The sequence below is a fragment of the Amborella trichopoda genome, chromosome 13, assembly GCF_054954075.1.
Source record: "Amborella trichopoda isolate Santa Cruz 75 chromosome 13, AtrichopodaSantaCruz75HAP2 v2.0, whole genome shotgun sequence".
In the NCBI taxonomy this organism is placed as follows: domain Eukaryota; kingdom Viridiplantae; phylum Streptophyta; class Magnoliopsida; order Amborellales; family Amborellaceae; genus Amborella; species Amborella trichopoda.
In genome coordinates this window covers 11728821-11793338 of record NC_142348.1, presented here as the reverse complement: position 1 = coordinate 11793338, position 64518 = coordinate 11728821, and the positions used below count along the sequence as shown (strand labels likewise).

General features: G+C 36.4%; 1 protein-coding gene and 2 long non-coding RNA genes across 6 annotated transcripts; 1 reads left to right on the top strand and 2 right to left on the bottom strand.

The window, feature by feature from the left end:
* Positions 1–12827: 12827 nt before the first annotated feature.
* On the bottom strand, positions 12828–15542 carry LOC148779036 (uncharacterized). Its single transcript, XR_016047729.1, has 2 exons — positions 15238–15542; positions 12828–13328 (listed from the first exon to the last, which is right to left on the bottom strand). It is a non-coding gene; the product is annotated as an uncharacterized LOC148779036 (long non-coding RNA).
* Positions 15543–15935: 393 nt separating this feature from the next.
* Positions 15936–48049, top strand: LOC18432115 (NADH dehydrogenase ubiquinone 1 beta subcomplex subunit 10-B-like protein (Complex I subunit NDUFS6)). Of its 3 annotated transcripts, none has more exons than XR_966599.3 (3): positions 15936–16371; positions 25993–26069; positions 47853–48049. XR_966599.3 is itself a non-coding variant. In XM_011624275.3 (3 exons), exons 1-2 carry the CDS (start codon positions 16086–16088, stop codon positions 26016–26018), a joined length of 312 nt encoding a protein of 103 aa, XP_011622577.1. In that variant the 5' UTR covers positions 15936–16085; the 3' UTR covers positions 26019–26035; positions 47853–48049. The 3 variants fall into 3 exon arrangements, 2 of the variants coding, with proteins under 2 accessions (XP_011622577.1, XP_088712134.1); XM_011624275.3 differs by having other exon boundaries at positions 25993–26035; XM_088856008.1 differs by lacking the exon at positions 25993–26069.
* An 8581-nt stretch (positions 48050–56630) lies between these two features.
* Positions 56631–58854, bottom strand: LOC148779035 (uncharacterized). 2 transcript variants are annotated; one of them, XR_016047727.1, is made up of 2 exons: positions 58447–58854; positions 56631–58253 (listed from the first exon to the last, which is right to left on the bottom strand). It is a non-coding gene; the product is annotated as an uncharacterized LOC148779035 (long non-coding RNA). The 2 variants fall into 2 exon arrangements; XR_016047728.1 differs by having other exon boundaries at positions 58373–58843.
* Positions 58855–64518: the final 5664 nt, after the last annotated feature.

Below are 64518 nucleotides of genomic sequence, written 5' to 3'. Positions count from 1 at the left end.
TTTTTATATCTATGATAATAGTAGTAAATCTTGTTGCAACAATGATAATTTTATTTCATGTTCTCTTTCTCTCTTTAAAATGGTGAAGATTAAGATCAATACTTTGCACTCTCTCTATCTTTGGAATGGTGATTATTAATACCTTTATTTTCCTCTTCCTCTAGAATGGTGATGATGTTATTATTAGAAAATATTTTTGAAATGGTGTGAAGATACTTTTATTCCAAATTGAAATTTTGTGACAAAAAAAAAGAAATGATAGTACTGCTGATAAATTGTTGGTAACACATTTCCCATATTTCTTCCCGACATAGCCAAATATTAGCAATGTATTTCCCAGGTTGCATCTAAATACTACCCAAACAGTGACAATCCATTTGCAAATAATGTATTACGCCAGTAATATATTTCACAGACAATATATTTCCAGGTACACAAACAGCCCCTGAAGGATGATGGCTGGACAACTCCTTTGAGTAAAGATACTTATCCTAGGAACAATCAACGTATGGAATAAAAGATGCATATATAAAAAAAAAAAGATGAAGAAAGGGGACTGTTAAACCAGAAGCTTTATTCATGCTTGGGATTTAAAACCCTTACAATTTTACTTAAAATAGAAAAAATAAATTAAAAAAAAGAAGAAAAAGATAGCTCCTTCATGGTCGGTGCCCCGTGCATCAGTCTCGGATGCGGATCATCTTGGAGATCCTCGCAATTTTCTATTGGATTGAGGAAAAAATATGCTTAGCATGAGCTGCCTCACCCTCGTAATACTCAGCCATGTATTAATGATGGTTGATTTCACAATGGAGTTTCTTCACCAACTCTCGGAGATTGGTGACTTCGTCAAGATCAAGGTTTGCCTTACCCTCAGTTTCTGGGGCAATTTCATGAGCCTTTTCTTTGAAGCGGTCAAACGATGAAGAAGTCAGTCTAGAAAGTGGTCATTGAATAGGAAAATTCGAAGTTTGATTGCCGCTAATCTCTATGGCCAAAGCAGCAGAGGGATTGGAGGTTGATCCTCTGACTCCATGATGGCGGAAGTGAGTTCAAGATTTAAAGTGCCAAAGAGCCGATAAGGAAAATTTGGGTTACAAGACCTCATGGGATGGAATGGATTTGGTTTTCAAAATTAAAGGATATTTATAGGCATCATGAAAGAAGCCGAAGAGATAATCCTTTGAAGGACGTGGATAATGATGTTGTTCGAAAAGGTGTGACTTGATGAGTATCATTTCACTCATTAATCAAGACTCCTAAAATGAAGGGAAGTCTTGAGGATATTGAGGCATGCATGCATGAAGTGTTGATCACAAAGAAAAAGATAAGTGATGTCGGTAAGACACCCAAATCACCGAACATCACATGCCTTGAGGATTCTCTTACACGTGTAACTCCCGGGGTGGATGTGTTGGGTGTATTTTTAGTCATCGTATGAGCCTCAATACACTTTGACACGCCAATGAATTTGAAGGCGTGACCATGAGATAGAAATCAAACAATTGCCATATTGATATCCTAACAGATGATGAATAAACTAAGCAAACCCAATGAGTATCGATTCTTGAAAATATGTGCAAAGATATGATCCTAATGTGATATGCAGATATGATATGTCTAGGACTCATCATATGCAGGCCCCGATATGCTTTGAAAAGTCCTGATTGTCAGTCAATCCATATGTGCCCTGACTAACTACTGATGATAGAGGACATGTCGAACCATCTCAATTTGAGACAAATTCTAGGATACATATACACCTAAAGTCAATATACGCCTCTTCACATGATATTGGAAGAATTTGATGCGGTATAACATACTTTCCTTACCCGTCGTTAGTCAAGTATATACATCTTGGCTAACGATTGATCAAAAAAGATATCAAATCATCTCCCCTCGGGACACACTCTAGGATACATATACTCCTAAGGCCAATATATGCTTCTCCACATGATATTGGAGGAGTTTGCTATGGCAAAAAATAATGTTAATCGTTCATCGGTTACATGCACGCATTCTTACTAACGATCGATGATAAGAGACTATCAAGCCATCTCAATTCAAGACAAGCTCGAGGATATATATACTCTCAAAAGGCCATATACACCTCTCCACATAATATTTGAGAAGTTTGACGCGGTACAACATGTCTATTGAATCTCCTGTAAGCTGAGGATAAAGTGTTTGATAGACAGAGCATAAGGAAACGTCGCTACATGATATCATAATGAGGTGTATCCTTGCAAATATATTCCACGAGCCTTGATGTGTCTCTAGCCTAATAATCATACAAGTTAGACAGTGGCTTAACCCGTCGTCCATATTGGTTGCCAGTCAAGATATTCCTTCATCAAGAACCCCAAATTTGATAATTTGGGGCTAACTCTCAAGGGTCATATTTGAAGCATTATATCTCTCACCCTAAAGTTTCACATTATTTGGAGGTGCCTTAACCCGTCGTCCACAATCGTCCCAGTCAAGATATGCCTTGACTGACAACCAGGAAATTGGTATTTTAGGAATTGACCCAAAACTCTTGGGAGGTCATAGTTGAGGCGTTATATCCCTCACCCCGAAGTTTCATACCATTCGGAGTTGGCTTAACCCATCATCTGTATTCATTGGTATTCAAATTCTTATGCATTGTCTGCCAAATAATAGCCACGATGACCTCTAATCACCAAAGTTGAGATTTCTCTCTATCTATGAAGAATTTTCTAATGGAACTTGGACTATTGGATTTCTGACTCGATGCCCTATCATCATTAAAAGTACGGCATCATATTGTTCACTTAGGAAAAAGCGACAAGCTCTGCAATAGTGGTCATATAAACTATGCAAAAGTTTGACCAATGACAGATGATATCTCCCATTATGTGGAGAGTCTCAGACCCAAATTTTGTGGATATGTATGCTGTAGCCCCCCACAAGATTATCATATCCCCAGGGTCCATAATCCCCCTGTGGTTTGAAGTGGTTGCACCCACAACCCTTGGATTTCCAGTTGTAATTTCCAATAGAAATGTGTTATTTTTTACGGACAATATTTCTCTCGTCCATGACTCATTGGAAGTCAAGTTTGGACCATTGTATTTGCCTCTGAGTCCTCTATCATCTCTTCAAATTTCAAAGTAAATGGACACGTTGCAGAAGAAATATGAAGACATTTTAATGCAATGAGTTGCAGATTGACTGATGATAGATAAAGAGAAACCAAATTCCTTAGTTTTCTCATATCTGTGCACACGATATGATCAAGCTATATGTAACAATCCTAAAATTTCAAAAAAAAAAAAAAAAAAAAAAAAAAGGAGAAAAGATGCTTTTAAATAGGTGATGGTCTGATTGAGTATGATGGTCTTTGGGGACCATCACTATTTCAAAACTTTTTACTTGGTTTAAACTTTTGCTGCTGCTTTTGTTTGCAGCCTTTGCAGTTGCTGCTTGCTGCTGACCACGTCCTTTAGCGGACGTGGTTTTCGTATGTTAACAGCAGATGCTTAACGCGACACCTCAGGTATGAGGTAGAGCGTAATAAAATATTATAATAATATGTTATAAGAATTTAAATAGGGGAGGTGGGCACTCCCACCCTAGAAAATTTTGAGATCTCTCTCTCTCTGGTCGAAACACAGTGAACTCCTCTCTCGAACCGAATTTTTTATCGGAAGCTCCCTCTCAAACATTTGTGGGTAAGTGACATCGTCTTTCTGAAAAATAGTCCATTTTTAATAAATAGTGATATTTTAGTCTAGGATCTTTATTTTATCAGTTTTGTGTGTAAGTGACCTCATTGTCTCGAAAAATAATCCATTCTTTTTAAAAATAAAATGAAATAATTATTTCTGCTTATTATCATGAATTTTAGGCGCGATACATTTTATGCGCACGTGACCTCATTATCTTGAAAAATAATCTTTTTGATAAAAATTGTGATATTTTATCTATGTTAGAAATTTTGAATGCTGTAAATTAGAAAAATAAATTTATTTATTTTTCTTGTTTATTGTTAGAAATAAATGTGATATTTCTGCTTTTAGTAAAAAAAAATAAAATAAATTGTGATATTTCCTTCTACTGTTTTGAATATTTAGACATTGAAAAATTCATGTGCAAATGACGGCCTTATTATTTAAAAATTGATATTTTTGCAGTTGATTATAATATTGTTGTGAAATGTTTATTTGTGGATTGATATCCCATAAATTGTGATAATTCCGTAATCTTGAATTTCTGTAAGAGTTTTTCTATACATATTAAATTGGCAATTATGCTAGAATGCCTTCACAAACTGCTACCTTTCTAAATTTGAGCCCAAAATATTTGATTGATTATTTTTGAAATATTATAGAGAGTGACTGTTATTAATGGTTTAAGTGAAATTCATATTAATGGTTTCAGTGATATGTTGAGTACATGATATTGCTGCTTCCAAATGTTTAAAGAGATTTAGAAATAATTTAAGTATGCAAGTGGACTCATCCGGTACGCCGGTGAGGTATAAGTGGACCTATCTGGGATGCCGGTAGGGATTAAGTGGACTCATCCGGTACGCCGGTGAGGTATAAGTGGACCTGCAGGGATTAAGTGGACCTATTTGGGACGCTGATAGGGATTAAGTGGACCCATCAGGGCACTGATGGGGTATATAGGTGACCTACTTGGGACGCCAGTAGGGTATTTTGTGAAATCCTTTGAATTATGTACTGCCTTAAAAGTGTTATAAGCATTTCAATTACTCGAATTATACTTAATTATGCATTTATTGAAAGTGAAACTGTTGATACATTTCTGTTAATAGATCTCATTTTGGAAAATATTGATATCTTTCAATCATGATTATTTTTAGGATTATGATGATCACTTACTGAGTAGCCAAACTCATCAAACTATGGTAAACATTTTTCAGGATAATTACGGATTCATTTTGAGCGCTAGTCAAGATCAACCTTGGAAGATACTGTTGTTGTGCTAGCTTTCTTTATTTACTTTGTAAGACCTCGCCACTGTAAATTTGTCCTATCAATAGATGTATATATGTTTTGTCTGTCACATCTCAGGAATAACAGTATTGTAAATTCTTGGGGTGTGATAACTATGGTATCAGAGCAATAGGTTTAAGATCCTTATGAAATTTAAAAAGAATGTACTTAAAATCACATTTATTGTGTGTACAGACCGGGATAAAGTCAAGATCCAGAATAGCTGAAGCCAATATGGAAACAACTCACAAAGCCTTGGAAAATATGGTTGCTCTAATGCAACATCAGATGGAAAACAACAATCCACCCAGGCAGTCAGTTACAGAAAATGGTGGGAGTAATATCGAACAATTTATAAAATAAACTCACCTTCTTTTAAGGGTGCTGTAAACCCACTGGAAGCCGAGGGATGGATTATGCAATTGGAAAAAATATTCGAGGTTATGGAATGTCCTGATGATAGGAAGGTGGCCTTGGCAGTTTTTATGTTAGAAGGTGAGGCACAACACTGGTGGCGAATGACAAAATGAGTATTGGTCAAAGAAAATAAACCTTGACTTGGGAAGTATTTTTAGAGGCATTTAATGAAAAGTATTTCCCAGATTTTATTCGAGACAAAAAAGAAATGGAATTTCTAGAATTAATCCAAGGAAATAGGACAGTAGCACAGTACGAGGCCAAGTTTACTGAATTAGCCAGGTTTGCACCACATATGATTAACAATGAGGCAAGAAAGGTGAAGAAATTTGAAAGGGGTCTCAGGCCAGCTATTAGAAGCAGAATATCAGTCTTGAAATTAAGAACTTATGCTGAAATAGTGGATCGTGTCCAAATTGTCGAAAAAGATTTTGAAGATTACCAAAAGACGAAAAATCAGAACAGTCATGTTAGACCTACATCATCTAATCGACAACAGTTTGAAAGGCCAAACAAGAAGCCAAGGCCCTCGCCATTTCAAAACCCAATAGAACCATGTAGAAAATGTGGGAAAAATCATGGATCAAGCCCTTGTTATTGGAATACCGGAGCCTGTTTTAAATGTGGAAAATTGGGACACCAGATTAAACAATGTCCATGCTTACAGACACAACAGCTTTCAAAGCAGGGAGAGATAGCTCCAAAGCCTCAGATGAAGGGAAGAGTATTTGCGATTACCGAGCAAGACGCTCAGGCCTCAAAATCAGTGATCCAAGGTACTCTTACTATCTTCCAAAAAGTAGCTCATGTTTTGATTGATCTTGGATCTACTCATTCATTTGTGTCACAATACTTTGCATGCCACTTAAAGGTAGAATCAGAATAATTAGAATACATTCTAGAGGTAGCCACACCAATGAGAGATTCAATTAACACCAATATAATGTACAAATCATGTGTAATAAAGATAGAAGAAAAGGAACTGTTGGTTGATTTAATACTCCTGAAAATTCAAGATTTTAATGTAATCTTAGGCATGGATTGGCTTTCTGCATACCATGCAAGTATTGATTGTTATAAGAAAATTGTTACCTTTAGTATTCCGAATCAACCAGTATTTTACTTCAATGGTGTCAAAGAAGACTCCCCATCATATTTAATCTCTTGTATTCGAGATAATCGCCTCCTTCGAAAAGGATGTCAAGGCTTTCTTGCCTATATCAAAGAAGATCGGAAGGAAGAAATAAATTTGGATACCACTCCGGTTATCCGAGAATTTCCCGACGTTTTTCCTGAAGAATTGCCAGGATTACCGCCGGACAGGGAAATTGAATTCTCCATTGAATTAGTGTCAGGGGTAGCACCAATTTCTAAGGCACCTTACAGAATGGCTCCTGCAGAACTTAAATAACTGAAACAACAATTGGAAGAATTATTAGATAAAGGTTTTATCAGGCCCAGTGCGTCACCTTGGGGTGCTCCAGTACTGCTTGTCAAAAAGAGAGATGGGACTATGAGATTATGTATTGATTATAGACAGTTGAACCAAGTGACAGTGAAAAATAAGTATCCATTACCTAGAATTGATGATTTATTTGATCAATTACAAGGATCACAAGTGTTTTAAAAAATTGATCTTAGATCTGGATACCATCAGCTTAAGATTAAAAGTGAAGATGTACTCAAGACAGCTTTCAGAACAAGGTATGGCCATTATGAATTTTTAGTCATGCCTTTTGGATTAACCAATGCACTAGCTGCATTTATGGATTTGATGAATCGGATCTTTAAGCCCTTTTTGGATAAATTTATTGTGGTATTCATCGATGATATTTTAATTTATTCCAAGAATCAGAAGGAACATGAGTAGCATGTAAGAATAGTATTGCAAATATTAAGAGAGAAGAAATTGTATGCCAAACTTAGTAAATGTGAATTTTGGCTTGAACAAGTGACATTTTTAGGACATGTCATATCAAAAGAAGGTCTATCAGTTGATCCTTCAAAGGTTGAAGCCGTTGTTAATTGGAAACAACCAGGCAATGTGACTGAAGTTCGAAGCTTTTTGGGATTGGCAGGATATTACAGAAAATTTGTAGAAGGATTTTCTCGAATCGCAACCCCAATGACACAGAAAAATGTCAAATTTGAATGGACAAGTGAATGTGAGGAGAGTTTTCAAGAACTAAAAGTTCGATTAACTTCAGCACCTATTTTAACTATTCCTGAGGGGAGTGGGGGATTTGTGATTTATAGTGATGCTTCACATAAAGGTTTGGGCTGTGTATTAATGCAATATGGGAAAGTAGTGGCATATGCATCCAGACAGTTGAAAGAATATGAGAAAAAATATCCAATTCATGATTTGGAGCTAGCCGCAATAGTATTCGCTTTGAAAATATGGAGGCATTATCTATATGGTGAGCAATTTGTAATATACACGGATCATAAGAGTTTGAAATACCTTTTCTCTCAGAAGGATTTAAATATGCGGCAGATAAGATGGATGGATTTCTTAAAAGATTATGATTGTACAATCCATTATCATTCAAGAAAAGCTAACGTTGTGGGCAACGCTTTAAGTAGAAAATCTACGGGAGTCTTAGCTCATCTAATGATCCAAGAAATGCGATTGTTAGAGGAAATAGTGGATTGGCATCCAACTCCGTCCATTAATGGTGTGGTAAGTATGATTGCCAACATTAAGGCCGAACCCCAATTAATCCAACAGATTCGATTGGCACAAAAGAAAGACCCTCAGCTTATAACAATTATAGAAGAGGTGAAGCAAGGAAAGATAGATGAATTCTCTATATGTAGTGAGAATTTGCTAAGATTCGAAGGTCGGGTTTGTGTCCCGAATGATGAGAGTGTAAAGAAAGCTATCTTAGAAGAAGCACATCATTCTCGTTATACAATACATCCTGGAAGTATTAAAATGTATCAAGACCTGAAGAAACCTTTTGGTGGAATAATATGAAAAAAGAGGTAGCACTATTTGTGTCTAAATGCCTAACATGCCAGCAAGTAACAGCTGAACATCAAAGGCCCGCTGGGTTGTTGCAGCCTTTACCGGTGCCAGAATGGAAATGGGAGCACATCTCTATGGATTTTGTCTCTGGCTTGCCTAGAACAAATTCAGGACATGATAGCATTTGGGTCATTGTGGACCGGTTAACCAAAGCTGCTCACTTTCTACCGATTCGCACGACGTACACTTTGGATCGACTGGCTCAGCTGTACATTAAGGAAATAGTACGGTTGCATGAAGTTCCTGTCAGTATTGTATCGGACAGGGATACTCGGTTTACTTCTAAATTTTGGGCTAGACTACAGTCAGCCATGGGGACGAGACTCACCTTTAATATTGCCTTTCACCCCCAAACTGATGGACAATCTGAGAGGATCATCCAAACCTTGGAAGATATGCTGAGGGCCTGTGTTATTGACCTTACAGGAAGCTGGGATGACCATTTACCCCTGATTGAGTTTGCTTATAATAATATCTTCCAAGCCAGTATTCAGATGACACCATATGAAGCCCTGTATGGAAGGAAATGCAAGTCACCCATATGTTGGGACGAGGTTGGTGAAAGAAAGCTTTTGGGGCCCGAAATTGTCCAGATAACCACAGATAAAATAACATTAATTCGTGAAAGGCTCAGGACAGCTCAGTGTCGGCAAAAGAGTTACGCCGATAACCGAAGGAGAGATCTTGAATTTGAGGAAGGTGATCGAGTTTTCCTAAAAATCTCACCAATAAAGGGTATTATGAGATTCGACAAGAAAGAAAAGTTGAGCCCACGTTACATCGGACCATTTGAAATCCTATAAAGCATCGAGGTGTCGCTTATAGACTTGCCTTACCACACTGAATTAGCAAATGTCCATAATGTCTTTCATGTATCTTCACTACGAAAATATCAGCCCGACCCGTCCCATATCTTAAAATATGAACTTTTATCGATCAGGAAGGACCTATCCTTCATTGAGCAGCCAATTTTGATACTGGATAGAAGGGTGCAAGTGTTGCGTAATAAGGAGATTCCTTTGGTCCGTGTATTATGGCAGTACCATTCAAGAGAAGAGTCAACTTAGGAACGAGAAGACGAAATCAGAGAAAAATACCCCTATCTTTTTCAGTAATCAGGTACACAAATTTAGAGGACTAAATTTCTTTAAGGGGGGAAGAATGTAACAATCCTAAAATTTCAAAAAAAAAAAAAAAAAAAAAAAAACAGGAGAAAAGATGCTTTTAAATAGGTGATGGTCTGATTGAGTATGATGGTCCTTGGGGACCATCACTATTTCAAAACTTTTTACTTGGTTTAAACTTTTGCTGCTGCTTTTGTTTGCAGCCTTTGCAGTTGCTGCTTGCTGTTGGCCACGTCCTTTAACGGACGTGGTTTTCGTATGTTAAAAGCAGACGCTTAGCGCGACACCTCAGGTATGAGGTAGAGCGTAATAAAACATTATTATAATACGTTATAAGAATTTAAATAGGGGAGGTGAGCACTCCCACCCTAGAAAATTTTGAGATCTCTCTCTCTCTGGTCGAAACACAGTGAACTCCTCTCTCGAACCGAATTTTTTATCGGAAGCTCCCTCTCAAACATTTGTGGGTAAGTGACATCGTCTTTCTGAAAAATAGTCCATTTTTAATAAATAGTGATATTTTAGTCTAGGATCTTTATTTTATCAGTTTTGTGTGTAAGTGACCTCATTGTCTCAAAAAATAATCCATTCTTTTTAAAAATAAAATGAAATAATTATTTCTGCTTATTATCATGAATTTTAAGCGAGATACATTTTATGCGCACGTGACCTCATTATCTTGAAAAATAATCTTTTTGATAAAAATTGTGATATTTTATCTATGTTAGAAATTTTGAATGCTGTAAATTAGAAAAATAAATTTATTTATTTTTCTTGTTTATTGTTAGAAATAAATGTGATATTTCTGCTTTTAGTAAAAAAAAATAAAATAAATTGTGATATTTCCTTCTACTGTTTTGAATATTTAGACATTGAAAAATTCATGTGCAAATGACTGCCTTATTATTTAAAAATTGACATTTTTGCAGTTGATTATAATATTATTGTGAAATGTTTATTTGTGGATTGATATCCCATAAATTGTGATAATTCCATATTCTTGAATTTCTGTAAGAGTTTTTCTATACATATTAAATTGGCAATTATGCTAGAATGCCTTCACAAACTGCTACCTTTCTAAATTTGAGCCCAAAATATTTGATTGATTATTTTTGAAATATTATAGAGAGTGACTGTTATTAATGGTTTAAGTGAAATTCATATTAATGGTTTCAGTGATATGTTGAGTACATGATATTGCTGCTTCCAAATGTTTAAAGAGATTTAGAAATAATTTAAGTATGCAAGTGGACTCATCCGGTACGCCGGTGAGGTATAAGTGGACATATCTGGGACGCCGGTAGGGATTAAGTGGACTCATCTGGTACACGGTGAGGTATAAGTGGACCTGCAGGGATTAAGTGGACCTATCTGGGACGCCGATAGGGATTAAGTGGACCCATCAAGACGCTGATGGGGTATATAGGTGACCTACTTGGGACGCCAGTAGGATATTTTGTGAAATCCTTTGAATTATGTACTGCCGTTAAAAGTGTTATAAGCATTTCAATTACTCGAATTATACTTAATTATGCATTTATTGAAAGTGAAACTGTTGATACATTTCTGTTAATAGATCTCATTTTGGAAAATATTGATATCTTTCAATCATGATTATTTTTAGGATTATGATGATCACTTACTGAGTAGCCAAACTCATCAAAGTATGGTAAACATTTTTCAGGATAACTGCGGATTCATTTTGAGTGCTAGTCAAGATCAACCTTGGAAGATATTGTTGTTGTGCTAGCTTTCTTTATTTACTTTGTAAGACCTCGCCACTGTAAATTTGTCCTATCAATAGATGTATGTATATTTTGTCTGTCACATATCAGGAATAACAGTATTGTAAATTCTTGGGGTTTGACACTATATATATCAAAGATTTGGGCTAATGTCCTTTTATAGCCCAACTATGCTCACAAAGGGCTTATACACGGTATATCTCTAACAAATTGAGATCCATTGATCTCCAAGTCCTGACTCACACGTCATGAGGCAAACACAAGCATACTGACCCTGACTACAAGAAAAACCCTAAAACCTCTTAGTTCATAAAATGGTCCAAGAACCTCGCCTTAATCAATCAAACATGGTTATTTCGGCCTATTTGAATCCCAGTATGCAAAGACTCTGATAGCTCCCACTGTGACTCTGAACAGTGCTGGAATTGCACATTAGGCCTTTGAAAGGCCATAATTCCAATAGACCATCCTCCTTTCCTCATTCCATCCAAACCCATATGGCCCAACGAGTATTTTGATTTGACTATATTGTATCTTCAAAGTTTCCAATCTAGTTTTGATCCTCTCTTTGTCAAACCAAGGACCATACCCTTTATATGTAGAAGTTACTTTAGTAAGGAGGCATCCCTACCAAACACCCCATATAGCGTCGTACCTTCTATCGAACAATCTACCATGACTCCTAGGAGGCTCTCATTATGTGGGGCCTATCCATTGATAATCCTCCCAATATTTTCAGAATTCATTCCTATATGGTCAGACATGATTTATTATTGAAGATAAACGAAAATGATCCAATGCAACCGTTGAATAGTAGTATAATGCAACTGTTGTATAGTAGTATAATGCAACCACACCTTTAGAAAGCCATATTTTTTGCATTTGTATGACTCCAAATTTTACACACACATTCTCTTCATCCTCATAATCAATCCTACGGAAAAAAAAAATTACAATTTGTACCCTAGATATGGTCAAAATTAGTACCCATCCAATAATGAATCTCGACCATCCATTTGGTGAATTTCAAGATCTAGTCCTTGACAAATTCAAAATCTTTTTTTTCTTTTTTAGCATTATTAATCTAATAATGATAACATTATATAAAAATTTTGGGAATAAAAAAATGCTTATGAGGCATTTATCTAACCATCTCAATAAAATGAACGACTTATATTAATTGGGCTAGAATGAAAACTTTCTAGAGAATTTTTTCAAAATTTTATTTTTTGTGATTGTTCTTCACAATGAAAAGAGTGCACATTTAAAAATTTGTGTCAAACAAATATTTCTAACATAATTTTTGAAGATAATTGCATTATACTACTATGCAACCGTTGCAGGAAATCATTCCCCGAAGACAAATATACATCATCCACATGAAAACAATGTACTTTATCATAATATAATAGCATCCATACAAACAAATCACATTCTTTCACTAAAAAAGCACATTTTTTCATAAAATAATAACATTCACACAGATGAACCAGAATGCATTCACTGAATAAACACTACATCACAATATAATAATATTCATATAGATGCCTTGCATTAAATAAACAAACCAAACCCGATACATTGCATACAAGTTAAAATAAGAAGAAAGGTCTCTCAGATAACTGCTGGTACAATCACTCCTTTTTTATAAGGAGGTGAACAAGTACAATGTTGAATATTATACTCATAACTAGAAGTAATAAGCAAAGAACTAGAATTTTCACAATTGCTCGCTTTTCAGATTTCTCCAATGCAGTCGTTCTTTGTTGATCTTCAATCATCTTGGCCAATGTTTCTGAGTTCGACGATGAGGCTAGTGCTATGGGTGTGTTGTAGTTGTGCACGCTACTAACATAGTCATCACAGAACCCATTCGAGGCAACACATGAGGTGCAGTTGTAATACTTCATAACTGGATTTTTTACAGAGCTAGATGTGTATGTCAAGGATGGTTGTGTACAATTTTGACATAGCTTAACTGGATATGATACGGTACTGCTAATTGATGAACTTACCATAGTTACGCCTGCAATTAAGTAGTATGATGCTTGTTAATATTTAGTTCTTGATACCATGGGAAAATATATGATGAAGAGTAATCTAATTTATAATGCAACATCACTATGAACTCTTGTCTTGGCAAGACTCTCACTTTAATTAAGGCCATCAAGCAAACGTTATTGTGAGAAACCTCTTTCCTACTACAATTCATGTAGAAAAAAAGCTCTCTCTCTTTCTCTTTCTCTCTCTTTGCTAAAAAATGATCTCTAAAATATAAAAAACCATCTCAACCATTTCATATTGGAGCATAAAAAACACATCTTCAACTAAAATGAAGCTAAAAAATCTATTCTTTGACTAAGAGAAGCCAAACAAGCTTGATGATGCTTAAATTCTACTTTCTCATCAATATTCTATGATTTCAAACTCGAAAACTGCAATGAACTGAAAGCTTGAAAAAACTTTGACTGCAAACTAGAAGCACATGTTTTAAGTTTCATAAAAAAATAAATAAAATCTAAATCACAACTCTAAAGTGGCTAAAAGTTCATTCCTAAATAATGAAAACCCATCTCAAATCTCTCCATTTCATATTGGAGCCAATACAAGCAAAATACAAGCAATGAAATGAAGAAAATAAACACAACATCTCCAACTTAAAGACACAAAATGGAAGCAAAACTATAGTCTAACGATTGCATATTAGAAAATACTAAAATATTCCGTTTTAAACCTACGCAAAGCATATGAACTCACATGGAGAACAATGTAACTCAAAAGAATTTCACAAACAACGTGAAACATGCCTATGATTTCGAGAGCACAATTCATTTGAAAATCCAGCAAAACCAAAAGCAAATATTGCCAAAATTGCCGTATTCTATTAATCATTTAACTAAAATCCTGCACATTTTTGCATCATATGCATGAGCATATTATTCTAACAAGCAATAGAAACTAGCCAAGAAAGAAGAAAAGATCTACAACATTCATGAAACAATGGTTTTCTGTTTCAAGCATTGCAAAACAATTTTACAGTAAGCTAGAAACAATCGTTTTTTGTTTCATAAAATGAACTCAGAGAGAGAAAAACGAAAAAAATTACCATGAGTTTTTGGATAACCACCGTGCTAACAAATTTCAAAATTCATAAAAGGAACCCATTTCAAATCTCTCCATTTCATATTGGAGCATATACAGGCATTATGATAATGAAAAAAAAGCACAACACTAGGGTTGTAGGAACACAACATTGGAGTTGCAAAAACGCAAAAAGTGAAGAGGCCATCAAGGACCAACAAAAACTAAATAAACAAAAAAGGAAAAAAAAGCTCTGATGGTGGATTATTCAATCCACATATCAAGGGAGATTGAAAGCCATAACGAAAGAAGCAAAACGTTAGGGTTTTATTTAAGGGTGACAATGGGCGTGGTGGACCGACCTGGCCCTAAAAAACTAGGGCTTGTGCCACAATACGTGGCGGTTGGGCACCAGAGCTTGGCAATCATGACCTAGGTTAGGGCTGATTGGGCCAGGCTGGGGCTGGGCCAGTCTTGTGGGGACTAGGGCCGGGCTAGGGTCACAGGTAGCCTGGCCCAAGCCACCCCTAATATTGTTTTGATCTAAACTAATAAAATAAAAAACCACAACACTAGAGGTGCAAAGACTCAACATTAGGGTTCCATAAACATAACAAATGTTGAAACCAACAATGAACCACCAAAACAAAAAAGGAAAAGGGGAAAAAGAAAAAAATCTTAATGGTGGATTAATCAATCCACATATCAATGGAAGATGGCATGCAATAATGCTACACCAAAATTGTATAACATAAAGTTGTCTTCATTGATCTAAACCAGAAAACCAAAAAAAAAAAAATTATTGAAAAAGAAAACTTAAATCACCATAAAAAACTCATAGATTTAGGGAATACCTTGTGGGGATGGGGGGATGAGAGGGAGAGAGCGAGGATGGCGACGAGGAGGGGCAAGATGATAGCTAGAGGGTGAGAGCGGCGCATAGGTTAGGAGGGATAGTGGGTTAACTATTAGGTTTTAAGGGGTCATACCCTAATAAAGTTTTTCTAAAAAGTTTCAGCATGCGTTGCGATTTTCTTTCAAAAATAGTAAAAAAAAAAACTTAGGATTCCAACTTTCCCAACTTGCTCCGAAACAAAACCAGTGAATACTATAATAGAAGGAAAATCTAGGTGCTTTCTCCATTTTTACTTTTACTAAACACAACCATATTGTTTTCGCTTTAATCAATTAAGACACATTTAATGTGTAAGAAATATTTTTACATAAGCATTTTTCACATAAAATAATTATCTCGTATGATTAAGAACAGGAAATCCCTACGCATTTTTTCGTACTAATCAGTAGCCAATGAAACGGGCAAAAATTATATTTCTCATGCCCGGGCTTTTATTCTCACTTGCACCTTCAAAAAACTACTAATTAATTAAAAGTGGTTAAAACCTATTATCCCCACTAATTATTATTAGTATATGTTTATTAATTTTTAAAAAACATGCCCGTGTTCTTCGGCATCTTGATCACCGTAGTAATGAACATATTCCTCCAAGGTTCGTTTTCCCATTGAAGTACATCGCCACGACACATTCGGGGCGGGACGCCTCCTCAGGGTAGTAGAAACACAGACACTGACTGGCCAAGTGGGAGAAACAAGACGCAGAAGGGGGTAGAGAGAGATAAATCGAGCAACAAGGAGATAGCAAGAGAGAGAGGAGAGAGAGAGCGAGGGGGGAGGGAGGGAGAGATGGTTCGGAAGGCGACTGTTGAGTTCGATGAGGGACCTCCTGATGACTTCGACCCCAACAACCCCTATGCCGACCCTGTGGCCATGTTAGAGTACAGGGAGCACCTTGTGAGAGAGAAATGGATCCAAATTGAGACGGCTAAGATCTTGAGAGAGAAACTCAAGTGGTGCTATCGCGTAGAGGGGGTGAACCACCTTCAGAAGTGCAGGCACCTCGTCCAACAATACCTCGATGCCACACGTGGGGTTGGCTGGAACAAAGAGAATAGACCTCCTGGTCTTCATGGTACGAATTGGGGTTAGGGTTTTGGGAATGTGGGTTTCTCATTCGTTTTCTGTCTCATTTTTTATCTACTCTCCGTAAATGTTTGCATTTTCCTTTTCTTGTGTTTTGGATTTGGACGGTTAGTTATGGGAATTTGGATTTTTTCTTTTTAGCGCAGTTTAGTTTAGGGTTTGCAGATTGTTTGCATTTGCAATATTGGGATTGGGATTCTATATCTCATTTGGAATTGTTATTTTAATTGTACTTTACAGTTTTCATTGAAACTAGAATTTCTTCTTGCATCATAGTTTTTCTAGCTGGAATTAGGTATGGGATGGTTGGTTGTTGAGGAAAAAATGACTGAAGCTTTGTTTTATTCCCAATTGTGTTTACCTTTCGTTATTCTTTTGGGGTTTTCTGCCTTTAATTTTTTGGATGGGTGTCATTGCTTGATATTTTTGTGGAAAGTGTTGAGAAAAGTGCAGCTTTTATGGAGTTTGTAAATTTCCCTTTTTTTTTGCAAGTGATGGTTATACACTGGTAAACTCGTCGGAATTTAGAGGCTGTGCTTGCTGTTATGTGCTTGTTTCATATAATAATTTTCCATATGATTTTGGAAGAAAATCTACCTAAGTAATGCTTTAAAGTTCCTCTGTGAATAATGGGGTGTGAAATGCATTAATTTTATATGGAATTCCATGCACTAGTGTAATAATTTTAAATTAATGTTTTCATATTGGTTGATTATATCTGAATTTTCGAGGTATTTTTGTCAATTGAGGCTAGTTGTGGAACTTTTTTTTTTTAATTTATGATGATTGAGGGGTTCATGAATATATTGTAATAAGCATTGATAAGGGATGGAATACAGTAGCTGAGTTGGTTGCTCTTTTAACATGCCTAGAATAGTTGATTTTTTGGATGTGCGACTTGTTATCATCCATGATTGAATAAGATTCCCCTGATTTCTATATTATTTATTTTTTTATTTTTCCTGGGGTAGTTCAGTGGAGAAGATTGTCCCATGCCTAGGATAAGAATGGAACTCAAGACATCATGTTGTGGTGGCCCCCTCCGCCACCATGACCACCTAGCCTTGAGCCCATTCCTTGATTTCTATATTCATTGTATGTTTTTTGAAAGAAGAAGCATATGTAAAATTTCCTCAATATTCCATTGAGTTTTACTAATATTGGCTGTTGTGGTCCCATAATATGGTTCTCATATTTCTTGTCTAGATGGATGAGCTTGGGTTGGCTGAGATTCTACTACCATGACCAATTTGGTTTTCTCTCTCTTTTGTTTTCTGGTAGATAACAAGGTAAAAAGCGTTGCGTAAGTTGCAATGAAATGCATCCTAAGGGACATATCTTGAGGATAGGAAGTTTCTGACTAATTTGACATATAGGGTACCCCTGGCAACTTTTCCAACATATTGTTATATTCTCTATGCCAAGCAAATGTAATAAAAATTTTGCTTTTGGCTTCCACTTAGAATGGTCCTTCTGTTCATCTTTATGTTATTTAAGAGTGCAGAGTAGTGATGAGAATTAATAACGAGAATCATTCACAAGTTTTGATTTTGACTTACTGTGGCTTTTGATTTATTGGGCCTTTTCTATTGAATAGGGTTGGCAATGGACCCGGACTTGATCCGAGAACTGGCGGGAATACCCGAGACAGGTCCGGGTATGAGTCCAAGTTTTGGACCTGCGGGTAGGATCCGGGTCCAATAAATGATATCTGAACAATCCTGGGTCTGGGTACGGGTATGGCTATACCCGACCCAGTGGGTACCCAGACTGTATTTATTATATAGAATTTAACTTTTGTTTTATTATTTTATATAATTTATGTTTTTAGACCAACTCTAAGTTCCCTGCTCTGCTCTATTTATAGAGCTTACATCTCAGGAGTTTTATACATACAACCACTTTTTGCTTTTTCTTATTATTAGGGGTGGCAACGGGTTGGGTATGGGTCGGGTCCTGCTGAACCCGCACCTGTACCCATACCTATACCGCAAATATTCTTATGGACCTGTACTCGGATAAGTACTCAACGGGTCCAAAAATATTGTACCCAGACCCGTACCCGAGATGGTACTAAGGACGGATGGTACTAAGGACCCAGACCTGGACCCAACAGAATTCTCTTGGGCATTTGATTTTAAACTCCCCCACCCTTTTTATAGTTCTTACATCGTTGTGAATTTATTCATCTCTTCGATGTGGGATTAATCCCACCTTCCCACTTTCTCTCTCTGTCTCTCTCTCTATCATTTTTTTTGAGATGCTTTAAGCTTTTTCAATGCCCATGCCAGCCTGCCACATACTTTCTCTCTCTCTCTCTCTCTCTCTCTCTCTCTCTCTCCCAAAAGATCTATAGCTATATATTGTTGAATGTCCATGCCAGCCTTTCACACACTTTAAATTTTTTGAATGCCCATGCCTGCCTGCCACGGTCACACACACATTAATTGCTTTATGGATATCGTTTACTCTTGTTAAACTATCCGATTAAACTTTCCCATTAATTGCTTTATGCCTTATATCAATAGATAATAAGAAAAAGCAAAAAGTGGCTGTGTGTGGGATTAATTAGACATATAAGATATATATAGAACTCCTGGGATGTAATCTCTATAAAAAGAGTAGGGAACTTGAAGTTTGTTTTGGTTTAAAAACGTAAATTATATAAAATAACAAAACAAAAGTTAAATTATATATAATAATAAATACAGGTCTAGGTACCCGTTGGGTCAAGTATAGCCATACCCGTACCCAGACCCAGGATTGTTTGGGTATCATTTATTGAACCCGGATCCTACCCGCAGGTCCAAAACTTGGGCCCATACTCGGACCCATATGCAGACCCATCTCGGGTATCCTCGGCCGGTTTCAGATCGGGTTCGGGTCCATTGCCACCCCTACTTATTATCTATTGATATAACGTATAAAGCAATTAATGGGATGGTTTAACAAGAGTCGACAATATACATAAAGCAATTAATGTGTGACCGTGGTAGGCTGACATGGGCATTCAAAAAATTTAAAGTGCTTGGCAGGCTGATATTGACATTCAAATTTAAAGTGCGTGGTAGGTAGGCTGGCATGGGTATTTAACGATATACATCAACATATTTTGTTGGGAGAGAGAGAGAGCAGTACGTGACAGGCTGGCATGGGCATTCAAAAAATTTAAAGCACCTCAAAAAAAATGAGAGAGAGAGAGAGAGAGAGAGAGAAAGTGTGTGGTTGGGATTATCCCACATAGAAGAGATGAATAAATTCACAGGGATGTAAGAACCATAAAAAAGGTGGGGGAGTTTAAAATCAAATACACAAGAGAAATCTGTTGGGTCGGGTTAGTAGTATCCTCTCAGATAAGGGTCTGGGTACAATATATTTGGATACGTCAGGTACGGGTCCTAGTTCAGCAGGACCTGACCCATACCCTACCCGTTGCCACCCCTAATATTGAAGTTTTCATGATTCTGTGGGACAATTGTTTGGGAAAGGTCTGAGTAAGGATCTCCCTTGGCTTAGTGCTTATAGAAATATTGCATTTAGGAAGTCTAACTGTACTTTGTATATGGATGCAAATGTAGTTGGCCTTGAGTAGTGTGACCTTTCAATGATTAGATTGATAACCCATGCAAGGGTTTGGTTCTTTCTTAATCAAAGGTTACCTCATCAATGTTATATCACAGTCAAGTAGTGCTGCAACATGAAGAGAGGTTTGTTAGAGGGAAAATTGATAACCGCTTGGTTGAAGAAAGGGGAAAGAAATGCCAAATTTCATTCAAAGTATAGGTGCTTGAAATGCCAAAGATAATGGCGTATAGTTATTTGAAGGCATTTTGGTGGCTCATTGTATGATATAGGTCCAACTCCTAATTTTAATTATTTTGTATGAGGGTCAGTGAGCATGGATTGAGTGACTTTTTTTAGAGGAAGCAATAAGAGATTTCTTCTTCATCCTTTCTTTGGTTAAGGGGCCTGGATCTAGTGGTCTTGGTTAAGCTTCTAATCAATTTTTTTTTTTTTTGAAGTTTCCTTTGGTGTAGAATTTATGTGGATTTCAGTTCCAACTTTCTTCTTATCCAAATGGGTTTGAGAGAGAAATTAGGATAACTTTGAATCTTGTGTATTGCTCGGGGATCTTTCATGAAGTCATAGCAAAGGTTTTTTGTTTTTTTGGATAGCTCATGGATTTCTTGGTATCAATGTCATCATGGCTTCTCTAAAGCTAGATGTTTGGATGGAATATTCCCCATGACTTGGGCGTATAAGTAGGAAGTTGGATATTCTTTTTGTAAGTGGATACCCCTAGAAAGGCATACTACAGAACTAACCTGAAATTTCTTGTTCATAAGATTTGTAAGTAGTATGGGCATTGCAACCCTTTTTGTGTACATACAGTGTTCCAAGAAACGACGGGTGGCTAGGGGGGTCCAGGCCTCCCAACGCCTAGGCGGCCGCATAGAACTTGGGCATCCTATGTAGAATAAACAGGATATGAGGTTGTTTGATTCTACCGTTTTAGGGCTCAAATCTTTGTAAAAACTAAAAAGTGCATATTTAGGCATATCACATTAATCCACACATTTCAAACTAATCATACTATCGCACAGTTAAAAAAGGAAAATATAATTCGCCATTCATAATTTTCGAATTCAGTCATCAATTCATCACCAAGAAAAGGAAATAAATAACACATATGAAATATGAAATGTCCATAGTCCACATACAGTCCTCCATACTCCATATTTATAACCCATATATACATATAAGAGGAATAGAAAAAGGAAAGAAATATAGACTTGAAGACTCAAAGAGTCTCCAGTCATCACTCATCATCAGAAAAAGTAGGGTCAGCTGCATCACATGCATCAAAGTCAAGCCCATTATCATCGGAATCATCTCCCTCCTCATCATGATGGTCATCATGTTCTGTCTCTTTTAAATCTGCCTCTGGTTCCTCTTCTTCCTCCACCACTCTCGTCCTCTATGAAGAAGATCTAGTGGCCTTACGAGCATCGGCTACTGTCCCTGGTCTCCATGACCATATCCCATATCAATCCTTCATGCCCCTCAATCTCATCATCATCAACCAACCATTTCATAACATTATTCATGTTTTTTTATCTAAGAGGTCTCTCTTATCTCTCTTAGCAAATCCTTCAAGTGTCGATTGTACTCTACATAAACTAGGTCATTTAGCCTCTTTGAGTCAAGCTTGTTTCCTTTCTTTGTGTGAATCTAATAAAATCAAAGGAAATTAATTAATATTACAAATTTACAATTGACATAGTAATGAATAATTACTAACTAGTAACTACTAATACAAATTAGTAAATCAATTAATATTACAAATTTACAATTGACATATTAATCAATAATTACTGACCGCCTAGGCTTTTTGGAGGAAGCACCTAGGCGTTCTTAAGGCGGTCACTGTTGGGCGCCCGCCTGGGCGGTGGGGCGGTCGATTAAGCAGTCGAAAGGCCAATAAAAGGCGCTCGCCTTGGCGGCTTGCAAGGAGTATGGCGGAAAAAAAATTCTTGAGGGGGCAAAAAAAGTCATTTTACCCCCATAAAAGGGGGGATAAGGGTTTGGGGGGTCATTCTTGCCCCCAAAATCAAATTTAGTTAACTTTAGAGTGACAAACAACTCGAAAAAAAACTAGTTTTGAAGATTTTTTGAGAGATCAAGATTTTTTTCGAAATCCTCGAATGGTCACGATATTAAAGGATATTCAACCCCAATCTTTTTGAGGCTTATAGGGGCTGTAAAAGAGGATATTTGGGACCCCAAACATTTCGGTTAGGCCCGAAATCGAGTCCACTTCAAGAAGGTTGGTATATTTCAATAGTTTTCATTAGGTTTTGTATTTTTTCCTCTTAATGTCTATTGTCTAATGATGTTTTTTTTGTTATTTGTATTTTTCTTTGATATTTTGTGATATATATTTGATATTTTATTGTCTATTTGGATTATTCTTTTATTAGTTAGTTTAATAATTGCTTAATTCTTAATTGCTTATTAAATTAGTGTATGTGTAATGTGTTTTCTCGATGTATGATTCATAAAGCATAATTATTTTATTAGTTAATTTAATATTCGCTTAATGCTTATTAAATAATTGCATATGTGATATTCTTTTTCGATTTTGTGTTATATCATTGCAATTTTGATGTGTATCTTTTACCTAGATTTATTTTTTGGCTTAATAAGATGCCAATACATTAAAGGGTCATTGTCACTTCTTATTTGTAATAAGAAGCCAATACATACAAAACTTACTTATTAACAATAAAACATACAATTTTATATATAATAAACTTGGGGGAGGTGTGTGGGATCCAAATTTTAAAAAATAAATCACCTTTTTTTGGGTCTGGGCGCCCTAGGTGCCTCAGCCCCCCCACCGCCTACGCGGCCGCCTCCGAAAAAGTACTCCAATTTTGCTCACAGTCGGATGAGGTAGTGGTTATGCTCAAGATTCAAATGACCAACTTTTGTAAGTTTGGAGCACTACACCCTTGTTGGCTCCACCAATTGGCTGCAAATTAATTGTGAATTATGGTTATATATAAAATATAATAAACGATTGACAAATATGAAACTTGAACATGAGGAGTGGGTTTAAGTATATTATTACCTGGATGAATTTTGGTCCTTTGTCTCACCACCGTTGGACTCTCGAAAGACTTTAAAGTGCACTTGTAACTGAATATCTTGATTAGGGATTAGCACATCTAGACACTTATTACATCCCACTCATAATTGTGCCATTTGTGTGTATATCCCTATCAGCATAATGAAAAGCTAGGTTCAAATAATAATTAGCTGCATGCAATGGTCAATGTAGTTCTTATTCCACTTCTCATCAATAATCTTCCAAACTAGCTTGTAGTAGCTCACATCATCATCCAAATTTTGGGCTCTCTTTCTCTTACAACTTTCCATTGTCTCATATATGTAACCCAAGGAGGCCTTGTCATTGTCAACCATACGAAGGACTTTGATAAGAGGAAAAATACTATAAGAGCGCCCTTCACCCCTCGCCAAAAAGCCTTAGATAGGACAATATCTCTCACCTTCTTTCCTTTTTGATCGTTGACCCACTTGCACGCTCTCCAATCATCAGATGTGAACATCTGCCTCAACTGTACTCTCCTTGAATGTATGCTATCTAAGCATAGATACCAGGTAGGAAATCTCGTGACCCATGGCCTCACTATCTCCTTGTTCTTTGTAAATCTATGCATCATGCTGAGGGTGAGGGTGTGGCTATAAATGAAAGCTGTAACTGAGCTAGCCTTCTTAACTGTACCTACAATCTCGCTCAAACCTCCAATAGCCTCAAGAATGAGGTTTATACAATATGCTGCGCATGGTGTCCAAAAGATATTAGGGTAGGCTATGCTCAACAAATTAGCAGCAACAACATTTGGAGCAGCATTATTTGTGAAAGTTTGTATAACATGCTGCTCCTCAACCTCCTTGAAGCCCTTGTTCATCACTTTAAATATGTAATGGGTATCATAGTTATCATGAGAGGCATCAACTATGTTAAAAAAATGAGTCCCTAAAGGACAATTCACCAACAAATTCATCTGACTTCTTCTCTTTTTGTCACCTCTTTTGAACCTTTTTTTTTCGAAAGAGGCTCTATTAGCTCATATAAGGTTGTGGGCTTCAACCCAGGCCCAAATTGGTCAGTTGCCTCTTTACCAAGGTGTAGAAGCTGCTTAGGCGAGCGACATTGAAAGGATTGCCCGCCTCATAAAATCACCAAGCAATGTACTGAGTAGTTCTCTCTCGCTCTTCCTTCTTGATTCCGTCTTCAATGGTTCTTTGCTTTTTTGTTTTCTTACTTGCAACCTCAAGGTCAAGCCAGGGCAAAAACGAATCTATAGGGCCTCTAACCCGAGGCCTCTTAGGTCCCCTACCCTTAGAACCAACTACAACTCCCTTTCGTTTCCCCCTAGTCTAGGATGTAGCAAACTACTCCACCTCATCACTGTCATCATCATCATAATTAACACAAACCTCAAACCTTAGCTTGGCTATGCATTCCCCTCTTTCCTCTTCTTTCTTTTTTACTATATTTAGATAATTATTATCTCCTCCCTAATCACATTAAGAACTTTTTTACATGGGGCAACATGCCCATTGATACCGGCAAAATGTTTCTTGAACCGGTTTATTTTCCCATTTGTGTCATTCTAAAAATAATTGCATCTTATGCAATTTTAATCTAAAGGATTTGGGTTATAGCCGTATCTCCAACCTGGATCACCACTTTTATTAGAACCCGAAGAAGACATCTCAAACTAATCTAAGCAATCTAGAAAACGAAATTTTTCACTAACATTGATTGCTTGATCATCAAATTTCCACCTTTGAGATGTTTTCCAATCTCAAACTCTTCTAATAGAACCCTCTAATAGGCCTAAAAAATCTTCGAATGTAAATCCAAACTCAAAGGGAGATGTTTGGATCGATTTCTTGGAACTTTGAGAAATCCTTCAATCTTATGGAAATCAGAAAATCTCAACTTTTTGAAGTTTTTCTCTCTAAAATAGTTCAAATAGGGAACCAAAACCCCCCCATTGTGCAACCTTAAAATAAAATAAAATGCCCCTCTACAATGGCCATTTTCACCCTTGGGCGGTGCGTAGGCCTTGGGCTGCTGCCTAGGGTTGGGCGTTGGGTGCTGGGCGCCTGCCTAGGCGGCCACCCAGGGACTTCTGGCCCAGGAAGCCTGCCTAGGCCTGGGTGATGCACCCAGGACCCCCACTTTTTAAATCATTGTATCTTATGCATGGTAGCCCTTATGGTGTGTATGAAGTTTGTTTATTGGAGTTGATTGGTTTGTAGACCATCGTATCTTGTTTAAGGTTCTTGGGTGACCTTGAAATGGGACAACATTCGACACTTCTCTATTTACACTCAAATGTATGTGGACATGTGTTGGCAGATGGATATCTGACAAAGCTGGTTTTCTTCATATAATTAGAAGAATCATATAACCAAAACGATAGCATGGAATCATGTGAATGCTTTTCTTTTTTGAGGACTTCAAGACTTAATACATGGATTGTCTAATTTGATATAACGATACTAGCACATATAGTTATGAAGTAGGACACAAATTTTCAATAGGGCATAGAAAAATTTCAGTTATGTTTGAAATAGTTGAAGATTGTTTTGGTCCATTCTAGGAAAGATTGGGAAGAAATTACGAAGATCGATAGATTATGGCTAAAAGATTTTAAAAAATTAGAAAGAAACACCTTGTAGAAATCTCATTGAAATGGGAATTATTCATATTGGATGTGCATGTTTTAAATGTTACGGGATCCTTCTAAAACTATGAAGAATATTTGCATTGATGGGGATAAATTATGGACTTCATAGAAGTTTTTTTTTTCTAATTACTTCTCAGAGATATATTTATGTTCTATGGAAATTCGGGGGATTATTTGGAAATTCCAATTTTCCCAAAACCAAGAATATTGAAACAAGATGTGGAAACTCTTAAATGGTCAGAGATTTGTAATCCATATATTGATTTGTCTTCTTTGATTTCATTTCTAACTGTTTTACTTGTACTGTTGGTTATGTTTAGGTCCCAAGGTCACAGATGAGGAATGACTGACATCTATCAAGACGTATGTTTATGGATCTTGCGAGTATTTCACTAATGTAATTAATTACTTAAGTTTCTTATATAATTAGTTGTTCATTGAATGTAGTTCTCTATGGAAATGATCTTATATGATATCTATTGTTATTAGTTATCATTCTCTTTAGCGTATAAAATCTTTTGATAATTATCTAGTGATGAATTGTTTTTAATCATCTTGGGCGTATTTTGAAAATTTTCTATGTGAAATATAAAGTCATTTCATTTCGAGCAAGCGATTACTAGCAGTGGGTATATGAACGTTGGTCTTTCTACTGCTACTAATCAGCCTTATTTTAGCTGAAATTCTAGCAATTCTCAATGTTGAAAAGGTTTGAGGTGCTGTCTAAGTAGCCATGGGGTTTGGTTGCCTAGGTGTGATGTGAGTGCTGTAAGTTCAAGCCACCCAAACTGTTTGCATCAAAAGTGTGCATATGAAAATATAGAGAATTTGAGGCATTCAAATAGCAACCCCTAAAAGGAGCTTTATATATTTTTTTTGGGGAATAAGTGTTTAGGGGACCTGTTGATGCCCTGTTTAGTTACTTTTGGTCCATTTTTCAGTTTAAAAATATCTGTGATCTGTGGTTACAGGAAGTTTACATCACGAAGTTTGCACATGAAAAATATGGACACAAATTTTGGGCATTCAAATCACGCCCCTGAGGAGCTTTATTTTTCTTTTTAGTGAATAGGAGTTTCAGGGGACCTGTCGATACCTTGTTTATTTACATCTGATCCATTTTTCAATTCAAAATACCTTTCATATACGTTTAAAAGTAGTTTACAAAGATTATAAGGGAAATGTACACAGAGTATTCAACACTATGGCCATACATGAGCCCATTTTTACCTATTTCTTGTTGGTTATCTTTACTCATCTCTACACTCGCAGCCTAGGGCTCCTAGGTGTAGCGATCACCTCTTTCTCTCTCTCTCTGTCTTTCTCTCTCTTTCAAAAGCTTGATGCTAGGCTCTGTGTGCTGATTCTCCATTCCTGAGTGTGTCACAGTTTCATACTTCTTTAGTCTCTTCGAGGATCCTTCTGTTTTGTTTAGGATCCTCTCTCTTCATATTTGAATCACTGTGTAGGGTGTGGAAAGAGAAAGGTACATTCAGTTGTGAGAAGGATAGTGAGATAATAAGAAATGGAGATATGTCATTCAGGAGGTTAAGAATGTTCCTGTATATCTTTGAAGGTTATTCAAAATCTTGAGCAAATGCCTGAAATCAGATCAAATGACAAATATACCCCCTACTCACATTTTGACAGCACCATTGGCAGTCACTTTTTGCCATGTTTGGTTGATTTCTTGCTCAAGTTTATAGGGGCATTCATGCCATATTACTGCATATAATCTTTTCTCATAAGCACATGAACATATTTGAGCATTTTCAGTAGGAAATCAGGTCCAAATTTGACAATTAAAGGTGTTATAAGTTTTGACAGCTGTTTTTGATACATGAACTCAGGAACTAAGCATTAAGGCCAAAATAATGGATTCAAGGCCCGTAACCTACAGTATGTTTTGATATGAATTTTGATCTTTTTGATTATGAAGGCACAGGTTTGGAGGATATAAATTCAGAACTATAGATTTTAGGGTGTACTAGATGACTTAATGTTTGGACTGGGTTTTGGTGGTTACTGGTTTTAGGTTTGAGATTGGCTTGGAAACCTACCCCAGAAAGCCCAGAACTAAAAGTATCTTATTGATTGATTACAAGCTTTTGCTCTACAAACAATATATTCTTGATCATTTATAAAGCCTCCATAACTTGGTCTGTAGAGTGGCGTACATGAGTGGACCTCTGGACATTTTGACTTACTGCAATACCACGTTGCTGCAATACATGAGTGGACCTCTGGACATGTATGTTTGGAACCAGCTTGCTGCCCTTTGTTTCGTCCTCGATAAACAATTTGCTCCTTGGGGGCAACATCAGGCTATTGCTTAGATAGAAGTTCTTATCATAATGATATCATAAAACCTTTTTTAATGGAGATTTATTATTATCTTAGGAAAGTATTACTGTAAACCATTTTTTTTTTTTGTACATGAAGGTCATAATTGCTCCAATTAACTGAGAAATTGGAAGCATAGGGGTGTGCCATTGATTGCACTCAATGAACAAGAAACTTTCTTGAACTTAATGGCACATCATTAGCTGCCTGATTTCCATTCTGGCAACTCGGAGTGATTGTGATCTTCTTGTACTAAATGTAAATAGTCTTATAGTTAATAATCCATAATAGCTGTATTAGTATATAAATGTAATTAATCAAACAACTAATTTTGGTATATTATTATGCAGAACTTTCAGATGATAAGACTTGAGTAAATAAATATGAGTTTTAAAATTTACTTGAGAAAACATATATGTAAATAAAATAAGTGTCTTCTATACATAAAACACGAGTTCGCACATGCGTTATGTGGCACTTAAGAAATGGCTCACAGGTGTGGCGTCTAAGTTCTTTGAGTTAGGGAAAGGTAATAAATAGTAGAGTTATAATATGGAGCGGTAGAACTAATAATGTGAATATGATTGTACGTTTTCTCAGGTATACACCTTTTTTTCCCTCTAGATATACTCATGTTATTCAAAAGTGAATATTCAAATTTTAGATCAATAAAGTACTGATAATTAGGTTTTCTCATTGGGATTAAGTATATAGTATGCTCTTCGGGGAGCATTTTAATTTATACTTTGTTACATTCACGTGGATGCAAGCCATGTGTTATATCCATCTTAAATGCTATTTTTGACTGTTTCTCAAAAAACCAATTCTTTATACAAAAAAGACAATATAATCCCTGCCAACTAAATAAAGTATTTTAAATTTTTTGTAATTTCTTAAGATGTAGCACTTTATTAAAAGGGCAAGCTTTCTATGCTTCCCCTACAGCATAGAAGTTCTATCCTCCCCCTTATCCAACCGTCCATTCTGAATGGAGGGCTAAGATTGCCCCAATGACAATGTCACGTCTCTACACTATATTATTTTTAATTTTTTTCTATAAACTATTTTGACACCAAATTCTGGACATCCATTCCTCTATTAAACTCGCACTAGCGAAAAAATATAAAAAAAATATTTTCAATAAAATTAAATGACCAAATACCCTTGAAAGTTTCAAGGGGTATTTTGGTCATTATATTTTATCGAAAATTTATTTTTAATAGTTTTTGTAGGTGCGCCCCAATGAGAAGATGGCACATACCAAGTTTCATATTCATATAATTTGTAATAAAAAAATTAAAAATAACATACTTTAAGGTCGGATCTAAGATCAAACGGTGAGTGGCTCTCTTCGTCAAAATTGGATGGCTGGGTGGTAGGGGGAGGATAGAACTTCTATGCTGTAGGGGGAGTATAGAAACCTTTCCCTTATTAAAAAGGGTTTAAATTGTATAAAGAAACCACCTATTTAATTTATATTAGTCTATGTTCATTTTATTTCCCAATATATTGTAAAAATTGAAATTTGTAGAAAATGTAAAATTATTTATAAATTTAAGTCATATTAATGGAAGTATATAGTATTTTTGTTTAAAAGTTGGTTAATATTATTTCACCATACACAAGTTAAATATGAATTAAGTCCGCCCTTAGGCTCGTTAAGATGAAGGCGCGACAATTTAATGTCTATTTTGAAGATTTAATGGATATTTTAATATTTTATTTATTTATCTATGTTATTTCCAAATATTTATTTTAAAAGCTCTAAATTTCTTATAAAAATAATTTTAAAATGTCAATCTTTTTTTTTTTAAAATTGGCTAGTAAATGAGTTTAAAATTATAGCAATAAATTAAAATTTAGAATAATACTTATTAAAATTTATAATTATAACTAGAAATAACTCATCATCATCAACATCATCCGAGCTTTATCCCAACTACTTGGGGTCGGCTATACGAATTCTGTTTTGTCATTTTGCTCTATCAAGGGCCATATCCTTAGGAGACTATAAGTCACCATATCTCTTCTCGCTAGTTCTATCATGTCCTATTGGGCCTTCCCCCTGTCCTTTGAGATCTTTCATTTAAATCAAATCGCCTCTCCTAACCACTGCTATATTAGGTCTACATTGCACATGGCTAGCCACCTAAGTCTACTTTTCCTCATTTTATCACCTAGTGGAGTTACCCCTAAGTTCTCTTGTATGTATTCATTCCAAATTCTGTCCTTTCTCTTCTTGCCTCTCATCCATCTCAACATCCTCATCTCAGCTAGTTTTATCTTATAGATATATTTTTCCTTGACTGCCCAACATTCCTTCTCATAAAGCATGCTATGAAACTTCACGTTTAGTGTCATTATTATGTGGCGATTACATAAAATGCCATATCCACATCTCCAATTTGCCCACGCAGCTCTAATTCTATGCGCGACACCTTCATCAATTACTCCATACTCTTGGATTATCGACCCAAGATATTGAAATAATTTTTTTTAGGTATATCTTGGCCATCAATCTTAACTACTTCTTCGCTTCTACTCCTATTATTACTCAACTTGCATTCCATAATCTGTCTTAGTTCGGCTAATTTTAAAACCTTTAGATTCTTGAGCATTCCTCCAAAGTTCCAACTTCTAACTTTGCGTTGACCCTGCCTCTAGCCTCTTCAATCAAAATTATATCATCTCATAATTATAACTATGAATTAGAATTTGTAATTGAGCAATATTGTAATTAATAAAAAATTAAATTTAAATTATAATTTTAATTCCTAAATAAAAATATTCTTTTTCATAAAAGGTGTACATAAGATTACTCGTATTTTCATTTATTTGATTGACACTAATCAGATTAATAGGTAAGTTTTTGAATAATTTTAATAAACTATTTATGAATTCATATGTATAAAATCAACTTATAGATTGAGTTATAAGATTTTAGTTTGAGCCATATAAAGCTGACGTCTAAACTCATGTCACAAGTTGAGAGGGCACCACAACGCCGTACCACCACAAAACAGAACACATTATGATGCTCTAAGGAGTAGTTTACTTGACATCAAAATAAAAAACCACATTTTAATACAAATCATAGCTTGTTGATTAGCTATATACTATTAGTAGATCCCAAAATTTTGGGAGTCGACTTCAAAGTAAAAAAAGGTCACTTTCTTAAAAATTTTGTTATTAAAACAAATAAAATTATAGAGAGAAAGTTTACATTTGAATAATATCCATGGACAAAAATTTTAATTATAAATATTTTTAACAATAAAGAAAGTGCTTATTAAATCTCTAGACTAATAAAATAAGTGATTCAAAAAGCGGACCGCCCAACGCCTAGGCGGCTGCCAAGGCAGTCCAGAAGGCTTGGGCACATCGCCCAGGCTTAGGCGCTAGTAAAAGGTGGAAATCCCTAGGCACCCGCCTGGGTGCTCAGGAACTCGCCCTGGCAGGTGCTCAACGCCCTGCGTAGAGTAGGAAAAACCACTCGGTAGGGGCTTTTTGTGTCATTCTTTGTTATATTAAGGGGCCAAAATTGTGGGTTTTAGGTTCATTTGAAAACAAAAAACCCATTAGAGCACATTTTAGAGAGAGAAAAACCCAAAAAAATTAGTTTGTGGTGATTTCTTTAGGATCGAAGAGTTTCTCAAAGTTATGAGAAATTAATCAAAACATCACCCATTGATATTAGATTTAATTTTGGATGTTTTATAAATCTATTAGAGGGTTATTAGAAGATTTTGAGTCCTTAGAAACATCTTAGAGGTGGAAGTTTGGAGATCGAGCAATCAAGGTAAGTGATTGTTTTTTTGATTGCTTGTATAAGTTGTATTATTTTGAGATGTCTTCTTCGGGATCTAATAGAAGTGGTGATCCAAGTTGGAAATATGGCTCTTATGTGTTGTGTAGTATACTTTTGAATTTTGATGTGCCCTAAATCCCTAATAACCTCCAGTATATCGAATATTTATCTTAAAAACTGTAAATTTCTTTTAACAATAATTTCATAATTTTATAATTGAGCTCTATCATAATAAATACAATTAAATTTAAATCATAAAATTTTATTCATAAATAAATTATTTTTATAAAAGTTTTACATAAGATCAATCACATTTTCATTTATTTACTTGACACTTTGGTAATCTAATAAATAAGGTAAGTTCCTATTGATCAAATGTTAATTTTGAATATTAACTCAATCATAAATTTTATTCATAAATAAAAATATTCTTTTTTCAGAAAAGGTATACGTTAAATCACTTACATTTTCATTTATTTACTTGACACTATGGTAATCAAATTAATAGGTAAGTTTTTTTAACCTTAAGTAACTATTTAACATTCTAAAAAAAAAATCTTAATTAACTATTTATTACTTTATGAGTATAATATCATTTTATCAATCGAGTTGTAAGATTTTACTTTTGAGCCACATAGAGTTAACACCTAAACGCATGACACAAGTTGAGAGGGTAGGACAAGATAGTACCACCACAAGCGTAACACATTGCGGGGCTCTAAGCAGTAGTTTACTTAAGGTTAATATAAAAAAACATTTTAATAAAAATCGCAGCATGTATATTAGCTATACCGTTAGCAGATCCCAAAATTTTGCGTGACTATTTTTGGGTAAGTCAGTGGGGGAGAAGGCCCCCTACTCGATTTTTCATTAAAAGATGTAAAAAAAAGAAGAACAATTAACATACAACCCTGTAGTAGGGCATTTGCTCCAGATCATGTAGTAAAAGAGGAGAAAGAAAATTTGTTGGTCTACGGTGCCACACAGCAGCACCGGGGCCAACATATGCATTCTTTGCCAGCGCATCAGCAACCATATTTGCCTCCCAAAAAATATGTGCAATGGACCATTGCTGCATAGAAAGTCTGGTGCAACAATTATTTGCAATTGTCTGTTGCCGCCATGGGTCGCGACATCGATTCTGAACGACATTCACAAGTAGGGCCGAATCGCTTTCAATCTGAATTGGAAAGCAATTCCTCTGATGAACCAACTCAACGCTTTCTTCAAGGGCCAAGAACTCTCCATGGTTATTAGAAGCAAATCCAAAATGCTTTGCAAAAGGCGCAACAAAACCACCCTCACTATTCTTGATGACTCCACCTCCACCTGCTAGACCTGGATTTCTCAAAGAAGCACTATCAATATTGAGCTTGTAATTCTGAACCTCAAGAAATGACCATGCCACCGGAATATGATATTCTGGCTTCTGTTGACGCCAATTTACCTGAAGATTACCTATAATGGCTTTTTCTGATAAATGGAAAGACCGCATTTTAATTTCTGCTAGTGCCTGAGCATGTAAGGTAATCCGTTTCACAAGTTGTTCTCTCCTAGTGGGTCTTGACTCAAAGACCCTTTGTTGCGCTCCTCCCATAAAAACCAAATTGTAGTAAAAAAAATGGAAGACTAGATATTACAGAGAATATGGGATTTAAACCTGAAAAGCAACCACCACCTAAGTAACTCAGGGGCAGAAGTACCAACCAAGGACGAACCGTTTTCCACATCTCCAAGCTAATGATCTCCATACTCCATGAGCAAAAGCACATTGAAATAATAGATGAAAGAGGCTATCATCTACAGTAGGGACATTAGGAATCCAACTGCATGCCACACTGCTGCAATAAAAAAGAAGTGGGGAAACGATTATGCGAGGCTAGCCATGAGAACCATTTCGCCCGTGGGTGACATTTAGAAGACCACAATGCACAGAAAATTGGTTGTGAAGAACCTTGATGCCTAATAAGATCCCATGCCCCTTTAATAGAGAAAAGACCATTAGCAGAGTGAATCCAGACTAATGACTCCTTCTTGGGCTGTAGAGGAAGAGTGTAATTCTCAACCTCCCTCCATATTTCTCTCAAAACATTAGATGAAGGAGGTGCCAAAACACAAGATTGAAGTGATTCACCTATAAAGCTTGAAACCCTTCTCCCAGCAGCAGCCAAATCCTCTTGAATGGTATCCCCATGCAACTCTGATAATGACTGATTTGCTAACCATGGATCCATCTAGAAATCCACCATCTGACTATTACCAATATTCCACTATATATTGTCTTTCAAATGCGACAAGTCAAGTAAAATTCCCTTCCAGGCATGAGAACATCCTCTTTTTGCTTTAGCATCCCATATAGATGTTTGAAGAACCGGGCCAACAACAAGGATGGGTTTTCCAAAATCTGCCATGCTAACTTTATCATTCTGTGATATTGAAGTCCTCCATTTCCCGTACCCCAAGGCCTCTTTCAGCTTGAGTGAGACATATTGTCCTCCATTTGACGAGATGAATACCTTTCTTTTCTGCTTCACCGGCCCATAAAAAGTTCCTCTGCAGTCTCTCTATCATATGACATGTTTTCTTCGGGAGAATAAAATATAACAGCCAGAAAATCGCTGATGCTCCAAGAACCAACTTAAGCAACTGAAGTCTGCCTGCATATGATAGACATAAAGGCTGCCATGAACCAATTTTACTGAACACCTTGTCCACCAGACCATGGCAGTAGCTGTGCCTCAGATGTCCACAAAATATAGGTAGGCCCATATAACAAACTGGTAGAGATCCTTCAAGGAACTTTAACTCCCTCAGGATTCTCCTACGTCCTCCTCGTGGTGCACTAAAGAGGAACGTCTTGCTTTTAGAAGCATTCAAAATCTGACCAGTAGCCCTTTCAAATTAAAAAATAAGTTCCTGCATAGCCTTGGCAGAGGTTGATGCCTCACAGAAAATAAGCACATCACCCTGAAGGAAAAGCCTTGGGAACCGTGCCTTGTAACATAGCACAATCAAGCTGCCTACTAAAGAAATCCATAACCAATAAGAATTAGTATGGAGATAGATGATCCCCTTCCTCAAACCTCTCTTCCCTTTAAAATAACCCTTGGGAGATCCATTCCTCAGAATAGAAAAGGAATGAGTAGAAATACACAAGTGAACCCATGAGACAAATAGATTAGGAAAACCCAAAGCAGGCATTCTACCCACAATAAAATCCCAAGAAACCTGTCATAGGCACTACTCAAATCTATTTGTACACACATTTTAGGCCGAACTGAATTCCTATGGCAAAGAGACATGAGTTCATTTACCATGAGGATGTTATCAGTAATAAGCCTACCTTTCAAGAATGCAGCCTGCCTAGGATCAATAATATCAGCAAGAACCACATGTAAACGATTAGAGATTATTTTGCTGATAATTTTGTATAGAACATTAGACAACCCAATAGGTCGGAAATCTTTCATCACACTAGGTGCATTAACTTTAGGAAACAAACATATAAAAGTGGAGTTGACTTGCTTGAGAAACTTACCTTTAGTAAAGAAATCCTTGAGGGCCAAACAAAGATCCTTTTTAATGACTTCCCATCCAAACTTATAGAATTCCACTGGAAACACATCCGGACCTGGGGCACTGTGATTTCTCACATCTCAGATGCACGCTTTTATTTCCTCCATGTTTACTGCATCCACCAATTTGTCCTTCTGAGAAGAACTATGAAGAGATGGCGGCAAGAACTGATCAACCCCATGTACATCAGTATTACTCTCCAATAGATCTTTGAAATAACTAATCATATGGTTTTCAATATCTGCTTCAGTAGAAAAAGAATTCTCATTCTGATCTTTCAAAGAGATAATTCTGTCATTCCTACTCCTAACCACAGTAGATAAATGGAAATACTTGGTACTGGAGACCCCATCTTTTAACAAGTTCTGCCATGATTTTTGCCTCCAGAAACTTTCCTCATGACCCAAAAGAATTTTTTATTTCATATTGTTATTGTTAGTAGTATTATACATAAATGACCTCAAAAGTTTGAACTTAAACTCATGACAAAAGTTGAGTGGGCAGCACAACATAGTATCACCACAAACATAATAAATTGCACTGCTCTAAGAAGTAGTTTATTTAATATCAACAGAAAAAACTACATTTTCACAAAAATCTCCTAATATCTCTTAAAAGTATTCACAACTATGGAGCACGTGTACCTATTAATTAAATGTTAATTTTGAATCTTAATCAATTATTTGTAACTTTATAAGTATAATATCAACTTATCAATCAAATTATAAAATTTCAGGTTTGTTGTTTGAAAGTTTCGCATTTTTATATACTTTTTGTAAGAGAACTCCTTTGACATTCTCAAATTGGGTCCCTCGCTTTCCCACTTGCTTCTGCTACGAACAATTATGTTTGAGGCAAGAAGCAAACTGGCAAGCAGAAACACACTGATTTTGGAAATTTTTAAAAGAGAAAGAGAAGCATTTTGGCTTTGGATTTGTAGTCAATCCAACTTGCATTCCTTAATAGTTCTGCTGCATTGCCCCATAAAATGTTAGTGACAGCGATATTTATCACTTAGTTCTATCCATACCCCATCCTAGACCCACTTCACATGTATGTTTTGTTTTGTGGTACTGTGCTCTACATTTTACTGTTTGGAGCTTGCTGGAATTCTAGGTTTTGAAAACCAATATTTATTTTTTTATTGGACGTCTCCAAAGAGACATTGAAAACCAATATTTTGGAAAGCAGTGTCGGGGTTTTCTGCCAATATTCTGGAAACCATTGTAAGGGGCAAATGTGCCTTGAACCATATCGTGGTCTGGACTAAAACTGAGGGCCGGTATGTGTTAACTTATCTTTGTAGATTATATATTTCACAAAAGGTAAAATGTATACTCGGAAAAAAAAGTAGAACTATACTCGAATTTTATATTTATAGAAAGACGAGTAATGGTAAAATGTTGGCATATTTTATGATTTAGATCAGTCTACTTTAAGTATAACATATTTGTAAACACATAAACCATCAATTAACAAGTATTAACTGTTAATATCTTTGTTCAAGGGTCAAAAGGGCAGATTCGGCCTCCTAGGCGGGAGCCCAGATATCTGGCTGGCCCTTTAGCGTTTTTTTTGCTTTTGGTATGTTGTTGGGGCGGGGGTTAGGGAGGAGTCATGCGGAAATGACCAGAGAGTCATAAATGCAATGGAGGAAAAGAGTGTGCCATAGATGTGGAGAGAGGGAGTGCAGTACGTGCAATAGAGAAGTGTGTGGGGAGTGAAGAGAGAGGAGGGGTGGGGGGGGGGGAGGAGTCATGCGGAAATGACGAGAGAGTCATAAATGTAATGGAGGGAAAGAGTGTGCCATAGATGTGGAGAGAAGGAGTGCAATACACGCAATAGAGAAGCGTGTGGCGAGTGAAGAGAGAGGACACGTGTGTGTGTGTGAGAGAAGCAATATAGAAATGAAGAGAGTCACAAATGCAATGGAGGGAAAGTAGTATCATGAATGTAGGGAGAGGGAGTGCAATAACTGCAATAGAGTGTGTGGGGGAGAGGGAGAGAGAGGCGGCATGGAGAGAGAGTGTGTCATGAGTGTGATGGAGAGAGAGTGTCATAAATGTGATGTGGGGGGAGAGAGATATTGCAAAAAAAATGTGGAGAGAAGCCTGTGTGTGCAGCAGAGAGAGAAAGAGGGTGCCATAAATGTGGTGAGAGAGAGTGCTGTGGATGTGATATAGAGATATTGAGGGAGTGCAATGAAGAGAGAGTGCATAAATGCAATGGAAAGGGAATGCAATAAATGCCATGGCTTTCTCTCTATGTTTCTCAGATTGTTTTTCCACCCCCCTACCCCAACTCTTTTAAGCCCAGGTACATGCCTACCTTGGGCCTTTTTGCTTCGGAAGGCTGCCGGATTTTTCATCACTGTCTTTGAATATAGATCTTGAATATTGTTGTGCTTTCTTTACATTTGCTCTCCCACTGAGGACTTATGTCACATCTGCCATTTTGCTGGAGATCATTACAGTTTTCTTATGCTGATCACCCTTAGGGTGATTACATTTTAGAGGACTTCATGGTATGTGTACACTTTAGAGTATTGGTAGGATGCCAGATTTGTGATGAATTGTTGTATGCTTATTAGGGTTCTCATGATGTTGGGATTATCTTGCTTATTTAAGTAGTCATGGCAGATTTGTGATGAATTGTTGCATATGCTTATTAGGCTTCTCATGATGTTAGGATTATCTTGCTTATTCAAATAGTCATGTCACAATGGATTATCTGTAGTTTTAAGGCACTACCATATGTTGTCCACTTACCGAGTAGATTCAGTTAGGAGGATGGAGCAACTTACCAAAGTTTTAAAATAAATAAAGTTAAAAGAAGTATCTAAAAAATTTTCAGTTAAAGAAAAGATAAACGATGTATCTAAAAAAATGTGTACTCAAAGAAGACGAAGGCTAGGGCTCACTACTCTGCCCATTTGGCCATTTTTTTAGGCCTTTCTAGTGTTTCTCCTCTTCAATTTGAAACTATTCTCATAGTTGATTGGCATCATTTTCTAGCCTTCTTTTCCTTGCTTTCTTCATTGTCATCTCATGTAACTCTATGTCTCTGCTGATATCAAGAACGCACTACATATCCTCTCTCTCTCTCTCTCTCTCTCTCTCTCTCTCTCTCTTGTTAATTTTATATGGTGTTTTAAACCAACTTTCTCAGTTTGGGATTTTGGGTTTGAAAGCACAAAGAACTTTGCCTCTGTGTAATCCACACACAAGTTTAAATCGATGCATTGCCTCTGTTGTTGGTCTAGTTTAGGATTGCTTTTAAACTGTTATACTCAAGTTTCACCACCCAAATTCATTGACAGAAGTTAGAAAGAGAAATTTCCTTTTACTGCTTTTGATAACAGTAAACAAGTTGTACCCATTTTTTTTTTTTTCCATGGATAAGGTCTCAACCAATCCCATACCATTTGAATCCCTTTTTCCGGTACGTCCCCATCCATCAACCACTCTCACCTTGCTTCCATGTTGTCAGTAGCAGATTGATTATAGAGCTCTAACTTCTATAAATACCCAATTTCCCATTGAATCAAAGACCTGTTTGAAACTTTAGAGAGAAAAACTATGTTTTACAATTTTTGGTCATGGTTAACTGAAACATAGCAGTTTTCAGTGCTTTTTCCCCAAACTTCAGCCCTGAGTATGAAAATCGAGTCCTAAACCAAAAGCAACCGAAAGGCAAATACGTTTGGTCCCCTGTATTCTCTAGAAGCTTCTTGTGGAGTGTAATTCTGCGAAGGCTCAGGTTGCATCTTAGAGCTACTAAGTCGAGGATGATTAGTTCCATGATTAATACCTTGAAGATAGCGAGAGCATCTCGTGCCATGGATTCCACAATTAAAGCACTTCCAAAATTGTTTCCGAAAGTTATACAACCTCTCCGTTTGTTGTTGTGTTTGCAGGGAAGTTAAGTTCTGTGATGCTGTGTTTACTGCAGTAAATTTATGAATATTTGAGTGAAATTTGCATTCAAATGATTTCGTCATTTTTCTGCAATTTCTTGCAGAATTGTTGGTTTTTCTGTGGTTAAGAAAGCGATTTCTTCCCACGGTTAGGAGAAAATTCACATTCAGGCAGCTAAAGGGTTATAATGATTTTCAGAAGAGCAAGGAACTGGTTTTCAAGTTTGACGTTGCAAACATTTTAAATTTTAGGCACTAAATGTTCTGTTCTTTTTGCTGCAGTTTGGCTAACAGTCACAGTTTTTGGCCTCAGTGTCAATGAAGCTTTAGCACATTGGCCGCAGTTAAATCGAGGCAAACTATTTCGCCTCGACTTGCACACTACGCTTTTTGCCACAGTTAAGCTGAAGATTCTTTTCTGGCCATGTTTAACTACCAATCAGTATTTCTTGCCATGGATAAGTCTTCTTCACACAGTTAAGACTGACATCTTTTTTAATGAGCCTTACAGGATCTCTGAGCTAACCTCGCTCTCTCTCTCATGGAATTTAGTTGCAACGGCTAGAAATATGTTAGGGCCATTTGTATGACTTCATATTTTGCACACTCTTCAACCCAAAGATCGATCTCAAAAAGGAAAGGATTGAATTCGTGCCCTTGAAAAGGTCCAATGAGCTCTGCTCTAGCAATTAATGTAATTCCGTTCATCATGTGGACATTTATATCCAGCTCCTTAAGAGCTAAAAAGAGTAAATTTCTTTTTTTAATTTTTTTGTTTGGTGATGATGAGGCCATCTACATAATTTGGGGTCAAGAAGTTCCCCTGAAGGCTCAAATCTAATCGTCGCATCAAATGGATGGCCTAAGTTCATTGTATTAAGAAAACCAATTTTAGGGTGTGGTTATGAAAGAAAGTATATATTTAAAATTTAGGGTTAAACAAAAGCCTGTAATATAGTTTTTGTGATTTCATTACATTATTGTGAAATCGTGTACTGTCTCTTATAGGAGCACAATAAACATTTACTTGGAAGAAATACCTAATACGAGGAATTTTGTGATCTGAAATTTAGGGATCCACTTAGAATCACCAGATGAATAGAAGAAAATTTGGTATGTGTGTGTGTGTGTGTGTATATATATATATATATATATATATATATATATATATATATATAAATGTTAGGGTGCTCACACAGTAGAGATTTTTATAATTGTATTTAACAAATTTAGGGTATTTTTGGTCGTTAGGACGGGTGTGACATCACACCATTAGTGGCATTTAATGCTACATGTGGGTGATGTCACATCCCATGTGGATGATATCACACCCCTCCTAATGACCAAAAATACCCTTATTAAAAACATATTGCAGTACAAAACATGGGTATATAAGTGTTGAGTAGCTCTATAGTGTGAGCACCCTAACATGACCCATATATATATATATATATATATATATATATATATATATATATATATATATATATATATATAGGGAAAAGCCTATATAAGGTTGCAATCGTAAAATGTAGAATCATAGATGCACCTCAAAAATCTATCGGAAATGTTGTTTTAATGTTGAAAAAGCCCTCTAATCAATCATCTCGACATCGAGATTTATGAATATGAAAAGAAAAGTTTTTGAATCTTGGAAATAGTGTATCTTGCAACCCATTATCTAGACCGTCCATTTTCAAGATTTTCATATATTTATAGACCTCCTTGATTTTAACCTTTTTTGAAATTTAAAATTTTCTAATTAGGTATGAAAATAGATTTTAAGATAATACTAAGAATTTTTTACAACAAAATTACATGTTATGATAAAATTTTAAGGTGCGACTTAATTGGATTGTTTAAGGTTGCAACCTTATAGAAACCACACCCATATATATATATATATATATATATATATATATATATATATATATATATTTAAGAAAACAAAAGATAAACACTATAAGAAAGAAGATGCACAAAAGAAATGATATATCCACAACAAACCAGTTTACATACAAAACATGCCTAACTTTTATATAAATTACTATCTTAAACTGCATAATAAACAACTTACATGAGACACTTGCAGAAACTAGAGAATAACTTCCACTCTTCTGGACAATAGCTGGGCGGAGAGTCGTAGTTACAATCACACATAAATTACTCTCACAATCACTATGGGTGGATGTATACACCACCAGATATATAGTATAGATATATAGATAGCTTACAGAAATACCGGGATTAGGTTGCAGCGATGCAAGAAGGTTGCAGAGTTGGAGGAAGGTTGCAGAGATGGAAGAAGGTTGTAGAGATGGAAGACTGAGGGGGAAAAACTTGCGGTTGTTTGAATGAGCTCCTACCCCCCTTTTATAGTTGGCGGACGCCAAAGATTTATTTCAAGTCCACGGGCTGACAAGACCCCAAAGGTGTCGGTGATGAGATAGAGAGTGTGAGCAGGGAAAAGTAAAGGGTGACGAGACAAAAAGGTGTCGGTGCTATGACAAAAGGTATGAACAGTGAAAAGTAAAAGGTGATGAGACAAAAAGGTGTCGGTAACTTTTTACTATTTGTTTGTCAGGACTCGTGTGCTTTTGGTTTGCAGTCGCTTCGTCCTTAGTATGGCCCGAATCTTTATCATCTTTGAGATAGCCCGAACTCGATGTCTTCATTTTCTAGTGCATAATCTTCTTCGTTTTGTGTAGATGTAGACATAGCCTCCTCTTCTTCATCGAGGATTTGTAACAATTTCTTTTGAAGTTCTTCTTTTCTGGCCATAGGGTTCTGCTGGCGCATCTTATTTATATAATCGGTCATATTAATTCCTGCTTTCGGGGGTGAGAATGGCACCTTCTTCATTTTTATATTTTCTGGATCAAGGGATTTATTTTCATAGACATCCCACCACTTTATATACACTTGCCTGCCCAATTCTGATATATGGTAGGACCATTTCATAATCCATGGTATTTGGTATAAAGCCATAAAATACATATGTAGATCTATTCTGGTATCATTATTATTATATTCGATAAACTTCCTTTGCGAAGTTTGAATATTTGGTGGTTCCTGATCCTCATAGTTGGAACCAGTTTTTGAACCAATTCGGAAATTCTCCTATTATTGGTATTTTTATTTGGATGAACCATGTATGAGAATTATTATTCTTTTGAAAGGCAAAGACTTTATGCCAGGCTTCAATATATTCAGAATATTGAAAATATTTGATTGCAATTTTCTGGGTTTTGATAGGTCCATACCCCATTCCTTATATGATATTATTTTGCGTATTTGGAATTTTGAGTATGCTATTATATTAGTATTCTTTCTATGGAAATGGACCATGGTAATCGACCCTATTTCAAGGAGGATGGCTTCATACCATTCTCGGGTTTTATCATTATTAGATGGATGTAGGTGATTATTTAAATAAATAGTCGCTATTTCATATGGGTCTTTATCTTTATGAATATCCTCTATTATAATAGTGGATATAAAAGAGGTTTCTAAAAACCTGCTTTTTTCTCCGGTTGAGTTCGTAGCTATTGGTATTGGTTCAGGCGAGAATGTTATTTCCTGCGCCTGTTTTCTAATCAGTTTGTTTGGGGTTATTGGCGAAGTTGCCAGAGCCTTGCTTGGCACAGGAACTATTTCCATTTTTCCTTTTTACTTGTTTGGTAGTACTATCCGCCTGGGCCCCCTGCAAAAACTCACGAGTTAAAAAATCAGGAAGATAATTGGTATTACCTTTAATATGTTCAATCTCATTCGAAAGAAGATAGGATACCTTGCCAGTGTGCAGAAATCTGTTTGGAGACAAGGTTTTTGACATCTTTATGGAGGATATCTTTAGTGGCTTTACAATCAGTTCGTATAAGGAATTTTTGGTTGAGCAAGTCACTTTGGAACTTTGTGACACAGTGGACAATGGCCAAAAGTATTTTTTAACCGTAGAGTAATTTTGCTTTGTCTGATTCCAAGCTCGAGAAGTAAAACGAACCAACTGTTCCGTGTTTGAAATATATATATATATATATATATGGGATTATCTACAAAGAGACCCTTTATCTTTTATACATGGAGGTCACAATCATTCCCACACATTACATGTCAAATTGGATGGCTTGGGATGAGCCACGAAATCTGAGAAATTTTTTTTTGGAACTTCATGTCTATTTAATGATAGTCTTACAACCACCTATTATGAAATTTAAAGGACAAGAATGATTGTGACCTCCATATACAAAAGATAAATGGTCTTTTTATAAACAACCCCTATATATATATATATATATATATATATATATATATATATATATATATATATATATATATATATATATATATATCTAGGAAAAAGATTATGTATGCTCGTGGGCGTACTGCTACAGTAAAGGCGCACAACCCAGATTGAATTTGGGCCGATCTAACAATCACGGATGTCCAGTACTGTTTGAATTTTAATTTTTTGTTTACAAATCCAAATCACTTGAAATTTTAGGTGTGTCCTTCAAAAATAGGCGAATCTACAAAAAATATCAAAAAAATATTTTATATGAAATACATTGACCAAAATACCGTCAAAAAGTTTAAGGGGTATTTTGGTCAATTTTATTTTTGTAAATTATTTTTTTTATATTTTTATTAGGTGTGCCCTGATGAGAAGAACACACGCTTAAACTTTCAAGTGATTTGGATTTGTAGAAAAAAAATTAAAATTCAAACACGAAATGAAATCATGACCGTCATATCGACCCAGATTCAATCTGGGCCATTGGCGTTTACTGTAACGGTTAGCGAGTAGGCATACAGAATCCACTCCCATATATATATATATATATATATATATATATATATATATATGGAAAATGCTGAGATTAGCCCACTAGCTCATACGAAAATATGTGTTCATATGAGCCCAACGGTCCATATTGAATCTGGGCTGATTTGACGGTCACAACTTCATTTCATATTTAAATTTTAATTTTTTTTTTACAAATCCAAATAAATTGAAAATTTAGGTTTGTATTCTTCAAAAATAGGAGAATCTAATAACAATATGAAAAAAATAAATTGCAAGAAATAAATTGATCAAAATACCCCTGAAACTTTTCAAGTTATTAGGTGCGCCTTGATGAGAAGAATGGACGCCTAAAATTTCAAGTTATTTGGATTTATAGAAAACAAATTAAAATTCAAACACAAAGTGAGGTCTTGACCGTCAGATCGACCTAGATTCAATCAAGGCCGTTGGGCTCATATGTTCATATGAGCTAGTGGGCTAATATTAACATTTTTCATATGTATATATATATATATATAAATATATATATATATATATATATATATATATATATATAGAAAAACCGAAAAAAACGTCTTTTGGTATATATATATATATATATAAATATATATATATAGAAAAACCGAAAAAAACGTCTTTTGGCGAAGTGCTATAGTGTTTCACCACCGCCACGCACTTGTTATGTCCGTGGGGGTTTATCGTCGTCCGTTGCTGTTCCGCATGATTTTTTGATTGCCACGGACCTAGTATGTCCGTGACGGTACTGCCATGGACATGCTAGGTCCGTGGTGGTGGAAAAACGCATGCCGTCTGATTTATCGGACGACGATGGGCCTATGGGTGAGATCATTGTTGCATCTCACCCATAGGCATTGCGTAGATGCTTCTTATATATATATATATATATATATATATATATATATATATATATATATATATATATATAGGAAAAATGTTAAAAACACCTATAGGCAAAATGCTATAGTGTTTCGCCCCGCCATGGACATGTTATGTCCATGGCTGTTTATTGAACGGAGCCGCAATGGACGCCACGTGGTCCATGGCAGTTCTACGTGTTTTTTGACTGGCACGGGCTTGTTATGTCCGTGACGGTTTGACTGCACAGACATGCTAGGTCTGTGGTGGTCTTTAATCCTCACCGATTGAAAAAATCAGACGGCGCCGATCCTATGGGCGAAAACACTGTTCATTTTCACCCATAGGCGTTGCGTAGTCTCCTTCCATATATATATATATATACTCCAAGTCATAGCCTCCTTTGGTGATGGCCAAGTAGCTCCGCAAAGTCCTTATGCAACTTTATCCTATTGTTTATTTGTCTAGTCAATTCTCAGTGCTTGTTTAGTGTTTATATTTTTATTTTTTCTAAAGTTCAGTATTCTGATGAAATATGGCTGCTTAATGTTGTTTAATTTTATAGAAATAGGGAAATTCTGGTTTTCTTAATTGAACTATTATAGGTATTGGTTGATCGCGTTCTCTTTACTGGTGTGTTTCATAAATCGACAGACAGCTGCTTGCCGTTCCTTTGTGTGCTCCTACCTTGAGTTCATCTCACCTATCTATTTTGTTGTTGCTCACTTTCCTTTCCTTGGAAGGAAGAAAATGGAAAAGGAAAGGCTTTGACTGCAAGGCGGAGGTGGAAGGCCTTAGAAAGGACTTCGAGGGCCTTAGAAAGGACTTCGAGGGCTTTATGGACGAGCTCAGATGGGTGGGCTGATTGATGGATGAAGTCACCATACTCAAGAAGGGAGTAGGTCATGGACCAGTCGAGATGCCAAAGATCTATGTGCCATAACCAATTCATTGGCACAAGGGATGCAAAGGCCTTAGAGAACTATTTATGGGAAATGGAGCATTCGGTACGAAGGGAAGAGACAGCCTTCGAAAAGACTGCTTTTTTAAAATTTGCTGCTCTTTCTCTTGACTAGAGAATGAAGGGGACAGGTTGTATACTACTCCTCGTAATTCTCTCTAGAAGTCGCCCCCCCTTGACTTCAGCGCGCTACGTTCGAACTAAACGAGAGTCAGGCTTCTCCCCTAGAGACCGCTATTCAGAAGGCTATATGAAGCAGCAGAGCTGAGCTTTTCAGTTCGGTGGCCTCTGAGCTATCGCTTTCGGCTGGCTATTGCTAGCTAAGCTACCCCGCTTCGTGCGTGCTCGTTCGGATTTGGGCTCTCTTTCACCCTAAGCTTCTTTATAGAGAAAAGCGCTTAGTAACCAGTTAGCCTTTTTTGCAGCTTTGGCTCGGTTGCCCATCACTGCCACAGTTCCCCGTTAAGCCCTTAACAGCTAGGACCTTATCGTTATGCAAGAGACCTACCCATCTCGTCATTTATATCGGCGATAGTGAGCTTTGTGTCAGACACGGGCAGGTTCGTTCCCGCGTGCAGAATATCATAAGGAGGAGATGCCTATCCTCCCTCTCGGACCCTGACCGACCGTAAACTGGTCGGTTGGTGATTGGAAAGGCTACCGATTGAGAGTAAGTCGGGCAGGCGTCTGCAAGGAAAAACTATGTACAAACCTTTCTTCCTTATTCGAATACCTTCTTTCTTCTTTACAATGTAATCGTTTGTTTCTCATTCTCCTTGACGAGCTATGAGCTTGGGATAGGAAGTGCCTCCCGCTTTATTTCAACTCCCATTCCCATAGCTACTAATTTCATCCATTGAACATGCCCAAACGGATGCTGGATATGGCAGTTCGCGAATAGATGGAGATCTGGGTGGGGTGATGGCGCATATGAGCTACTTCAGGATCGGGGACTGGATGTAGAATGGAATACGCCCATCGAGACAAGGCAAGCAATTGATCCATACCATCCGGTTCCACAGCTGGATGAGGGGAAATGCCCTACCTTTGAGTGCGGTTTGAACCATTTATTTACATCATTGGAAGTAACCAATTAGGTTTATGACGAAACCTAGAAATCGATCGCTGATTCAATTTTAGTACCTCTACCTGGTGGCTGGGTTCATTTGCTAACTGAAAGAAAAGACTTTTCTTTGAGAATGATAATACAAGAACGTAACTTCGTGTGTAGTAAAAGCAATCTACAAAGGGCATGAAATCAAATGAGTAGAGAGAATCCGACTTTTGTACGGGGTGAAGCTTATCTCTACTTCGGAGAGAATAGGTTCTGGTTCCCATACGCAGATTAGTTGGTCTGGCAGGATCGGTGCCAAGGTGGCTTTGAGGCAGAAGGGTTGGTCCCTAAATACAATTATGGTATGTTGACTAAGGGTAGTGTAGGGATCGAATCGGTCACTAGTTCAAAAAACCACTATGGGTATGCATAAAGGTAGACCTCAAGGAGGCTCCTCTCGGAGTGTCGTAGCTCTAATACTATAGAAAGGAAGAATATATTACAATTCCAGTTACTGAACCATGCAAATGGCTCTTCTAATCATTTTTCTTCTTCGTTGATATGTTGATGTACTCCCCTGTTTCATTTAGAATGATTCGTAGTGATTTTTATGTCCTTTGCATCAACTTAATTTGACATTGTTTTGTACCCTTTTTGACTGGCATGGAATTGCATCTATCTTTTCCTTCACTTTATTTGCCTATTGAGTTTTGTTGCGGGTTTTTTCTGTAATAAGTGTTCTGTTTCTACATAAGAGAGAGTGAGAGAGCTTTTAAAGCAGAAAATATGATCCCACAATAATTAGGCTTTCTAAATTCTTTTGGGCTCTGTTTCTGCAGGGACCTCAGTTGGAAGTTGCAAAATGGGGTTTAAGAAGTTTCATTGGAGTGTGTTGACTGAAAATCTACATTACTTCCATTTTTAATATTATAGTCTGGACTGTTTTCGTTTTCTTTTGGATTGCAAAATTGGTTCGTGTTTTCGGTTTCTGTGAAATTGAATCAGCATAATAAAGTTGCATTCTTGTGGTGGTGAATATGAACTTCAGCAGACTCCATGACTTAGTCATATATCTTTAAGCATAAAGTCAAGCTTTTTTTTTTTTTTTGTCTTATGAAATCTCTTCCTTGAACTTGATTAGATATGGTTGTCTTTTCTCCATTTATTTCTTTCTTTAAGATAGACAGAATGCCCCCAACTACCTAAAAGACCTAGGATGTGAATCCAAATTTCTTTCTTAAATGATAGTATACATACACAGTAGGTTATAGTTTCTATTATCGACCACAAATCAATATTCTAAAAAGAAAATTATACAACTCATGAACAAAAGAGAAATTGCTGTAGTGGAAGTATTGAAATGGGGAAAGGAAGATGTGTATTTGTTGTTTCAGTGTTTTTATGGTATGTTTGTAGCTATTTCAACAAACAGATGAACAAGAGGGTGGTGTTTGTAACAAGTTAGAAGCAGCAAGTGAGGAGGGAGGGAAACTTTTTGTGTACTTCCTTCCCCACCACTTTTTGAGGTGGGTGTGTCCAAATCGTGATCATCCAAATTAGATATTATTTTGGATTTTTTAGAGCCACTATCCTGGCCAGCCAGTTCAGATCTGATTTTGGGGTGTCTATAGATAGATGTTTTGGGAGCTTCCAGGGGATATGATTTTCAAAGTAGCTTCTCCAATGAGATTTTATGTGGAGCTGAGAAAAACTCCAAATCCCTATCCACTCATCATCATCATCTTAGCATTTTCCCAATTATTTGGGGTCGGCAGTTTTGGCAAAATTTTACATTGGCTGCCTACCTAACTCAACCCAGCCCTTTTACCCGAGCATGGGACGGGTTAAGGGAAAGTTTAAGGTTATCACCCTTCTTAGACCAAATAGATGGTCCAACATTGATTTGTCAGTGACAATGGAAGACTATTTTTTGGATTTTTAGAGAAAATCCAAAAAAGTGGTTGAAGTCATCTCAAAATTGGTTTTTTGAGGTTCCGGAACATTTCTGTCTAATGCTTTGTGGGATAAAAGAAGGTTCCTCCCAAATTTAGAAACTTGGTTTAGTGGTTGACTATTTAGTTCGGGAGCACAATATATTCAAAAGAAGCAATGAAAAATAACAAGTTCAATAGGAAAGTACTAATAGTGACCCTTCGTTTGAGTTGTACTCAAACAATGAAAAATAATACTTCAATAGGCAAGTACTAATAGTGACCCTTCGTTTGAGTTGTACTTAGGCATGCCAACCAAAGACCTTTAGGAAGCTTTGGAAAATAAATATAAATCGGAATAAGGTTGTAGGTATAATCATCGGAAACTGTTGCCTTGACTTCAAGATTACGAATGACAAGTTAGTTCTTGCGCAATTGAATAAATTACAGTTAACTGGCAATGAGATAATCACTGTGGCATGAAATGATGAGGTCTTCCAACGGGCACCAATTGTTATCAAACTGCCTCCATCTTGGAAGGGTTACAGTAACATCCTAAAGCTTAAGCTTAAGGAAATGACATCGGAAGACTTATGAATCATCTTTGTGTCGAATGAGATGTGCTTTGTGATATGAAGGACAATAGCAGGTATACAGGATCGGAAGCCCCATGAAGAAGCTAAACTGAGAGCAAGTGGCATTGGGATAAGCGATAGCAAGGTAAAGAAAAATATTGAGAAAAATGATCGAAGAACCAATGATAAGAGATAATAAAAAAGAGTTGTCTGCTACATATGACTTATTTCAAAGAAGAGACTCGACTCCATGATATGAAGGAGAAAAAGGTTACAACTAGTTGCTAGGGTGCATATGACTGAAAGCTCTACAGAGAAGCCAAAGTGAGAGCCGTTGGTGCCAGGACAAGTGAGAAGAAGTCGAAAAAGATTTGAGAAAGACAAGTAACTAAAGAGGAGAAAACTGAAGGAAGTTTTTTGCTAGTTCTGTGAACTTTTGCAGAATTAACTTGCACAAGCTAATGGGATTGGTTCGTTGTCTACAAGAAAAACTTAGTAGGGATCAAGAGAGATTGGTAGATGGTTGCTAGAGCTATTAACATGTCTCCAATGACATAAGCATGTTTAATACTTACGAAATTGTGGGAGATGAGCCTCAACATTATATGGCCAATGTATCTTGCACCGAAGTAGTGGGTAAGTGGATGGTGAAGCTGAAGAATCTAGACTCCCCCAATCTTCTTAACAAGAATGTGTTAAAGCATGCTGTAGTTCGATACGCCATCTTATGAAAGACCAAAGTATCTGCTTGTAGGGAATATGCGTGTGATGTCATGTTCTGATTCACTCTTTTGATTTATGACATGGCAGAATTAGGACGTGAATTTTGTGCAGTGCGAAAAGATAGTACCTTGGCTTTAATTCTTAAAGAGTGAGAACAAAGGAAATGCTTAAGGTAGTATGTATATGATCCAAGACAGCAAGAACATGCCTTTATTAAATAGGAAGAAGTTCCAAGTTACTGGAATCGATTCACAGTGATGTCTTTGATGTTATAGATGTACAACTTTGTGGTGGCAATATATCATTTGGTATTTCCACTAAATTATTTTTCAAAATTTGCTATACAGTACATGAAATTTCAAGATATATAACCATGAAGTCGAAAACCAGTTAAATTTGAAATAAAAAAAGGTGGTGAATAGTATTTCCTTGACTCCATTAACATCTGTGAAGAAATGGAATCATTCTCTTAAGTGACACCATATGAATACCATAGTAGAATGGTTTGGCCAAAAGGAAAGACTATACATTTCCCAACATGGTTACTGTCATTCTTATTAGTTCTAATGTACCTGCTAATCTGTGGGGAGAACCCTTAATGTCTGCATGCTACATTAGTACATTATGAACTTTGGAAAGGCAAAAAACCTCATCTAGGATTCATCGAGGTTTAGGGCTGTCTCACTGATGAAAGATTTCTTGGCCTGAAGAGGGCCAAACTAATAGCTAAAACTTTAAAATGTGTTTTGGTAGGATATGCTGAACATAAAAAAGTCTACAGATTTCTGGTCCAAGAGTCAAATATGATTGTGGAATTAGCGATGCTGAATTTTACAAAAGTATTTTCATTGGCAGCAAAGATAAAGAATATTGTGATAAGCATGTAGTCAAAGGTGTGATGAGCATGACGGTCATAAAACTGAAAACCTTGGATAAGCAAGAGAGCTAGAAGCCAACTGAATTTGGACCTGAATTTCAGACTTATCTTCTAGCAGAAGTGTCTAGAAGCTTCTATGATTCATGTCATCTCTTGATGCTCCTTTTTATGGGGAAGCAGTCAACAATGAGATGGATTTTATATTCGCAGATAGAATTTGGGAGCTAGTAGTTTTACTTCTTGGTTTTAAATCTTGACAAGTTGCTAAATTTCTTAGGCAGAAAGAAGGTATTCACTTCTATGCCTAGCAAGAGTGGCTAGAATAGCTACCGTCTGCATAGTCACTGCTTTTAGCTTCTATATTCTCATAGAAAATCACCAAATGGGTGTTAAAAAATCATTAAATTGTACTCTAGATGCAAAATATGTAAGGAGCAACTAGAAGAATTTGTTGTAAAGGACAAGAACACAGAGTCTGTAAACAGGTAAAACCTAACCTAGTACGATTTGAAGATACACCGGTACAATGGCACAAGAAATTTAATGCTGTAGTCATAACTCATTGATTCTACAGATGATGCTAATAGTTGTATGTACACCAAGTCCTAAATGGCATCGTTGTTATATGCTACGATGTGAATGATGTGGTCTAGTAGGTATGGTGCATGATGAGGAGATTATTGGAATCAAGATGAGAGAGGATGGAAGGTTTATGCATTAACACTATCTCATTATATAGAGAAAATTCTTGAAAAGGTTAACCATTTTGAGTGTAACCTACTTATAAACCCATGTGATCCTCATATTTAATCAATAATAACAAGTTTATGCAATGCATTGTGTTCAACTTGATATTGCATGTACAGTGTCCGAGTAAATTTACTAGTAATTCAAGATGAGAGCATTTGAAATGCAATTTATAGGGGTCCTGTGGTGTCTCAGGAGGACTATTGAATTAGGCCTGTATTATGGAGGTGACCAACTGCACTGGAAGGGGTAAAATACTTCGGATATCGATTTCTGAAGATTCCAAATCCATTAATGGTTTGATAGTCATCTTTGGTGTGGGTGCAGCTGCTGCACAAAAGAAATATGTATATCTAGATTTACCATGGAGTCAAAAGTTAGTTGAGTCTGAAGGTCCTAATCAAGTCGCAGAATGGCTAATAAACTAGCTGCTAGACATAACACTTTTGTAAGGGCCTATATGCCTGCAGCCTCAATTTATCTTGGTTGTGAAGCTTAGTTGTGTTTGAAGCTCCTCATCAAGTTGGAGAATGGCTAATAAACTAGCTGCTGGACGTACCACTTTTGTAAGGGCCTGTGCCTGCAGCCTCAATGTATCCAATTTATCCTGGTTGTGAAGCTAACGTTCTTCGAGTGACGATTTACAATGAAAAGTCATGGAATGTCCGCATCAGGCACACTCAACTGAGGCAATTGCTCAAATTTGGCAGATCGGATAATTGAGGACCTTGCAAGGGACCAAATTTGGAATATAATCAGAGGAATGGGATTGTAGTATATTGATTGTAAGCAAGTGGAACCAACCTGGTACACAACGAGATCAGAAGTCCTATGAAGAATAGTGAGTTACTTTTAGGGAAAACTATGTATGGAAATGGTTTCAATGCTTGTATTACGAAATTGATCATTTTTTTTATTTTTGCCATAGAGTACGCCAAGACCACCCAACGGCCCTATTTTTTTTTAGTATTGCCCCCTGTTTGGCATTTCCAATCTCAGCCATGTAGGGAATCCCACAAGTGTTCGGCCATTTCTATTAGTAAGGTGTTGTTTGGTGCTACTAACACCGAACAACCACATTGTTTGGTGTTTCGAATATCGGATAGCTCAAATTATGAAAAATTTCCCTTACTTTAGGCATATCGGATTTTTGAAGCACTGAACAGTCCTACTGTTCTATATTGCTATTGTTGGACAACTCAACTTTCTAAGCTGTCTAGTGTTAGAAATGCTATGGCATAGTATTAATAATTATTATTATTTAAATTCTTATTATTTAATTACTTATGTAATGTAATTACTTTTATTCATTTCTTAATTTATATATTTTTATTGGCGTTTGCATATATTTTAATTTTCAATAAAATTTCTTGAAATAGAATTAAGCATAATAGAATATTTTTTCTATTTTGAAATATTTAATAGAGAAATATTTAATTAAAAATTTAATTCTATTTTATTTCATTTTTATGTTTATAATTTTAGAATTAGAATATAAAACTATATGTATAAAATGATAGAATGGTAGAATAGAGATTTAATAATAGATTAGAAAAAAAACAAAAAATAAAAAGATCAAATAAAGTATAAAAGAAAAACTATTGAAAATAAAGTACATTAAAATACAAATAATAATAAATAAAATAATGAATAAATAAAAAAAATTATTTATATTACATAAATTATATCATACTAATTAAATAATAAGAATTTAAATAATAAGAATTTTTTATATTAATTCTGGTTTTTTTTAATGCTGGATGGCTTGAGAAGTTGAGCAGTCTGGTATTAAAAACATCGAACAATGTGGTTGTTTAGTGCTGATAGTACTGAATAGGCTCTCTCTAATAGAGGTGGCCGAACACTTATGAGATTCTCCACTTGTCAGCAGTAGAAAATACCGAAAAAGTGGGCAATTCTAAAAAAATATATAGGGCCGTGGGTGGAGTTGTCTTGGCGTAATTTATGCAAAAAAATGTGACTCATTTTGTAATAAAGGTATTGAATCTATGGCCGTATCTAATTTTTTCCTTGCTTTTATGACAAGCTTATAGCACCACAATATGTTTAATGGAAATTAAAGGCATCTGCCTCATGTTTCTCTGTGGTCTACGTGCCGTTAAGCTATGCCCTCCACTAGTCCATGTACCTAGAAGATGATATGTTTTGGCAGGGTGTATGAATGTGAAAGCGAGTCCACTCCTAGGAGAATTGGTCAGTCTTAAGAGCGTTCATAAAAATTAGGATATGGAGAGTATGAGCATCGTCGCACAAGCCTTCAGGGAATAAATATGTGGTGTATCGAAGGCTCACCTATAAATGAAATATAATTCAACTCACATTCTTAGCGAGTGTCCCTTCTTCTTCTTCGTTTTTTATTTTAATATTTTTGGGAAGATCATTGGGGAATATTGGCCTTTGTCCATTTTAGAAAATGGTTAGTGATTTTCGAACGCATGTGGGAAGGGAAATCTAGACCGGTAGCTGAAGTTCGTCTTGCATTATACATAATCCACATGCCTTTGTACATGATGCCATGTGGTGGCTCAAAATCTTTTTGAGCATCTTCACTTTCTGCATCATCTTTCTTGATTTATCCAACTCATAGCTATTAGGAAACGGGTAGGGAATTGCTAGTCTTTCAAAGTTATATAAGTATGAGCATTTTTCAAAGCTGAGAAAAAGTATGGAATGCTCCGTTGCTTGAGTTTGGTGGTCCTAAAATATTTCATTTTCATCATAGTTAAAAGGCGATTGCCGCAATTAAAGATATTTTTTCATTTTGATCCCCAGTATCACTAAGGGGTGGTTTGGGTACCAAAAAATCTATTGCCTTAAAACATATTTTAAGGAAATATGATTACCAAGTTTGGGTACTAAAAAAAATGGAAATAAATTACACAAGATTTCTCAAAATATATAAATCTACTCTCCGTTATAAATGGAAATAAATTACGCAAGATTTTTTCCTATGTGGCAGTGAAAGTGAAATATATTACACGTTTAACAGTAATCCCAAAATACGTAAATCTATTACATGTGAAATTCATTATACATTATGCGTTTAATGGCTAATCTAATCGTGAAATTGGCGTTTAACAGGTAATCTAACTATGCCCCTTTTACCCAAAAAAATCATGTTCCACCATTCTCCCTCTCTCATGTGCCCATCCATTTATCTGCACATCCACATCCATTTCTACTTTCTCAGCACATCCTTCCTGCCATTCTCTCTCCAGTGGCCATTCATACTCCTACAATTCTCCCTCTTTTCTATACACGGCCATCCATTCTCATTTCTACTTTCTTTGCCATCCATTCTCCGGCCATTCTCCTTCTCTCATATGCCCATCCATTCTCATTTCTGCTTTCTTTGCCATCCATTCTCCTGCCACTCTCCTTCTCTCCTGTGCCCAACCATTCTCCCGTAATTATGTACATATCCTATATCCATTTCTACTTTGTTAGCCCATCCATTCTCCTTCCATTCTCCCTCTCTTTTGTGCCCATTCATTCTCCCACAATTCTCCCTATCTTGTGCATATCCATTTTTACTTTCTAGTTGCATATCTCTCGCCATTCTCCCTCTCTCCTGTGCGCATCCATTCTCCCACAATTCTCCCTCTCTCATGCATATCCATTTCTACTTTCTGGGTGCATCTATTCTCCCGCCTTTCTCCCTCTCTCTTATATACATCCATTTCTACTTTCTCTTTAAACTCCACCTATAAGTGTTTGCCACATCCATTTCTACTTCCTCTCTAAACTTCACTTTTATAAGTGTTTGCACAAACTGAGCACATCCATTTCTTCTACACTCTCTTGTAGACATCCATGTCTACACCCCTCTATTTTCAATTTGGGTTGTAGCCTTTCAAGCCATCAGCTCTCATATAAAAACAAAAAAAACAAAAAAAGTAAAAATAATAATGGGTAATCAATGAGAAATTACATAACACAATCATAATAAAAACATTTACACAACATAATCCTCATAAGAGATTAGTAAAAGCTCAATTGAAATCTCCTCCAATGCCTTAAAATTTTCTACTGCAATTACCAAAACTTCTGGTTTACTAATCACACTTCTTCCCATTTTTTAACTTGTATCATAATTATTTTGAATTTGGTATCATAAATTTATTGTTTTTTTGAAATTATATAAAGAGACATTTGAAAGACTTCTATAAACAATAAATAAAAATAAGGCTTATTACAATAAAATCATGTTATTTCAATCATATCATTCCAATGATTTATCATGTTGAAACCAAAGTTTAGTCATGTTAGAAGACATGTGATTCTATGTAAGTGTTAAAGGTATGCAAAATAAGTAGGAAATAGTGTCACGATGACTTTAGAATGGTACAAGTTATTATTAGATAATCTTTTTGGAATGATGATGATGTTATTGTTAGAAAATCTTTTCGGAATGGTGTGATGATGATTTTAATTCCACATTTTAGTAGAATTTTGTGACAAAAAAAGAAAGAAATGATAGTTTATAGACAAGTGCCCGTAAAATATTGATAATGCATTTCCCATATTTCTTCCGGACATAGCCAAACAGTATGAATGTGTTTCCCAAGGTGCATCTAAATACAACCCAAACAGTAACAATCCATTTGTAAGTGATATTCACATACAATCTATTTCCAGGTATCCAAAAGACCTCTAAGGGAATTATAATGAGAAGAATCTCGTAATATTCCATTTTCGAGGACCCAATAGCGAGCATTACCTTTACAGGTAAATAAACACAAATTTCAGACGTAACTCATTTCATTTATGTATGTTTACCTTTGCAAAACATCATCATGATTATTGTCTCATGAATGAAGTGGCAAAAGTGTGATAGACATAATACATATGGAACAAAATTATGTAAACAACTGAGGTAATATGGTGCTTATCATTAATATTATTCTCATCGCTCATGGAATTCTTTGTAGGTGGCAACGGGCCGGGCAGCCCCAACCTTGGCCCTAGACCGACCCTTGCCCTCTTAGGGCCAGCCCAGGTGCCCTGGCCCTATTAGGGCTAGGCTGGTCCAAAAACAAAATGAAAAAAACAATAAAAATAAAGACAAGAAAAAAAGAAGGCCGGACGGCGCTGAACCAGGTCGATACTGGCCCTAGCCTGGCACTTGGGACACAGTTCGTGGCCCATGCTTGATGTTTTTATGACCGGGCCCACCGGCCCATTGCATATGACAAATCCCAAACTCTCAATGCTTGACCATCATAACCTCTCCTTTAAAGAAAATCATTTATGTCCCATAAATATATTTAGGAAAAATATCTTTCAAGGGGTCAAAGTATCCTCACTAGCATTTGAGAGTATTTTTTTTTTTTCATTTCACTCACGGTACTTCTTCACAATTGTTTTTTAAAATACCCAAATTATCATTCTTGCCTCAAAATTTTCATTAGAAAATGTTGTTTTGATGTGCAAATATCCTCAAATTGATCATCTCGACATCAAGATGCATGAACTTGAGAAAAAAATGGATTTCAAGTTTTGAAAATAGTGAATCTTATAATATATTTTTGGATCGTCAATTTTTAAGTTATTCAAGTTTTCCTAGATTTGCTCAATCTATGCTACTTTTTAAGCTTTAAATTTTATAATTAAAGAAAAAAATATATTTTAAGGCTCATAAAAGATTTCCAGTATTGAAACCGCATTTCTCGATACGATTTGAAGGTGAGTTCTAATTTGATTGTTTAGAGCCTCGACTCTATACAAATCGAACGTATAAAAAAAATACCCCTAGTTCTTCTGACCATATGTTCCTCAATTATAAAGCAGAATAATTAAAAGTATTTTTGTCATTTGGATAAAGTCTCATTGATCGAGTTATTGAAATGCCCTTCATTGTTCCTCATTCTAAATAACGGGCAAAAGTAATTTAGGAGTTTTAAAAGAATTTCTCAAGGAAGTATCTAAGTGATGTGCAAAAAAAAAACATGTCCGGATAATTTAACCCCTGAATGACATTTAAAGGGGCTTCATCCCCTTCAAAGATATTTTTCCATATATCATATTTATAAGTATAAAAGAAGTTCCATCGCTCTCTCATTACCTAGAGTTCAAGTGAAAAGGTTAGTGAAAAGTCATAATCAATTAACACATAAACGAAAACAGGTCAAGTAATATCTCTAACTTGCGTAGATGCCACGACATGTTCCACTCTGATTTCATCATACTAAAATTAACTGAAAACCAAGTAAATAGAGTGGTTGAAGAATGACACATCTCTCGCTCTCTCTTTCATCCTCATTGCGGATACAGCACTGAGCTTCATCATCAGGGTCTAATGGCCTCAGTACGAACTCCCCACCATAACAAGTATCTTTGTTTTTGAGTGTTGTGAGGTAGTTCCACCTGCAACACAGAGAGAACACTCAAAAGTACTGTATCATCAATAAGATTTATAAATTCTAAAAATTAACAGATTGGCAACAACTGAAAATATGAATTACAAATCTGTAAATGCTAAATACTCAGAGAAAATTGTAGGGGAGCTCCCTTCAGTCCAATCCGTGGATGGAGAAAGCGGAGGAAATAGCTCCCATACCATGCCTCTGGCTAGCTTATCTCTATCTCTTCATGTTCATAATGGAGATCATGTTGAGGATGCGACATTGATGACCACGACTACATGGTGATGACCTTGACGACGATCACGATGACGACGATCATGATGTTATAAGGCTAGTCGGATGCATGGGGTGGCAGCTTTAACCGCCTCTTCGCTCCCAAGATTGGACCGAATGGAGCTCCCTTTCCCATAACTATCATGCATGCATTCATCTTTATGGCACATTTGGATCCCTAATCTGACATGCATGAAATGCATGAGTACAAACGGATCACAATGTGACATGCATGTGCACAATGGGATCCCCACTATGACATGCACTTGCTTTGCATGCATGTTTACACAGCACATGCATGGATGGATCAGGAAGAGAGATCACACAATATGTGGCCCCCCTCTCATTCTTATATACTAGCCATTAGATATGTTGCTAAGAAATTATGGACCCTGTGAATTACGATAAAGACAAATTAGGAGTAAAACAAAAGTTCACCATTCTGGTGATGCCGACATTTCCGAAAACTTTCAATTTAACGGTCGTTTGCGTGAGAATGGGACTAATTAATATTCTTGGGTGCAGGCTCATATCTTATTCGTGTGAAAAGGCAGGCTTAATTAGGGTGAAGACAAAGAGAGAAGCGGTCATCTCCTTTGGGGAAAAAGCCTTTCATGCAATTAAGAGGCTCTGCCAAATTAGCAAGCCATTGTTAAGTGCGCATGTGATACCATCAGATTCTCACTCTGCAAAGCAATGGGATTACCACGTATTCTGCTTTTTTTCAGAATCCCACTGTTGTTTTTCCTAGAGAGTGATAAGTACCTCCTCTCTCTCTTTTCCTAAAATTTGAATGTTGTCCTCTATACCCCCGTCTTTTTCCTTTTTTTTTTTTTTTTTTTTTTTTTTTTTTTTTTTTTTTTTTTTTTTTTTTTGAGTGTTCTCAAATACAACTTCACCCAAGTACGCAGACCTTAGCTAATGCGAGTTTTTCGGGTGAGTCCGATTAACTTCTCCGAGGTCAGTTCTATTTACAAAAAAGGAAAAAAAAGGTGGAATACAATTATAATATAAAAGAAAGGTTTCTATACTTTCCCTACAACATAGAAGTTCTATCCTCCCCCTACCATCCAACTGTCCGATTTTGATCAAGAGAGTCAATCACCGTGTGATTTTAGATCCGGCATCTTAAAATATTTTATTTTTATTTTTTTTATACAAATTGTATGAATATGAAATTTGGTACATACCATCTTCTGACTGGGGCGCACCTATAAAAATTATTAAAAATAAATTTTCGATAAAATATAATGACCAAAATACCCTTTGAAAAATTCAGAGGTATTTTGGTCATTTTATTTTATTGAAAATATTTGTTTTATATTTTTCACTAGTGCAAGTTTAATAGAGGAATGGACATCCAAAATTTAGTGTCAAAATAGTTTCTAGACAAACAAATTTAAAATAAAATAGTGTAGAGGCGTGACATTGTGATTGGGGCAATCTTAACCCTCCATTCAGAATGGACGGTTGGATAAGGCCGAGGATAGAACATCTATACTGTAAGGGAAGCATAGAAAACATTCCCATAATATAATCGGCCTGCGTTTAGCATTTGAGTTTTTGTAGTCCTCTGTGCTTTTTGATATAGAAAGTGTTTGTTTGGCTATTAACATTAATAATTAATGTTCACATGGTTCCCTAATTCTCTTCATTGAAGTTGGTAGGAGCTGATATTGATAATTTTCATTTTTTTTTTTGAAACGGGGATAATTTTTATTTCCCTCTCTCTAAATCACTCTATCTTCTCTCATTGAGGAAATTGAAAAAGAGCCTTAGATATTGATAATTTTCATTTCTCTCTCTCTCTCTAATCCTCTCTCTCTTCTCTTTGAGGAAATCGAAAAGAACCTTGGATAATGTTTTCCTCTGATAGCTATTCTTTATTGTTCTTCATTTGTTTGGTAATTTGGGTTTTTATCTCATTTCAGATTAAATATCCCTAGACTACATGGAACAAAGGAACTAGAGAAAGAGGCAGATGCTCTGCTAGCGGTGCTTTCATTTGACCCCTTTGCTGTTGGCTCGTCTAGAGTCACCAAGGGGGTAAGGACTTCAGGTCCTCATGAAAGTTCTCTCCTGGAACATTAGAGAATTGGGGGGAATTATTAGGAGTAGAGCTTTAAAGCAACTAGTAGTCATTCATAAGCTGTACATTTTACTCTACCAAGAGACGAAATTAGCCTGCCCTGATGCCTCTTTAGTTCGGTCTTTTTGGGGTCCTAGTCAGTGGATTTTCTTTTTTCTGCTGCTTTGGGCCAGTCTAGTGGCCTTCTTGTTGTATGGGACCCTTCGGCTGTTAAGAGCTCTCTTCTATCCTGCTCTTTTAGATATTTGTCTATTGTGTTTTTTTTTCTGGGGTTTGCAGACCATTTTGTCGTCTCTAATGTATACAGGCCCAATGCAAGTAACGAAAAATAATCTTTCTTTTCGGAACTGTGTTTAGTTCAAACCTAGTCCCAATTGCCTTGGTGTGGGGCTGGGGAGTACAATCAAGGATGATATCCCACTGAATATAGTGGTGGGAACATGATAATAACAGATATGAATATCCTTGACGACTTCATCTTATATAATGGATTAATTGACATGAATCTTGCGGGAACATAATACACTTGGTAAAATAATTCAGAATCTAGGCCTCTCTTATCTAGAATCGACAAACTTATAATTAATCTTTGGGATATGGCTGTCCCTAAAGCATTTGTCAAAGATATTTCTCGTATCTCGTCTGACCATGTTCCCCTCCTACTGGACCTTTTTGGGGGCTCCTTTGAGCCTTCACCATTAGGTTTGAACTCATGTGGCTCGAAAACCACACTATGAAAACAAAAGTTCTTTCTGTCTGGTAGAATACAATAATTCAGGGTTGGGGAGGATATGTAGTGGCCAAGAAGCTCCAAATTCTGAAACATAGGCTCAAAGACTGGGCTACTAGGAATTGTGGTCATGCTACAGCCATAGTTAACATTTTTGAGCACTGCTTTACCAATAGTTGAGACTCAATCTGGGGACGTTTCGCTTATATTCCCACTAGTGTAATTCCCATTACAGATGGACAAATCTTCTCATCTGCCCACTAATGAAATCTAAGGTTTTTATAAAGGGATAAACATGTGGCTCTTTCTATTGTTCAAGCAAGACTGGTTAGCTTAGCCTACTTTTCTGTAGGTTATATATTTACTTATGTAGCTTTCTTAATTGCCTGTGCATCGAGCAAATTTGGTAAATTTTTTGAAAAAAAGGGAGGTGGCAACTTCTTGTATTACCAACAATTTCATTTGTTTCAACGAAGAAGGGGAGTTTCACCTTCTTAGTATTTCTACATTTAGGATCTGACCTGTATCATTGGGAATAATAGGAACTTCACATGGTAAGGAAAATACTGATTCAAAGGGAGAGGAAGAGGCAGAAATATCATTTGATTCGTCGATCATTAAAAAAACAAAAGAAAAAAAACTTCATCGTTGAGTGACAAATGGAAAATTGTCATCCCCACGATGTAATAGTACACCTATACGTCTTCATTGATCTTGTTTTTCGATCGGAAGACCTAGAGCTAACTATCGAGACTTTGGGCAACTGGAGTCTTTTATCCAAATTGAACAAACCCATGGGGGCTTTCTTCAGAGCAGAAGTATCAGAGAGACAAAATGAGGCATGAACTAAATGATAACTTAAAGATTTACTGGTTTCAAAGATCACGTTCCAAATGGATAAAAGATGGTGATAATAGCACTAAGTATTTTCATGCTTTTGCCGATTCTAGGAGGAGATCCAATAACATTGATGAGATATCCTTCTCTAGAAGTTTGGATGGGGACAAGGAGGGAAGGCAAAATTATAGCTTTAATTTCTTAAGAAATGCTTTCTCATCGGAATCTCGACTTGCTTTTTCTTTGGAAGATCTTTCTTTAAGCAATTGGATAATGATAGTGTAGCTTAACTAGAAGGAACTTTTTTAGGTCGAAGAAATTAGAGAGGCCGTCTTTTCTCTGCCCAGAGATAAGGCTCCTGGCCCAAATGGGTTCCAGGTGGCCTTTTTCCAAGAATTCTAGGATATAATTAAAGCTAATTTGAAGACCTTCTTTGATGACTTCTTTTTGGATGCTATGGTTAATAACGCTCCAAACTCCACCTTCATTGCCCTTGTACCGAAGAAACACCAAGTAGAATCCCTTCAGGACTTCAGGCCTATTAGTTTTCTGAATTCATCGTATAAAATTCCCTCAAAGGTCCTGGCTAACAGACTGAAGGCTGTCATCTCTGGAGTTGTTCAAGGACCTCAATTGATCGTCATCAAGGGAGGCAGATAACATATGGTATTCTTATCGCTCAGGCGCTAATTCATTCCATCAGGCATGGAGGAAATTCTGGTATTCTCTGTAAATTGGATTTCGAGAAGACTTATGACTGAGTAGAATGGGACTACCGCGATGAGGTTATGAGGTTGATGGCATTTGGAAATAGGTGGAGAAGATGGATATCAATGAAACTGAGCTGCGAGCAGTGAAGGAAGGAGTCAACAGGCTTCAGACATGTCACTCCAAAGTTTTAGTTGAGGGTGACTCAGCCAACGTAATACCCTGGTGTAAGCACCCTCTCAAAGTGTCATGGCTATGGACTTCGATCATGGATGAAATTCAGATAGTCATCTCTGGCAAAGGCGTCGTCTTTTGCCATGTTAACCGAGAAAAAAACTGACGCTGCATATGCTCTAGCTAGAACTCTTTCTTAAATGTGAAGGGGATTGGGCATAAAACGATTAAAACATTTCAATGATGCCCTACTCACAAAGTGGTGGTGGAGGTTGACTCTAAACCCTAAATTGGAATGGCTGCAAATCATCATGGCAAAATATGGGACAGACCAATTGTGCATATTCCCCAAGAACCTAACGATAGGGAGGCCTTCGTTTACCATTTGGAAAGGTATCGACTCTATGAGAAATTTGTTTTTGACTTATGCTCGAATGAAGGTGGGAGATGGAAGATAAACGAGGTTTTTGTCTATGAAGTGGATTGGGAATTCACACTTGAAATTCACCTACCCCGAGCTCTATAATCTGTTTGATGAAAAAAATAAAAGTATCTTGGAGATAGTTCAAGGAGAGGGTAGAAATTGCACATGGGATGTTACCCTATGAAACAGAAGGATTGATGCAATTTCTATACAACAGTTCGTCTCCCTACTACAATTGTTTCATACTGTAGTATTTTTTCCAAGGACAAAGGATAATATTATTTGGGAGTTAATGACTGATGACTCTTTCTCAATTAAATGTCTTTATGCAGAAGTTAGCAAAGACCAAGTTTTTCAGAATCTAATTGCCTCACTAAGGTTTGGTCAATTAAACCCCCAAAGATAAGTAGAACTTTTTTGTGGCTTCTGGAACAGAATAAAATTTAAACTGAGAAATAATTAAGGAAGAGTGGTAAACCCTTGGTTGATGCCTACATCCTCTGCAAGTTGTATATTGAACATAGCGGTCTCATTTTCCTGCATTGTCCTTTTGCTTATTAGATTTGGTGTTAGGTGGCCTTTATATCTAATTGGAGGTGGATAATGCCTGATAAAATTTAAGATTTATTTAAAATTATCTTAACCCCCCTTTTCTCCTCTATGACAATTCATCTCTTGATATCGTTGGCAGCTGTTGTCCTGTGGTATGTATAGAAAGAGAGGAATGCCAAACTATTTGAAGGGGAATCTCAAGATGTAGAATTCATTAAAAACCATGTAATCCGTGGGGCAATTCAATGGACTCGGTCTCTCACGAAGCTTTAACCCTATCTTAAAGAATTGTTTCTCACTAAATTCTCAGATATCCTGGAATATAATCTCTTAAAGATAAAAAAGTCTGCGTGTTAGCGCCCACCTTCGGCTGGGTGCCTCAAACTCAACTTTGACAGAAGTGCCAGACCTTTAAAAAGTGTGGCAAGCTGTAGAGGTTTCTTAAGAAACCACCTGGCAGAAACCTTATTTACCTTCAA

Excerpts from the sequence above, each read along its gene's own strand:
- LOC18432115 (XM_088856008.1), top strand. The coding sequence starts at position 16,086 with ATGGTTCGGAAGGCGACTGTTGAGTTCGATGAGGGACCTCCTGATGAC. Across the intron at positions 16,372-47,852 it reads TAGACCTCCTGGTCTTCATG|GGACCTCAGTTGGAAGTTGC; the intron begins GTACGAATTGGG and ends CTGTTTCTGCAG.